Below are 60,948 nucleotides of genomic sequence, written 5' to 3'. Positions count from 1 at the left end.
AAGACCGCACAGCTGTTTAAAAGTCACCGTCTTGGTGATTTGTGCTGAATTGTTCTACCTTCTGCTATTCCTATATTTATAAACATAGATTATAAATTTATAGATTTATAAACAACTTCCTGCTCAAATTCCACATTTTGGTGATCGTGTGTGGATCCTTTCATGCAGTCTCAGGTGGTTTTTCTGTTTGAATCATTTTTTCATATTCAGAATATTTATATGGTTTCCCCTCAGGGCCGTGTCTCCAAATGGGTTTGTTTTTGTGCAAGCCTTAACAGGAATAAACTTCATTCGTAATGTCACTTTCTCAAATTTACTGCCAATGCCATTTTTAGTACTTGCACTGTGCCAGAAAGAGCCTCCTTCTGGAGTTCAAAAGGTGTAATTTTTATAGGCAACATAGGAAGGTATGCTTGGAAATTCTTAATTGGGTCAGTGGCACCCAATATAATTGAGACTATTTCTGTATCTTTCGCACACATTTTCTTGGTCTCTGATTGCAATTCTTGATTCTTAAGAATCTTTGCTTTCTCCATATGATCCACATAATAGTTGCTGAGTACAGATATTTCTATCAGCAATGCCCTTCTTGTATTTTACTTCTTCACCATAAGATCTAGTTATCTAGCATCAATTTTCCTGGCAGTGGGAATAGGAATATCCCCAGTGATCACAACTTCTTCATTGTCTTCTATTCTAATACTGTTGTGATTCCCTCCCCCTTTTTTTTAGTACATCGATGTTATAAGGTTCACACAGTTTCCAATGAATAAGCTATGCCACCTTATTATGCCTTTCTGTATACAGACCTTCTGAAATCAGCACTTCACATCCAGTGATAAGATATATGTAACCTTTTCCAGTTCATTAATGCATAATCTGCATTGGTCCATTTCACCAGTCTTTCTTTTCTATACAGACTGAGAACAATCTTATAACTATGATTTTCAATCTCTCATTCTATAGGTTCACTTTCCCTCTGGGACATAGAAGCTTTTATCAGATTCTGAACATTAAAATTGTTTATCTCTTTTGTGGTTCAATTCATGTTGTTGAAGGCTTGCTTTAGGACTGAAAAATGTATCAAATTCAGAACATTTAAATAGTTTCTTTCTCATATGGGTCCTTTCGTGCACTATCAGTTTACCTTTCTGATTGAAAGATTTATCACATTCAAAACATTTAAATGGTTTCTCTCCTTTGTGTATCATTTCATGTTTCCGCAAGTTGCATGTCTGTGTGAAACATTTATCACATTCAGAACATTTAAACGGTTTCTCTCCAGTGTGTATTCTCTCGTGTTTTCTTAGAGCAGATTTCTTCCGGAAGCCTTTATCACATTCAGAACATGGAAATGGTTTCTCTCCAGTGTGTATCATTTGGTGTACTCGCAGGCTGGTTTTCTGATTGAAACATTTATCACATTCAGAACATTTAAAAATATTCCCTTGTAGGTGGGTCATTTCATGCATTCTCAATTTGCCTTTCTGACTGAAACATTTATCACAAACTGAACATGTAAATGGTTTTTCTCCTTTGTGTATCATTTCATGTTTCCGAAGGCTGCATGTCTGACTGAAACATTTATCACATTCAGAACATTTAAATGGTTTTTCTCCAGTGTGTATTCTTTCATGTGTTCTTAGTCCAGATTTCTTACTGAAGCTTTTATCACACTCAGAACACTGAAATGGTTTTTCTCCTGTGTGTATCATCTTGTGCACTCTCAGATTGCCTTTCCGTTTGAAACATTTATCACATTCTGAACACCTAAATGGCTTCTCTTCAGTGTGGATTCTTTCATGTCGTCTTAGTTCCGGTTGACCTGTGAATGTTTTATCGCATGCACAACATTTAAATGGTTTCTCTCCAGTGTGCATTCTTTCATGTTTTCTTAGGTTACACTTGTGTTTAAAACATTTATCACAGTCAGAACATGTAAAAGGTTTCTCTCCAGTATGCATTCTTTTGTGTATTCTTAAGGCAGATTTCTGTCTGAAACCTTTATCACACTCAAAACATTTTAATAGTTTTTCTCCACTGTGCCAGTTTTCATGTCTCCTTAGGCAAAATTTATTACTGAAGCTCTTATCACATTCAGAACATTTAAATGGTTTCTCACCTGTGTGGATTCTTCCGTGTCTTTTGAGCTCATATTTAGTAATGAAGCATTTATGACATTCAGAACATATAAATGGTTTCTCTCCTGTGTGTGTCATTTCATGGCGTCGGCAGTTACCTTTGTTACTAAAACATTTATCGCATTCAGAACATTTATATGGTTTCTCTCCAGTGTGGATTCTTTCATGAATTCTTAGGTCAGATTTTTTAATGAAGCTTTTATCACATTCTGAACATTTAAATTGTTTTTCTCTCTTGTGGGTCATTTCAAAGTGTTCCTGGCTTGCTTCATGCCTAAAATATGTATCATATTCAGAACATTTAAATAGTTTGTCTCTTATGTGTGTCATTTCATGCATTTTCAGTTTCCCTTTCTGACTGAAACATTTAAGACATTCAGAACATTGAAATGGTTTTTCTCCTGTGTGTGTCATTTCGTGTATGCGCAGGCTGCATTTGTGGCTGAAAGATTTTCCACATTCAGAACATTTAAATGGTTTCTCCCCTGTGTGTGTCATTTCATGTGCTCGCAAACCAACCTTCTGACTAAAACTTTTATCACATTCAGAACATTTAAATTGCTTCTCCACCATATGGGTCATTCCATGCATTCGCAGGCCACTTTTTTGACTGAAACATTTCTCACATTGAGAACATTTAAACCGTTTTTCTCCAGTGTGGATAACTTCATGTATTTTTATACCATATTTTTGTCTGAAACATTTATCACATTCAGGACATTTATATGGTTTCTCACCAGTGTGGATTCTTTCATGTTTTGTTAGATCAGATTTCACACTGAAGCTTTTCTCACATTCTGAACATTTAAATGGTTTTTCTCCTGTGTGGGTCATTCCATGTACGCGCAGGCTGCATTTGTGACCAAAACATTTATCACATTCAGGGCATTTAAATGGTTTCTCTCCTTTGTGAAGTTTCTGATGAACTGTAAGTTGTGATCTGTATGTAAAACATTTTTCACAATCTGTACACTTGAAAGGCTTGTCTCTTTTATGCAACTTTTTATATTCTTTCAGATTTGACTTTCTATTACATTTTTCTTCACAGGTAGAATAATGAAATGTTCTTTCTTTTGTGTGAATTCTTACATGTTTTTCCAGCTCTACTCTACAGGGAAAGCCTTTTTCACACTGAGTACATTTTAAAAGTTTCTTTAGCATATGAATTTTTCTATATGCTGTAAGCTGTGCTTTGTTAGGGGTTCTTTTCTCATTTTCAGGGCCTATATTTTTTCCCTCTCTGCTTTGATATTCTTTCCTACATGTGTAGCTTGTACTCTCAGTAAACTTGTTTCCATATTCAACCTTTTCTTGATTCTCAGATGAATATGGGTTTATGGTAAGGTTTTCCCAAGTTTCGGCACTTTCATATGGTCTCTCTCCTTCCTTGAGTTTCTGAGTTTCTTCAAGATTTGGGCAGTGGTTGGAATTTCTCTCTTGTTCCTGCCATGTGGTTGGTTTCTCTCCTTTTTGGGCATTTTCTTTCACCCTGGATGGTGTTACTCTACTGCCACCTCCTTCACAGTCAGCTGAAGGAGCTAAGCTACCTCTTGAAGAGTCTCTGTGTGTCCATGCCTCCCTCTGCTGCCCATCACACCTTTTCTGATCCTCACTACTGTTCCTGCATCCATCATCTGTTGGGTAAAAATAGAAGTCTGCTTATTAATTTTCCAAATATGAAGAACACATTCAGGGAAATATTCCATATGATTATTTAAAGAAATTAGTTTACTTAAAGGGTGTGTTTTCAAAGGCCTGCGCACATAAAATACGGGGTTTACATGCATGGCCGGGCCCTGCGCGCATTTTAAAACAGGCCCGGCCAAATGCGTAAACCCCACTATGTGCACAAGTGCCTCTCCAGGGGGCAGGCTGGGTGGTGGGGGCAGGGTGGGGAGGGACGGAGGCCAGCAGGGACAGCGGCCATTAGCGCTGTCCCAGGGAAGTGCACGCCGGCAGTCAGCCGGCGTGTGTAAATTGCTTCTGCTCCAGAGGAACAGTAAGTGGAAAAATAAAAAAAATGTCAACTACATAGGTTGGGGTTAGGGGTCAGGATGGAGAGGGGAAAGGGAAAGAAGGTTAGGCAGGGGGGTAGAGAACTGGGGGAGGCCAGATTGCGTCCCCGGCACTCATGTGCACGCATGTTATAAAATCGTCACGTCCATGTGTGCACGCCGGGAACCGCGTGCATATGGACACGTACGCGCTCCTTTTAAAATCAACCCCTAAGGCTCTACATTATATATAATAGGAAGTGATACTGCTTGTGAACAGGTAAAGGTAGGCAAAAGCATTTAAACAGAGGGAAACAGACTATGCCTGATCTCATTCCACTGATTCTGTGCATCTCATCCTTACCTCCAGTCTCTGTGGCGTTTCCCTTCACTTTGATTATAGTCACTAACCAAAAATTCTGGAAAGCCCTGTTACAGACCTGGTTGTCATTCTGAACCCAGAGTCTCTGAACCTCCTAGTTGTCAGTTTAAGACAACTGAATTCTAATGAAATATTGATAAAAACATAACTTCAAAGTTATTAAAAAACATTCAGCCTCTGTATATAAAGTTTTAACTATTCCACAGCAAGCACTCATAACAAAGAATCATTTTGCTCACTGTACTTGGCATCCGTATTCTGCTTCCTTCCCTCCAGCAGGTCAAAGACATGAAACTCTTCCATTTTCAGGATCTCTACCATGGGATCAGGAAAGTAACCTTGGCTCCCTGTTAGAAAAATGGGAAAATATCTTAAGTTTTTAATAGTCACGGATATTGACTTATGGAAAGCAACACTTAGTTAAAAGTGAAATGATGGGAATTCTTTGAACTCTAGAATAAAAGTTTCTTGGTGGAAGGCATTAATGACCCTTTGTCAGAGCAGTCGCTAGCCTATGGCCAATGTGGCCATGGCTATAGATGCTACTGCCCTAGGGGTAGTGGGATGCTGCACCACCCTGTGGGGCTGAGAGTTGTTGGGATGAGACATGGGAAGAGAAAGAGCACCAGCCCCATGTATCAGACCTCTAGGGACATCGTTACCAGTGCTGCGATCCAACCCCCTAACTGTGACATGGCAGCTGGAGGGAATGAACAGAGAGCATGAGATTGGAAGTAGGTGCAGAAAGCATGGATTGGAGGTAGGTAGGTTTGTGGAGAAAGAAGTAACTGGGGGACTGGATGAGCAAGAACTGAGATTGGGAGTGGAAAGAGTGGGAACTGGGGGGATTAGTGTTAGTGGTATCTGGGGCATGGGTGGATGAGGTCTGGGAGATTCAGTAGGCAGTAAAGCATAGGGAGTGAATAGGGACAGAAATTTGGTGGGAATGGATTTCCAGGGATTGGGAGAATAAGGTTGGATGTGTATGGAGAACAACAATTGGAAGATCAGTGGTGATTGGCTGAACAAAGACTGGGTTGAGTTGGGGGTTGGTGGGGCTGGGGTGTACATCTGGTGGGTGTGAGACCAGGAACTGGGATTATGAAAGAGGATGTGTGGGACAAGGAGCTGATGGTTTGAGTAGGAGATATGACCTGCAGCTAGGAGGGATTAGTGGGTGGGTATGAGATGGTGGCTGAAGGATGGAGAACAAACAAGAGTTAGTGTGACAAATCCAGAGGACTAGTGAGAGGCAGTGGAAAAGGAAGGGTGAGAAACAGGAGGAATGGGAAGCTGGGTAGTGGATAAGAGACAGAGCCAGGAAGAGGCTGATCAACAGGGGAGGGGATCAGAGACAGAAGACAGTAGATGAGAAGCTGGGGAGGGGCTGAAAGACAGGCAGAAACCTGAGGCTGGGAAAGGAGTGAGAACAGAGTGGCAATAGGAGGACTGGGAAATGGGGTAAGAGCGGGAGATAGAGAGCTGGTAGGTAGGTGAGAAAGCTGCCTAGGGGTGGGAGGGCACCTGGTAGAGGTGCGGGACTCAGGAAGAAGTCAGGCCTGCATGGCACGTCATCCTGGAGTGTGGCTTGATTTAGCTATGGAGACATAACATAATAACTTTACTGCACTTAGGCAAAGTGTAGTTACAGTTTTCATTGCTATGGGCTAATGCAAATCATGATACGTTATGCAATTTGCAGCAACATTTTAATATTAATGGGCTGATTTGTATGATTGTGTAAGCTGGGGCTCCTAGGAAACATCTCCCCCAATCCTAGACCCCCACCTTATCAGAGCTGAAATGAAGAGGATACAATAATAGAATCATGGAAGATTTGGGGCAAGATGGCCGCCATCTAGCAGGTCAGCGGAGGACGCTCGAGGAGAGGTTCCATTTTCTTGTTGAAATTTTACCTCAAAATGCCCCATACAAAAAGAAAAGGAAGGCTGAGAGGGGTAGGGGAAAACTCACCCCTGGTCGATCCTTCCCAACCTCGAATTGAGGGATTCTTCGCTGGTGCAACAGCCTCGATGCCGGAGGGCCAGGTCGCTGGAGCCATGACACAGGAGCAAGCATCCTCCTCCCTGACCGATGACATCTCACCGAGCCCCGGAGAGCCGAGAAGGCCTGCTCATCCGGGTAACATCAGTGATACAGCTCCTAGTGATCGGGGAGTGGCGGAAACTCCTCTGACAGCAGTTCAGAGTGATGTGGTAGCCATTGTTCCAGCAGGAAGCTCCGGAGCGGTCCAAGAGCTGACAGGTGATGGGTATGCAACCGGGAACACCTCTGGAGGAGAGAAGCCTGGATTCCTCTATTGAGAACCAACAGGAGCTAAGATTCCTCCGACAAGGAACTGTACAGAGCATGTGCGATAGATTTGAAGCTGGAGGGAGCCAACTGAGAGCTCTGACAACAGGTTTACAAATATCAACGCTAAAAGATGGAACTCTGGAAGGAATTTGGACTGCCTTGAAATCCATTGAGAAATCTATTAAGACACTTTCACAGGTATCACTGGATATAAAAGATCAAACTGTAATGAATTATAATTTAATAACAACTTATAATAAACAGTATGAAGAATTGGATAAAAGAGTAAAATCAACTGAGAATATACCACAGAACTTAATAATATCTGAGAAGACTGCAAATAAAAGGTTGGAGGGGTTGGAAAACTCAATGAGAGCTCATAATTTGAGAGCGCTCAATTTCCCTGTGATTTGCCAGATTTCCCCTCTAGAGTTAAATTGTATTTTCATCAAGTTTTGAAAATTCCAGAGTCTGCTACTCCGCTTTTAGTAAAAGTTTATTATTTACAACAAAATACACCAGCCGAGGAACCAGGTCCGGAGGTACCTCAATCATCTAACTTGGATTTGACTAACTTCATAGAAACTTCCAGTGGGACAGAAATAAATATAAGGAAACCTTTATTTATAACTTTTGCTTTTCTATCAGAACGAAACCATGTTCTTAGGTTTTCTTAGGAATAGAAAATTACTTTTTTATGGTCGTCCTATATGGATGTACCCTGATGTGATTAAAGTTACACAAGCAAGGTGTAAAGAATTTCTCATGATGAGACCGGAGGTTCTCAAGCTAGGGGCGATATACATCTTAAAATATCCTTGTATATGTTTTGTTAAGTATCGAAGTAATCAATATGTATACTATGAGCCTGAACAGCTCAGAGCCTTCTTGAGGTCTCATTCCCAAAAAACTCAACTATAGTATTGGCTTAAATGAAGTTATGGTTGTAGCACTGCTAGATTATTAGCTTCTTCTTAAAAGATGATGTTTACCTTTCAGAAATGCTCTAATCCTGCCCCCCATAATTCCTATAATTGTTGATGTTGTATATGGTAAAATTTCCATATGATTATTACTTAGTTTGATGATGTTAGTTATATTCTCTGTATCAACATCTTTTTTTTTTCTGTACAAGAGTTGTTCTTGGGTAATTTCAAGAAAATTGAAAATAAAGACTTGAAGAAGAATCATGGAAGATTTATTATACAAGTTCACCACATTCACTGCTTACCCTGTGAAGCTGGTCAAATAGGTCTAAACAGGCAAATCGAAACCCCATCTGAGATTTATATTATCTGAAATTTAGTTGTATCAGAAGTCTTTTGACTAACTGGAAACATTTTTTAGCATGGTGTGCCTCTTTACTGCTGGGACCCTCTGGGATGTCAGCACTTCTCCGTCTTTTTCCTCTTCTTCCTCCTCCTTCCTGGTTTGGTCTGCTGTGCTGCTGGGCAGATCTTACCTTGTCATCGGTATCTATGCTTCAACAATTTTATTACATAAGTAAAAACATCGCCTGCTGAGGGATATGCAGCCCTCCCAGCAGGTGAACACAACATCAAAGCAATTTACACTTTACAATATGTAGTGACCTTACAATGGAAACAAACCCTCCCCTTACCCCCCCCCCCCCCCCCCCCCCCCCCCCCACACTCCCACGCTCTCTCAGGTCAATGAGTACCCTTCAGTTAAGAAAACTGTGAAATACAGCATCAGTGCACTGCAGAAGAGGGGTCAAGCATTCACAATGAGACTCTGGGAACAATGCGGCAATGATTGGAGATAGCAATCCCAAATCAGGGTGTCAATCACCGTCTTTGAGTAACTGCGCTTCTTCAGGTGAGTCCTCTCAAGGGCCAGACCGTAAGAGAGAATCGAGACGGATTTTCGTGATGTATCGGATCCTGTCGGAGAAGGTCCCTGTGTGGAGGTAGGCACAGAGGGCTCCCCACAAGGAGTTTTGCATGTCTGTGTTCCATGGGCATTTTGGCCAATCTGGGGCCACTAGTAGAACTAGTCCCCTGTGATGTTCTATCTTGCGGATAGTAGCAGTAGCAGCCATGGGGGGAAGGCATATAGTAAGTCTTCTTCTGGCCAAGTATGGACGAGAGCGTCTATTCCTTGGCAGTGTGGCTCTCATCTGCAGCTGAAGAACCTGGGGACTTGGGCACTGAGATATGAGGCCAGTAGATCCATGGCTGGGAGGCCCCGGCAATTTACTATCAGCTGGAAGGCTGTGGTCGACAGCGTCCATGCCCCGGGTCCAGGCTCTCTCTCTGCTGAGGAAGTCTGCTGAGAGGTTGTCTTTCCTGCGATATGGGAGGCCGATATCCCTTGTAGGTTTATCTCTGCCCATGTTATGAGAGGGTCTATCTCCAGAGACATCTGCTGGCTCCTGGTTCCTCCCTGGCAGTTGATGTAAGCTACCATTTTAGCGTTGTCCGACATTACTCAAATCGCTTTGGCTCGGAGTCTGTGGTTGAATCGCAGGCATGCTAGTCTGACTGCTCGAGCTTCCAGGCGGTTTATGTTCCATTCCGCCTCTTCCTTGTCCCATTGTCCCTGGGCCGTCAGTTCTTGACAGTGGGCTCCCCACCCTCACAGGCTCGCATCTGTAGTGAGCAAGATCCAGTTTGGTGGGGATAGGTTTACTTCTCTGCTTAGGTGATCTTCCTGTAGCCACCACTGAAGCTGAGAACATAGCTCTGCTGGTAGATGGAGGCGGATTGAGTAGTCCTGGGACAGTGGGTTCCATCGTGACAGTAAGGAGCGCTGAAGTGGTCACATGTGGGCCCTTGCCCACGGAACTACCTCCAGGGTTGATGCCATGAGGCTGAGGACTTGAAGATAGTCCCATAACTTGGGGCATGCCTTGGTCATCATTCGTCGTAATTGTTCCATCAGTTTCCTTCTCCTCAGGGGAGGAAGGAAGACTTTGTTCTGTTTGGTGTCGAAACGGGCCCCCAGGTATTCCAGGGATTAAGAGGGCTGCAGACTGCACTTGCCCGTGTTCACGACCCAACCGAGTTCCTGCAGTAGGCTTTTGACTCTGCTGGTCACCTGTTGGTTCTCTTCCGAAAACTTTGCCCTGATCAGCCAGTCGTCCAGGTAAGTGTGTACCAAGATCCCTTCCTTCCTCAGTGTTGCCGCCACCACCATCATGATTTTGGAGAATGTTCTGGGGGTAGTTGCCAGGCCAAAAGGTAGCACTCGGAACTGGTAATGGTGACCCAGTATCACAAAGCGTAGAAAACGCTGATGATCTTGATGGACTGGAATGTGAAGGTAGGCTTCAGAGAGGTCCAGGGAGGTCAGAAACGCTCCTAGTTGTACTGCCATTATGACTGAATGAAGAGTCTCCATGCAGATGTGTAGTATCCGCAGATGACGGTTGACGTTCTTGAGATCCAAGATGGGTCGGAATGATCCTGTTAGGATTAGTTAGTATGTGGGCCCTGGGCCGAGGTGAGAGATGGTACTGCCCACAGGGAGGAGCCCCATGAGCCTCACCGTCGGGAGTCAAGGTCTCAGGTGACATCAGACACAGTATCAGTCTAGAGTCTTTATTAAGGAGATAGAGTGGCCTTACCCGTGGAGCAGGGGGTGCCAGAGAGGAGGTCTCACAGACCCAGAGACCCAGGGTCAGTGGAATGGGGGATACCCAGAAAGGATACCTCCGTAGAGTTGGTAATGGTTCGCAGAGTGGGGTACACCGATGAGGTCTTCAGTAGAGATGATAGTGGCCCATGAAGCGGGGTACACCGAAGAGGTCTTCGGTAAAGATGGTAGTGGCCCGTGAAATGGGGTACATAGAAGAAGGTCCTCAGCAGAGCGGAGGACCGCAGAGCGGGGTTTGCTGATGAGGTCCTTAGTAGAGATGGTAATGGTCGGTGGAGCAGGGTACATCGGTGAGAGATCCTCAGAAGAGATGATAACGGTCCGCGGAGTGGAGGACAACGATGAAGTCCTCAGTAGAGTTGGTAAAGGCCCGCAGAGTGGGATACACCCGAGGGAGTCCTTAATAGAGATGGTAATGGTCCGCAGAGCGAGGTGCACCAGAGAGGTCCTTGGTAGAACAGGAAGTGGTCCACAGAGCGGGGTACTCACGAAAAGAGTAGCGATGGTTCCAGGGAAGCTCCAGGGAACGGGGCAGGCAGACGTTCCAAGCATCAGGCCCTCCGAGGAGCGGATGGCCAGAGACGAGGTGAGGGCCCTCGAGGAGCGGGTACCAGAGACATCTTACGCCAGGAAGCAGGAACTGGAACGCAGGGTCTTCTAGGAGCGAGGTGGATTTAGCAAGGAGGGATCTCTTTGCCAAGTCATCGGTAGGCAGGGCCAGCCGGCTTAAATGTCCTGAAGGGATGACGTCATCTGGAGGGGACTCCCCCGAGGTTCCCGTCATGACGTGCTTAAGATTGGCCCATGTGTGCACGCGCACTTAAGGGATTCCAAAGGCAAGATGGCAGTCAGCGGTGTCCGTACCGCCCCGGGAGGCCTGGGAACGGTAGGCAGGCCGCCGGCAGCTGGCGGAGGCTGCCAGTCTACCCCATGGAGTCAGGGAAGTGAAGAATGAGGTGAACAACAGCGGTCGCAGCCATTTGTGACTGACGGGCATAACAGTAGCCCCCTTCTTAGGAACCCTCCCCGGGGGTTTTGGCTTTCTTGGGTGTGAAGCATGGAACTGTTTGATCAGCTCCTTGTCAAGGATGTTAACAGAAGGCTCCCAGCTGTTCTCTTCGGGACAAAATCCTTCCCACGAGATCGTATATTCCCAACGCTTTCCGTGCTTCCTTACGTCCAAGATGTCCTCAACCTTTCGAAGCTAGAGGTTGGGGCTCAGGAGGTTTCTTGGAGAATTCCAATAGGATGAGTGGTTTTAACAGTGAGATGTGGAAGGCATTATGAATTTTGAGCGAAGTGGGTAGACGAAGGCTGTAACTGACTAGGCCCAGCCGGCGAAGTACGGGAAAGGGCCCAATGTATCTGGGAGCAAAGCGGGCTGAAGGCAACTTTAAGCGAATAAAGCGGGTGCTGAGCCACACCTTGTCTCCAACGTTCAACTGAGGAGCTGCCCAATGATGGGCATCGTAGAACTTCTTTGATTTTAGGGCGGCTTGTTGCAGAAGTTGTTTGGTATGCTCCCAAAGTTGATGCAGTTCTTGAGCAGAGGCTTATGCTGCCGGAGAAGGTATATAGACAGAGATATTGGAAGAGGAGGCAGAGGCTGACGTCCGTACACTACTTGGAAGGGGGATGATCCAGTAGACGCAGACTGATGGGAGTTCAGGGCGAACTCGGCCCATGGCAATAAGTCGGACCAGTAGTTCTGCCGAGAGTTCATGTATGCCTGAAGAAACTGCTTCAGGGTGCAGTTTGTCCTTTCTGTCTGTCCATTGGCCTGTGGGTGATAGGCCGATGTAAGGTCCAGGGTGATGTCAAATTTTTTACAAAGCGATCTCCAAAACTTGGCCATGAATTGGACACCCCTATCCGAGAGGATGTGCCTCAGGAGTCCATGAAGGCGGAAGATGTGACGAATAAATAGCTTAGCTAGCTCCAGGGCTAAAGGAAGGGCGGGTAACACCACGAAGTGAGCCATCTTCAAAAAGCGGTCCACAGTGACCCAGATGGTGTTATTGCCACTGGAAGGGGGTAGGTCCACAATAAAATCTGTGGATATGTGTGTCCACGGCTCACTAGGTGCAGGAAGAGGCTGTAGGATGCCCCAAGGATGACCTGCCGGTGGCTTTTGACGGGCGCAAGTGGGACATGATTCCACATATGCTTGAGTGTCCTTCTTCATGGTTGGCCACCAACAGAACCTCTGGAGTGTCATGAGTGTTCTAGCTTGTCCGAAATGATCAGCAAGTAAGGAATCATGTGCCCAGTGGAGGATCCTTCCTACGAAGAGGTCGGGGAACCACCGTCTTCCCAGATGGTACCATGTGTGTGGCGGAGAGGAGTACTTTAGTCGGGTCGATGATGTGCCGAGGGGCATCCGGGACATCATCAGTGGTGAACTAAAGAGAGAGGGCATCTGCTCGGACATTCTTATTAGCTGGTCGGTATCGAAGTAGGAAATTAAATAGAGTAAAAAAAAAGAGACCAGCGGGTCTGCCTGTGGTTAAGGCGTTGAGCGTGGTATAGGTATTCGAGGTTCTTGTGATCAGTGTACACTGTTATTTGGTGTTGTGCTCCCTCGAGCCAGGGGCGTCACTCTTCAAAGGTTAGTTTGATTGCCAGCAATTCTTTGTCCCCAATTCCGTAATTACGCTCAGCCAGAGAGAAGCGTCGGGAGAAGAACTAGCATGGGTGCAAGGTGTGGTTAGTAGAATGCTGGCTGAGAACTGCACCAACACCGACGTCAGAAGTGTCTACTTCGACGATGAAGGGTCATCTGGGATCAGGATGACGCAGGCATGCCTTCTTAAGCTCCCTGAAGGTGGACACGGCTTCGGGTGACCAATGGGATGGATTGGCTCCCTTTCGTGTCATAGCCGTGAGTGGGACGGTTAGTGTTGAATTACTGAGCAGCAAAAGGTAACTAGAAAGAGAGAGAGAGGCACTGCCCGAGGAGTGCAGGAGACAGTCACAAAGTCAGTGGGGTTGGGTATGCCCAGAGGGAATACCTCAATAGTGGAGATCCGGCAATGATCCGTAGAGCGGGGTACACCGAAGAGGTTCCACTGTAGTGATGACTTGGTAGTGGTCAGCAGTGCAGGGTACATCGAAGGGGCTCCTTACTTACAGATGATACGGTAGTGGCCCGCAGCACGGGGTACACCGGTGAGGGTCTCTCAGTAGAGGTCCACAGCACAAGGTACACCGCAGAGGTTTCCAATTGGAGATGGTACGGTAGTGGCCCGCAGCACGGGGTACACCGGTGAGTATCTCTCAGTAGAGGTCCACAGCACGAGGTACACCGCAGAGGTTTCCAATTGGAGATGGTACAGTAGTGGCCCGCAGCACGGGGTACACCGGAGAGGATTCCACACTAGCAATGGTACGGTAGTGGCCTGCAGCGTGGGGTACATCGGAGAGGATTCCACACTAGAGATGGTATGGTAGTGTCCCGCAGTACGGGGTACACCGGAAAGGATTCCACACTAGAGATGGTACAGTAGTGATCCGTAGAGTCAAGGTACTCACAGTGAAGTTTGTTCCAGCAGAGGCCCCGGGGAACGGGGATAGGCAGCAGTCCAAGGCAAGAAGGCCTTCCGAGGAGCGGATTGCCAGAGACAAGGAAGGGCTCCTGAGGAGCGGGTACCCAGAGTGTCTCACGACAAAAGTGCAGGAACTGGAATGGGAGGTCCCTAGTGAGCGAAGCGGATTCAGCAATGAGGGAACTCGTTGCCAAGTCGTCAATAGGCAGGGCCAGCCAGCTTAAGTATCATGGAGTGAAGACGTCATCCGGAGGGGACGCCCCCGACGTTCCCGCCATGACGTGTTTAAGACTGACCCGTGTGCGCGTGCGCGCGCCTAAGTCATTCCGAAGGCAAGATGGCGGTCGGCAGCACCCACATCGTCCCGGGGATGCCAGGCAGGTCGGCGGTAGCTGGCGGAGGCTGCCACTCTCCCCAACTGTGTCAATGCAGCAAAGAAAGAGGTGAGCATTAGTGGTCGCAGCTGTCTGTGACCGACGGGCGTAACACTCTAAGTGTAAAGTCTGGAATATTCCACAGCATACAGTAAGAATTTTATTATAAAGGAATTCTGTGCTCACCACTCTTGGTGTCGGTATTCTCCAGTCCTCTCTGCGGCTGCTCGCTGACCTGAAGCGCTTCCATTTTCAGGATCTCTACTGTGGGGTCAGAATTGTAATCTCTGCTGCCTGTTGGAAAAAAATTGGAAAATAGTATCAGTTTTTAAACTAACAGTCTTGGGCATTGACCCAAGAAAAGTAACATCTGGCTAAAATTGAGATAATAGCAATGCTTTGAGCTCTGAAAATGAAAGTATCCAGGAAGAAAGCGTTAAAAACTCTCTGAAGCAGTGAAAAGGAATCATGACAGGGAATGCACACAGATTCCCACAATACCTTAGTAATGAAAATTGCTGCAGAATATTCCATTTGTTGAGGAATCCTCCCTCCCTCCCTATGCCTGTATGGTCATTCTGCCTCCTTTTCTCAATTTTATTCCAGTGTGGGCCACCCTGCCTTCCCGCTTACAGATGCCAGCACTACAGGACTCCCAGAAAATAAATACCAACCACATCCTGCTGGGAGGGAGAAGGGACAGCACTATGGGGCATCAGCGAGGGAGGTGAGAAAGAGTGAGAGACAGAAGGAAGGGTGAACATTTTAAGGGAGACGGGAGACCAGGAGCCGTTGAAAAGTCTAAGATACAGAGACAGAGGGAGATGGGAAGAGAGGGAGAAAACCCAGGACAGACTGGAGATGGATGGAGAGTGAAAGAAGAAGAGGTGCCTTTGGGACGAGAGACAGACTAATCTGAAACAGTGGGGGAGAATGAGAGAAAGGGGAAGAAAGGAATAAAAGACAAAAATAAAGAACCCTGAAAAAAAATGAAAAACAGAAATAATATAAACAGAACAAATTATCCACATAACAACGTTTAGAAATCAGACGGTTCAATTTAGTTCCTACCTGCTAATTGCCTTTCCTTGAATCCTGACAGACCAGTCCAGACAAGTGTGCTATGTCCTCTGGCCAGCAAATGGAAGCAGAGACAAAAGCTCAGAGCTGACTTCACTCCCCAAATAAGGGTCTGGAGCTGCCTCAGCTCTTCAGTATTCTATGCCAAAGCTAAAACAACCACAGGCAATTGTTAGTTTTGGTTTCTCAATCATCATTATAACCAAAACCTGAAACCATCACAAATGTTCATGCCCTGGTTACTCGCCCAGGAAGAAGTATTCCTACTGCAGGTTAACAATTAGGCTGCTTTCAGCATGGACAACAAAGTACTCGCTGTTGGGTTTCTAAGCATAAGGTTCCCCTGGAGCTCAAGAAGAGATACAAGTCATAAGAAATAATCAGGCCGATACAGTAAAAAACGCGGGAGAGCGGGCGAGCGCCCGCTCTCCCGGCGCACGCACAGGAAAGTGGCCTTTATTTAAATTAGGGCTGGCGGTAAAAAGAGGAGTTAGGGACACTACCGCATCCCTAGTGCCTCTTTTCAGACAGGAGCGGCGGCTGTCAGCGGGTTTGACAGCCGACGCTCAATTTTGCCGGCGTCGGTTCTCAAGCCCGCTGACAGCCACAAGTTCGGAAACCGGACACCAGAAAAATTGAGCATCCGGTTTTCAACCCGCGAGCCGCGGGCCAATTTCAATTTTTTTTTTCTTTTTTACTTTTTTAAACTTTCGGGACCTCTGACTTAATATTGCCATGATATTAAGTTGGAGGGTGCACAGAAAAGCAGTTTTTACTGCTTTTCTGTGCACTTTCCCGGTGCCTGGAGAAATTAGCACCTAACTTTGGGTAGTTGCTAATTTCTGGCATCTGGCTGCCCATTTTACTTACTGAATCGCACGGGAATACCTAATAGGGCCATCAACATGCATTTGCATGTTGCGGGTGCTTTTAAGTGGACATAACCCATGTCATTAACTATCCTCCCAACATAGCCTGGTTGTCTTAATAGCCAAGTTTGGAAAGAGAATGCCATGGATCTTCTATGGAAAAATTATTTGACTAAGGTAAAGGAGTGTGCACCTCCCAGACTAAGTCCAGGGAATGTACGAATTTCCAGCTGATATATCCTCCAAAGACTGAATGTCATCCATGGTCCTCCATGAAAATCTTAACTCCCTGGTTCTTGCTTTTTCTTTTCAGCCTAAGAACTTGTTCATCTAAGAACTTAATGGGGTTGACTTAAAAACATCTTATGAAGCGCATTACCCCCTAGTAGAGCAAAGCCATTTCTGCCAGCCCTTACAAGTCAGGGCCTTCAGAGTGGAAACTCCAAATCCTCATTCATAGAATGAAGGGTTGGCCATAGAAACATAGAAATGACGGCAGAAGAAGACCAAATGCCCATCCAGTCTGCCCAGCAAGCTTTCGTACTTATTTTTCTCATACTTATCTGTTACTCTGACCGCTGAGGTCAGGGCCCTTATTGTTAACTTTTTGGTTCTAATTTTCTTACACCCCTGCCACTGATGTAGAGAGCAGTGCTGGAGCTGCATCAATGTGAAGTATCAAGCCTAAATGGTTAGGGGTAGTAACTGCCGCAATAAGCAAGCTACTCCCTCGCCTATTTGTTTACCCAGCCTGTGCAATTTAGTCCTTATCGGTTGTTGTCTGAATATAAATCCACTTTTCTTCATTCCCTCCTGCCGTTGAAGCAGTGAGCTGCCCTGTATATGTATTCAAAGTGAAGTATCAGGCTTGATTGGTTCAGGGTAGTACCGCCGCAACAAGCAAGCTACTTCCATGCTTATTTGTAAATGCAGATCTTTTTTCCCACATTTCCTCTTGCTGTTGAAGCATAGAGCATTGTTGGAGTCGCATTAACCTTGTGAATGTTTATTGAATAAGGGTAGTAGCCATCATTCCCGCAAGCCACCCCCATGCCTCTTCTCTTCATTCCATTCACATCCTCAAGACTTTATGGATCCACAGCATTTATCCCACGCCATGTGAGCTACTGCTCAGTCCTGCATGGCAACTCCATCCTAGACCAAATTTGACTGATTTACTAAGGTACTTGAGAGCTACTAGTTCTCTCAGTGAGCCCAACCAATAAAGGTAAAATATTGGCTACTGCTTTCTGGACTGCCTACTTTAAGCCAGCAATCAATACTTTGGAATTCTAGACAATCAGCTCTGGTCCTCTGCCGGGACCTGCCCACTATGGTTATTCACTAGGATTCCTATGCCTGTTTCTACTGGGTCTTACTATACTCTCCTCTCAACCTATACAGCTCACGCCAATGATGCAACAGAACCCTGAGAGTCAAGATCTGTTCCCTCCTAGAGACAACTGTGAGGATTTCCATGTTCAGAAGCTGGGAAAGACTAGTTATTATTTGAGATCATCATCTCAATATGCTTGGAAGTCGCCTGCTGCAATAACAACTCCATAAAGCACAGGAGCTATAGAGATCCTACCACGCCTGAAAGTCAGTCTGTAGCCCTCCCCATGGCACTTCTCCAATAGGCTATCAAAAAGAAGAGAGAAGTTGAGAATGTGGCTTGATTCCCAAAATATACATAATTATTACTAATTATCAGGCTAATATTGAAACATAACTTAGCCAGATAAGAAGGACTTATGCTGCTAAGTGATGGTGGCTGAATATCCTGCTATGTTCAGCGGCTGCCAGTTAGCTGGGTAAATCAATTATCCAGCTAAGTAGATAGCCAGATAGTCAAGTGGTGGATGGGGCGGCACTATTTATCCAGTTAACTTAACTGGATAAGTGTCAATATTCAGAATTATCCGGTTAAGAACATAAGAAATTGCTAGTCTGGGTCAGATCAAGGGTCTATCAAGCCCAGCATCCTGTTTTCAACAAAGGCCAAACCAGACTACAAGAACCTGGCAAGTACCCAAAAACTAAGAAGATCCCATGCTACTGATGCCAGTAAAAGCAGTGGCCATTCCCTAAGTCAACTTGATTAATAGCAGTTAATGGACTTCTCCTCCAAGAACGTATCCAAACCTTTTTTAAACCCAGCTACACTAACTGCACTAACCACATCCTCTAGCACAAATTCCAGAGCTTAATTGTGCGTTGAGTGAAAAAGAATTTTCTCCGATTAGTCTTAAATGTGCTACTTTCTAATTTATGGAGTGCCCCCTAGTCCTTCTATTATCTGAAAGTGTAAATAACCGATTCACATCTACTCGTTCAAGACCTCTCATGATTTTAAAGACTTCTTTCATATCCCGCCTCAACTCCAAGCTGAACAGCCCTAACCTCTTTAGCATTTTCTCATAGGGGAGCTGTTCCATCCCCTTTATCATTTTGGTCACCCTTCTCTGTACCTTCTCCAGTGCAACTATATTTTCTTTGAGGTGCGGTGACCAGAACTATACACAGTACTCAAGGTGTGGACTCACCATGGAGCGATAGAGAGGTATTATGACATTTTCCGTTGTATTCACCATTCCCTTCCTAAAAAATTCTAACATTCTGTTTGCTTTTTTGACTGCTGCAGCACACTGAACCAACGATTTTAATGTATTATCCACGATAGTGCCTAGATCTTTTTCCTGGGTGGTAGCTCCTAATATGGAACCTAACATCATGTAACTACTACGTGGGTTATTTTTCCCTAAATGCAACACCTTGCACTTGTCGACATTAAATTTCATCTGCCATTTGGATGCCCAATCTTCCAGTCTCGCAAAGTCCTCCTGCAATTTATCAGAATCTGCTTGTGATTTATTTACTCTGAATAATTTTGTATCATCTGCAAATTTGATAACCTCACTTGTCGTATTCCTTTCCAGATCATTTATAAATATATTGAAAAGCACCGGTCCAAGTACAGATCCTTGAGGCACTCCACTGTTTACCCTTTTCCACTGAGAAAATTGACCATTTAATCCTACTCTCTGTTTTCTGTCTTTTAATCAGTTTGTAATCCACGAAAGGACATTGCCTCTTATCCCATGATTTTTTAGTTTTCTTAGAAGCCTCTCATGAGGGACTTTGTCAAACACTTTCTGAACATATGAAAATATGAAAAACATAGGCTCGGCGCGCACAGGGGGAACTTCGGGCAGGTTTTCGGGGGGTACGCGTGTATCTTACGCGCGTACCCCTTTGAAAATCTGGCCCTATCAGTAGAAAAAAATGCTCAGTGGATTTTTCTCTATCATAAGTATTTTATTTGTACTACATTTTATAAATTGAATGACATTTCTATTCCATATTTTATGCCTTTTACTGTTTTAGTCTGCTTCTATTGTTTCTAATGGATATTTTTATTTGTCTTTTATCCATTTGTATTTTAATGGTACATTGTTAGGCCTTAATTTTATGTTTAATTGTAGTTATTATTTACAGCAGTGTTATTTTATGAATTTTTATTTTATTTACTACAGTGTTTACTTTATGAATTTTTAGGCCTTATTTTCTTATGTTCATTTTTAGTTATTATTTATAACAATTCTTATTTTATGTATGAGTGTTATGACTGCATTTGTGATTGTATTATTGATTATTGTTATTTTTTATTGTATTGTGAACCGTTATGAAAGCTTGTCTTAGTGACGGTATATAAAACCTAATAAATAAATAAAATCTAAATACACTGCATCTACCGGTTCAACTTTATCCATGTTTATTAACCCCTTCAAAAAAATGAAGCAGATTTGTGAGGCAAGACTTCCCTTGGGTAAATCCATGTTGACTGTGTTCCATTAAACCATGTCTTTCTATGTGCTCTGTGATTTTGATCTTTAGAATAGTTTTCACTATTTTTCCCGGCACTGAAATTTATTTATTTATTTATTTTTAATTTTTATATACCGATGTTCTTGTAAGAAATACAAATTACTCCGGTTTACATAAAACAATCAGGCTCACTGGTCTATAATTTCCCAGATCGCCCCTGGAGCCCTTTTTAAATATTGGAGTTACGTTGGCCACCCTCCAGTCTTCAGGTACAATGGATGATTTTAATGATAGGTTACAAATTTTAACTAATAGATCTGAACTTTCATTTTTTAGTTCCTTCAGAACCCTAGGATGCATACCATCCGGTCCAGGTGATTTGCTACTCTTTAGTTTGTCAGTCTGGCCTACTATATCTTCCAGGTTCACAGTGATTTGGTTCAGTTCATCTGACTCATCACCCCTGAAAACCATCTCTGAAACTGGTATCTCTCCAACATCCTCATTAGTAAACACAGAAGCAAAGAATTAATTTAGTCTTTCTACAATGGCCTTATCTTCCCTAAGAGCCCCTTTAACCCCCTTGGTCATTTAACGGTCCAACCGACTCCCTCACAGGTTTCTTGCTTCGGATATATTTTAAAAAGTTTTTATTATGAATTATTGCCTCTACGGCCAACTTCATTTCAAATTCTCTCTTCGTCTGTCTTATCAATGTTTTACACTTAACTTGACAATGTTTATGCTTTTTCCTATTTTCTTCAGATGGATCCTTCTTCCAATTTTTGAACAATTTATTTTTGGCTAAAATAGCCTCTTTCACCTCACCTTTTAACCATGCTGGTAATCATTTTGCCTTCCTTCCACTTTTCTTAATGCATGGAACATAACTGGACTGCGCATCTAAGATTGTATTTTTAAACAATGTCCATGCCTCTTGAACACTTTTAACCTTTGCAGCTGCACCTGTTTTTTCTAATTATTTTCCTCATTTTATCAAAGTTTCCCTTTTAAGAATTTAGTGTTAGAGCTGCAGATTTACTTATTGTCCCCCTTCCAGTTATTAGTTCAAATTTAATCGTGTTATGATCACTATTGCCAAGTGGCCCCGCTACCGTTACCTCTCTCACCAAATCCTGCATTCCACAAAGAATTAAACCTAAAATAGCTCCCTCTCTCGTTGGTTCCTGAACCAATTGCTCCATGAAGCAGTCATTTATTACATCCAGGAACTTTATGTGTCTAGCATGTCCTGATGTTACATTTACCCAGTCAATATTGGAGTAATTGAAATCTAGGTGCAGTGTATTCACAACCAAATTTAAATAGAGCCAGAAAGGTTACCCAAAAGAGTAATAATCCCAAAGGGAGAAACAAAAAATTCACTATATTCAATCGTGGTAAAGCCAAATTGAAGGTGTCAGCAAGCCAGACGTTGTGTCTTCAAAGAAACCAACTGGTCTTTTCTATCATTCACCTTCATTAATCTAATATTTTAAGAAACAAAAACTGTTTATTATTTTCTAATGTCCAAAAATGTTTTCTTTTTTCATAATATCCTTATTTTTAATATAATTTTATAGTTCCACGGTCCAAAAAAAATGTTTATGTAGTAACAACAGCCCATAGTGAAACACTGAAAAACCAGCCCAACACGGCCAATGTTTCGCAATCACTTTGCTTCTTCAGGGGCACATTAAACTTCTTATTAAAAAGACTGTTGCCTGTAAACAATATAATAAAGCAATTCAGAATATTCAAAAGATTCCATTAATAAAAAATACTTGTCTTGTATATGACTACCATTTTGCACAGGACTCGGCATCTCAGCATTTCAGAGGAAGTGGAACTGGACGTTTTAGCGTAGCCGTCCTTTTAAACCATGGTAAACGTCAGCGTGATGAGGTCAGCAGAGATCCTACAAACATAGGTGATGCTGTCAAAAATAAACGTCCAGAATTGACAGTAATAATGTATATTAGCAAAACTATTTATCTCTATGTAATCTTAAGTGCAGATTCATGTCAATTATAAAGAAAAAAATTCTAAAAAAATAATAACCAAAATGTATGAAAAAACAAAATCATTTGAAGAACCTTGGGGTAAAATTAAATATATGTAGAAAAGTCATTCAGAATAACACAACAGAATACGCTAAAACTTCCGGTTCCACTTCCTCTGAAATGCTGAGACGCCAAGTCCTGTGCAAAATGGTAGTCATTTACAAGACAAGTATTTTTTATTAATGGAATCTTTTGAATATTCTGAATTGCTTTATTATATTGTTTACAGGCAACAGTCTTTTTAATAAGAAGTTTAATGTGCCCCTGAAGAAGCAAAGTGATTGCAAAACATTGGCCGTGTTGGGCTGGTTTTTCAGTGTTTCACTATGGGCTGTTGTTACTACATAAACATTTTTTTTGGACCGTGGAACTATAAAACTATATTAAAAATAAGGATATTATGAAAAAAGAAAACATTTTTGGACATTAGAAAATAATAAACAGTTTTTGTTTCTTAAAATATTAGAGTAATGAAGGTGAATGATAGAAAAGACCGGTTGGTTTCTTTGAAGACACAACATCTGGCTTGCTGACACCTTCAATTAGGCTTTACCGCTATTGAATGTAGTGAATTTTTTGTTTCCCCCTTTGTTTGGGTAATTGAAATCTCCCATTATTACTGCACTGCCAATTGGTTAGCTTCCCTGATTTCTCTTAGTATTTCATCATCTATCTGATCGTTTTGTCCAGGTGGACGGTAGTATACTCCTATCACTATACTCTTACCCAACACACATGGGATTTCTACCCATATAGATTCTACTGAGCATTTAGTCTTGTATTATCTTTATCCTGCTGGACTCTATACCCTCCTGGACATAAAGTGCCACACCCCCACCAAGTTGATCCTCCCTGTCATTGCGATATAATTTGTACCTTGACATAGCACTGTCCCACTGGTTATCCTTCTTCCACCAGGTCTCTGAGATGCCAATTATGTCAATCTCATCATTTGCTGCTATACACTCTAACTCTCCCATCTTACTTCTTAGACTTCTGGCATACAGGCATTTCAAAGTGTGTATTTTGTTTGTATTAACAACCTGGTTTTCAGTTGTTAGGGATAATTTGGAAATCATTAGCTTTGGTGATTTTTTTACATATAGGGACATGGACTAAGTTTGCTTTTATTGGAACCTCTCTGTTGGGATGCCCTAACTCTCCTGTTTCATTAGTATCCTTCAAGGATACATTTCTCCGAACCATGCACTGCTGAGTGAATGTTGGCTTTCCCCCTTGTTCTAGTTTAAAATCTGCTCTATCTCCTTTTTAAAAGTTAGTGCCAGCAGCCTGGTTCCACTCTGGTTAAGGTGGAGCCCATTCCTTTTGGAAAAGTCTCCCCCTTCCCCAAAAGGTTATCCATTTTCTTACAAAACTGACTCCCTCTTCCCTGCACCATCGTCTCATCCAAGCATTGAGACTCTGGGGACCTGCGCGTGGAACAGGATAGTGAGACCTGCTCTATAACTTATCCAGCTAAGTAGAGACTTATACACGAATATCCAGCAACATAACCGTGCTGCTGAATATCCCATTTAAATTAACCAGCTCAGTATTATCTGGTTAACTTAAACGTTTAATTTTGAATATTGGGCTACATCTATATGTTATGGTTTTGTAGGAAATTGTGAACCCCGGGCTGAGATATGTCTCTGCCCACAGGGAGGAGCCCCGTGAGTCTCACTGTCGGTGGGCGTGGTCTCAGTGACGTAGGACACAGCTGTGAGAGAGACTTTATTAGAGAGAAAAGATAAGGCATAACCCGAGAAGCGGGAGATGCAATAACACAGTTCTTGAGCACAAAGATATACCCAGGGTGGTACTACAGATGAGAAGATCCGGTAGTGGCCCGCAGCGCGGGGTAAGCAGAGGATGACTGTACTGTAGGTGACGAGTTAGATGAGGTCTGAGATACAGGAACCAAGCAGAGGATCTTGAGTAGCTGCAGCAATACCCTGTGGCTCAGGATGTGTAGAAGCGATGATGCTGAAGAATGGTAGTGGCCCGAGGCACGGGGTACACCGTGGAAAATTCAGCAATGTTGGTATCGTAGGAAACTGAAGAAGGTACGCACACAAGGAAGTTCCAGGAGAGAGACCCGAGAAGCAGGTCAGGTGTCCAAGGCAGGAAGGCCCTCCGAGGAGCGGATAGCCAAGACCCGAAAGGGCCCCCGTGGGGCGGTTACCCAGAGCGTCCAATGCCACGAGGAGATATTGGAACATGAGATCCAAGAGTGGAGCGAATTTAACAATGAGAGAACTCCTTGCTAACTCGTCTTAGCAATGGGCCGGACAGCTTAAGTACACCAGCGGGTTGACATCATTGGGAGGGGACGCCCCGGAGGTTCCCGCAATGATGTACCCAAAAGGAGGCCCTGCGCGTGCCTAGGTGATTCCGGAAGTAAGATGGTGGTCGGCAGCGCCCACACCGTCCCGGGGACGCCGGGGAGGCCAGCGTTGGTTGGCGGAGGCCGCCACTCTTCCAATGTTTGACGGTGCAGGGAAAAAAAAAAAAAGAGGTGAGCATGAGAGGTCGCAACCGCCTGTGACCGACGGGCGCAGCAGTATATACACACACAAACATATTTTTCATGGCACAAAGCGACAGTAAAGAGGCTGTTGAACCTGCTGAAAAACTGGATACATTTGCTTTTCAGAGGATTTTTTTTTGTATTTTGCTCAGTTTATTCCTTTCTGTAGGACATAAGACATTTTTTCACAAGGTACCACTGGAACTTCTGGATCAGACAAGGCAGAAAACATTGGAACCAGAACCTGGGAAGGAGCTGGAATTAAGGCAAGGCGCTGGAACTTCTGGATCAGACAAGGCACAAAACACTGGAACCAGAACCTGGGAAGGTGCTGGAATTAAGGCAAGGCACTGGAACAGACAAGGTACAAAACACTGGAACCAGAACCTGGGAAGGAGCTGGAATTAAGGCAAGGCACTGGAACTTCTGGATCAGACAAGGTACAAAACACTGGAACCAGAACCTGGGAAGGAGCTGGAATTAAGGCAAGGCACTGGAACAGACAAGGTACAAAACACTGGAACCAGAACCTGGGAAGGAGCTGGAATTAAGGCAAGGCACTGGAACTTCTGGATCAGACAAGGTACAAAACACTGGAACCAGAACCTGGGAAGGAGCTGGAATTAAGGCAAGGCACTGGAACTTCTGGATCAGACAAGGTACAAAACACTGGAACCAGAACCTGGGAAGGTGCTGGAATTAAGGCAAGGCACTGGAACAGACAAGGTACAAAACACTGGAACCAGAACCTGGGAAGGTGCTGGAATTAAGGCAAGGCACTGGAACTTCTGGATCAGACAAGGTACAAAACACTGGAACCAGAACCTGGGAAGGTGCTGGAATTAAGGCAAGGCACTGGAACAGACAAGGTACAAAACACTGGAACCAGAACCTGGGAAGGTGCTGGAATTAAGGCAAGGCACTGGAACAGACAAGGTACAAAACACTGGAACCAGAACCTGGGAAGGAGCTGGAATTAAGGCAAGGCACTGGAACAGACAAGGTACAAAACACTGGAACCAGAACCTGGCAAGGTGCTGGAACTTCTGGATCAGACAAGGTACAAAACACTGGAACCAGAACCTGGGAAGGTGCTGGAATTAAGGCAAGGCACTGGAACTTCTGGATCAGACAAGGTACAAAACACTGGAACCAGAACCTGGGAAGGTGCTGGAATTAAGGCAAGGCACTGGAACAGACAAGGTACAAAACACTGGAACCAGAACCTGGGAAGGAGCTGGAATTAAGGCAAGGCACTGGAACTTCTGGATCAGACAAGGTACAAACACTGGAACCAGAACCTGGGAAGGAGCTGGAATTAAGGCAAGGCACTGGAACTTCTGGATCAGACAAGGTACAAAACACTGGAACCAGAACCTGGGAAGGAGCTGGAATTAAGGCAAGGCACTGGAACAGACAAGGTACAAAACACTGGAACCAGAACCTGGGAAGGAGCTGGAATTAAGGCAAGGCACTGGAACTTCTGGATCAGACAAGGTATAAAACACTGGAACCAGAACCTGGGAAGGAGCTGGAATTAAGGCAAGGCACTGGAACTTCTGGATCAGACAAGGTACAAAACACTGGAACCAGAACCTGGGAAGGTGCTGGAATTAAGGCAAGGCACTGGAACAGACAAGGTACAAAACACTGGAACCAGAACCTGGAAGGAGCTGGAATTAAGGCAAGGCACTGGAACTTCTGGATCAGACAAAGTATAAAACACTGGAACCAGAACCAGGAAGGAGCTGGAATTAAGGCAAGGCACTGGAACTTCTGGATCAGACAAGGTACAAAACACTGGAACCAGAACCTGGGAAGGAGCTGGAGTTAAGGCAAGGCACTGGAACTTCTGGATCAGACAAGGTACAAAACACTGGAACCAGAACCTGGGAAGGAGCTGGAGTTAAGGCAAGGCACTGGAACTTGGAGCTCAAAGCCAGGTTCCTGGGTAATAGATTGCAGCCGTGGTTCTGAGTCAAGGCAAAGGGGGTTAACAGACTTTAAGGCAGGTAATCAGCAAATGTACCCAGCTGCAAAGCCTGGTCATTAGTTACCTGTTTGATTGCTCTAACCTTGATTGGCCTTGCCTGGGTGTTGCTGTGACTCTCTCAAAGGAATTTCTCTCAGCTGTGACAACTCCAGAACTTGTGCAGCCAATTCCAGAGTCCATCTGATTTCCTGAAACTGGCTCAGGGTGCTAACTGGCTGTAGGACAGCACAAATCGTACCACAGCACAGCTCTCTGCCAGCCTGACCCGTGCCTTCACACAAGTCTGGCAGACTGCACTGGCTGACATGCGGATCCGCCAAGACCTGCGGTGTCTCCTTCTCTACCAGGGAAATCAGTGCCCCTTGTCTGGCCTATTGCCCTGGAATCCCGGTCCACTTGACCCATTGATGTAGGAACTCAGACCTCATGGTGTTGGTTCCCAAGAGGGAAGGGCGAGGCAATCCATCAGGAACAGTCGCTCTGAGCACCCCCAGACTTGGCCTTTGCTCCACCTGGAATCTGGGCTTCAAGCCTCCCAGGAGCAGCCTACTCAGAGCTGCAGCTCCAGCCGACACGTCAGCCCCTCTGCCGAGGAGGAGACAAATACCGAAGAGCTGAGGGCAGCCCCAGACCCTTAATACGGGGAATGAAGTCAGCTCTGAGCTTTAGTCTCTGCCTCCACCTGCTGGCCATAGTGCATATCCCCCTTGCCTGGACTGGTCTGTCAGGATGATGAGGAATGCATGGTTATAATGCTTCATTCTCCACGGGGACTGGTCCAGAGGAGGCGTCTTTCCTGTAAGAAATGGTTGGATTACCAATCACTAACGTTAATCCAAGCTGCATCGCCTGCTTCATTCATCTCCTCACATGCACCTGGGATTGTCAGGTTTCTTCCTTCCTCACATCCCTGGGGTTCAGTCTTGAATTCCTCTTGCTTAAATCGAATTAAAATGTCTGGATTGACATTAGAGGAGCCTGTTAGAGAGGAAAGCATGGTTACAATATGTTTAGAAAAATAACCTTATCAGTGCAAGGGAGCTCAGAATTGTGCTGTGTTCATTGGCTCTGCCAGCAGTGCAGCGAGGGGGAGCTGCAGTGCTGATCATCATCAGAAATCCATACTAGCAGTGTCCTGATCATTTTAACACTGAAGTGAGCAACTCCATTCCTTAATATCCACACAATGATCTGGTACAGATACTGCTACTCTATAAAACATACTGAGAATTTCTGTCACAAAGAGCTTTTCCCCAAAACTGATGGTTTTTCATCCAGCTGACACAGATCATAAACCTGGGAACACCAAAGGAAAAACAAATTCTTCACTAAGGAGTGAATTTTTTTAAAGCACTTACACAGGTAACACCCAGTTTTAGGCCTGGAAATGAGCTTTTTAAAACTACCCCGGGCATCATAGGCAGATAAACTGTGCGGAAGTGATTTTGTGATTATCTTTACCTGTAGATGTAAGAGGCGCTCCCAGGGATGGTGTTGGTTGGGAAAACCATTTATACACGTACTTTCATTTCCAAAAGAATGGGCACAATTGTAGGCATCCACATTTACGCCTGCTCAGGGCAGCACGCTTACCTGCTCATTTTGAAAACAGACTTACTTGTGAAAATTAGGGCTCATGTCCGAGTGTACGTGGGCTGTTAGAAAATGAGGCTCCCTACTAGTAAATCCAGCAAACTCAGAGGCGCTGAGGGTAAGTCCATCTAATCAACCTTTAAGAACTCTTTGCGTATTATCTGGATTGGAGAGGAGTCCTGAAGTAGTTGTGACACATTGGGAGTGAAATTGTACACTGAACTGTTCAGGCAAAATCTAATTTCTGCCCTCATCCACCTGCCATTTTTCCACATAAGAACATAAGAAGTTGCCATACTGGGTCAGACCAAGGGTCCATCAAGCCCAGTATTCTGTTTCCAACAGTGGCCAATCCAGGTTACAAGTAACTGACAAGTACCCAAACAATAAATATATCCCATGCTACTAAAGCGGATTAATAGCAGTTTATGGTCTTCCACTCCAGGAACTTATCCAACTCTTTTTTAAACCCAACTGCACTACCTGCCCTGACCACTTCCTCTAGCAACAAATTCCAGAGCCTAATTTTGCGTTGCGTAAAAAACAATTTTCTCTGATTGTTTCACATGTGCTACTTGCTAAATTCATGGAATGCCCCCTAGTCCTTTTATTGTCTGAGAGAGTAAATAACTGTTTCACATTTACCCAGTCAAGTGCTTTCATGATTTTGTAGACCTCTATCATATCCCCCCTCAGCCATCTCTTCTCCAAGCTGAACAGCTCTAACCTCTTTTGCCTTTCCTCATAGTGGAGTGTTTCCCTGCCCTTAATTATTTTGGTCACTTCCGCACCTTCTCTGGACTTTCTCCAGTGCATCTATATCTTTTTTGAGATGCGGCGACCAGAATTGCACACAGTATTCAAGGTGCGGTCTCACCATGGACCGATACAGAGGCATTATGACATCCTCTGTTTTATTTGCCATTCCCTTCCTAATAATTCCTAATATTCTGTTTGCTTTTTTGACCACTACAGCACACTGAGCCGACAATTTCTATGTAATATCAACTAGGATGCCTAGATCTTTTTCCTGGGTGGTAACTCCTAAAATGGAACCTAATATCGTGTAACTACAGCAAGGATTATTTTTCCTTATATGCAACACCTTGCACTTGTCCACATTAAATTTCATCTGCTATATGGACACCCAATCTTCCATCCTCGTAAGGTCTTCCTGCAATTTATCACAATCTGCTTGTGATTTAACTACTCTGCATAATTTTGTATCATCTGTAAATTTGATCACCTCACTCATCGTATTCCTTTCCAGATCATTTATAAATATATTGAAAAGCACCGGTGCTAGTCCAAATCCCTGAGGCACTCCACTGTTTACCCTTTTCCACTGAGAAAATTGACCATTTAATCCTGATCTTTATTTCCTGACTTTTAACCAGCTTGTAATCCACGAAAGGACATCGACTCCTATCTCATGACTTTTAGTTTTCTTAGAAGCCTCTCATGAGGGACTTTGTCAAACGCCTTCTGAAAATCCAAGTATACTACATCTACCGGTTCACCTTTAGCCACATGTTTATTAACTCCTTCAAAAAAGTGAAGCAGATTTGTGAGGCAAGACTTGCCCTGGGTAAAGCCATGCTGACTTTGTTCCATTAAACCATGTCTTTCTATATGTTCTGTGATTTTGATGTTTAGAAAACTTTCCACTATTTTTCCTGGCACTGAAGTCAGGTTAACCGGTCTGTAGTTTCCCGGATCGCCCCTGGACCCCTTTTTAAATATCAGGGTTACATGTAATAGGCATAACTGGGAACGTCTGAGTCCTGCTCATCCTGAGATCAGCGGGTTTGGGGGTTAGGTGGGCTGTACAGACTCTCTCTTCCTCCACCCCCTGTCCCCGAACCACTTTCTTCTTAATGTATGATCTCTATCAGATAAGAAAACAGTTTCCGACCTTTGGTGTCTCTGGCTTGATTTTCTGGTTCAGCTTTTTTTTCTCATTCTCTGTTCCTTTGTTTTCTGTCTCTCTCTGGTGTCCTCCATTTATCTTTTCTGTTTCAGGTCTCTCTCTCTCCTTTACTTCTTTATCTCTTTCCTTCAGCAGCAGATACTTTAATCCTTTCTCTTCCTCTCCCCTTCTCCTGCTTTTTTCCTATTCATCCTACCTGCTCTGCTTTCACCGTCCTTCCTCCCGTTTCCCCTGCACTCCCCCCCTCCATTCCTCATTCCCTTCCTTCTGATTTATCACCCTGGATTCCTTCCCCGACCCTGTGTCCTCTGTCGCCATCTCCGGCCATTCCCTGGGCCTTATACCTCTTTCTCTTCTTCCTCTCCACTCCTCCCCTTTTCTCCCCTGTCCTCTTGCTCTCATCTTCCCCTAATTCAACCCTCTTTCCTCCTATCTATTGCCTTCTCTCTCCCCTATCTTGCTCCCCCCTCTCTATTCCAACCCCTTTCTCTTACTTCTCTCTCCCCCACCCACCACACATAGATTTGTTCTCCTTTTTCCCCTCCCTCAACTCTTGATCTCTTCTCTGGCTGTCTCTTCTCACTCCCCCCTCGTTATTGTTCCTCCTTTTGTTTGCCCCTCTCTTTCCACACACACACACCCACACTCTCTCTCTCTTGCTCTCGCCTCTCACTGACCCCACCACCCTCACACACAGGTTCCCAAGTTTTCTCCTCTCTCTCTGGCCCCCCAACACACACTCACGGTTTTTCTCTTCCTCCCCTCTCTTGGATCTCTCTCGCTCTTTCACGTCGCATGTACAGTTTCTCTTGCCGTCTCTCCAGCTGTTTACCCTGATCCATGCAGGACTAGCAGTGCTTCCCCGCCTCTCACTGCTGATTGGTTCTAGCTATCGCACTGAACCAATCAGCAGCCAGAGGAAGAGAATTGGCAGCAGAGCTTCCTCCTGCCTCGGACTCCACCCTAGGGCCCACCCAGCACAGGTGGAGGAAAGAGGCTGCAGCTGAGCAGAGTTGGCAATTTCTAGGAACAAGAAGATCCCGAGTGCTCTCCCGGAGACCCGGAGGCAGGTCTCTAAACCCTGAGTCGCCGGGTCAAATCCGGAGAGTTCCCAGGTATGGTAATAAGGCTGAAATTTTATTTTTGGGTTACAGATCCTTGGTATGTATCCCATCTGATCCAGGTGGTGTGCGACTCTTCAGTTTGTCAATCTGACCTACTACATCTTCCAGGTTCACTGTGATTTGGTTCGGTTCATCTGAATCTTCACCCTTGAAAACCTTCTCCGGAACTGGTATCTCCCCAACATCCTCCTCAATAAACACCAAAGCAAATAATTCATTTTGTGTAGATTTTAAAAATCTACGCGCGCGCGTGTACTTTTTTTCGCGCACCAGGCGCAAACAAAAGTACGCTGGATTTTATAAGATACGCGCGTATCTTACAAAATCCGGGGTCGGCGCGCGCAAGGGGGTGCACATTTGTGCAACCTGCGCGCGTCGAGCCCTGCGCGCGCTGCCCGTTCGCTCCGAAATCGGAGCGGCCTCGGAGGGAACTTTCCTGCCGCCTTCCCCCACCTTCCCCTCCCTATCTAAACTCCCCCTACCTCTGTCCCGAAAGTTATGCCTGCTCGAGGCAGGCGTAGCTTTGCGCGCACCAGGCTGGCTGCCGCGCGCCATGTTTCAGTCCCGGGGCTGGTCCGGAGGCTGCGGCCACACCCCCGGGCCGAAACCACGCCCGCGGCGCCGCCCCCGGATGACGCACGGATCGCAACACGCACCCCGACACCCCCCCCAGGAAAGCCCTGGGACTTACGCGCGTCCCAGGGCTTTGCGCTCGCCGGAAGCCTATGCAAAATAGGCTCGGAGCGCGCAGGGGCGTTTTAAAGGGGTTACGCGCGTACCTTATGCGCGTAACCCTTTTAAAATCCGGCCCTTAGTCTTTCCACGATGGTCTTAACATCCCTAAGTGCCTCTTTAACCCCACAATGATCTAATGGTCCAACCAACTCCCTTGCAGGCTTCCTGCTTCAGATATATTTTAAACAGTTTTTATTATGTGTTTCTGCCTCGATGGCCAAATTCTCTTTGAGCCTATTTTATCAGTGTCTTACATTTAACTTGCCAATTCTTATGCTTTTTCTTATTTTCTTCAGATGGATCCTTCTTCCAATTTTTGAATGAAGATCTTTTGGCTAAAATAGTCTCTTTCACCTCACTTTCAGGCCGATACAGTACAGTGCACTCCGGCGGAGCGCACTGTTAACCCGCGATTAGACGCGCGTTTTCGATGCGCTACCTTTACCCCTTATTCAGTAAGGGGTCATAGCATATCGAAAATGCGCGTCTAACCCCCCCGAATCTAATAGTGCCCACAACATGCAAATGCGTGTTGATGGCCCTATTAGGTATTCCCGCGCGATTCAGTAAGTAAAATGTGCAGCCAAGCCGCACATTTTACTTTAAGAAATTATCGCCTACCCAAAGGTAGGCGATAATTTCTGCTGGCGCCGGGAAAGTGCACAGAAAAACAGTAAAAACTGATTTTCTGTGCATCTTCCGACTTAATATCATGGCGATATTAAGTCGGAGGTCCCGAAAGTTTAAAAAAAAGTAAATAAATAAATAAATTTGAAATAGGCTCGCGGGTTGAAAACCGGATGCTCAATTCTGCTGGCGTCCGGTTTCCGAACCCTTGGCTGTCAGCGGGCTTGAGAACCGACGCCGGCATAATTGAGCATCGGCTGTCAAACCCGCTGACAGCCAAGTGTCCCTAGCGCCTCTTTTTACCGCCGCACTAATTTAAATAAATTAAATTTCTGTATCGCGCGCACAGGAGAGTGTCCTGTGCGCGCGCTGGGAGAGCGGGCGCTCGCCCGCTCTCCTGCGATTTTTACTGTATCGGCCCGTTTGTAACCAAGCTGGCAATTGTTTGGCCTTCCTTCCACCTTTCTTAATGCGTGGAATACATCTGGACTATGCATCTAAGATGGTATTTTTTTTAACAATTTCCACGCCTCTTGCGCACTCTTAACCTTTGCAGCTGCACCTTTCAGGTTTTTTTTCCAACTATTTTTCTCATTTTATCAAAGTTTCCCTTTTGAATGTTTAGTGCTAGAGCCGTGGATTTACCTTGGTTACTTGCTCCATCTCAGATCGGTGCTGGATAAGAAGGACTGGGAAACAGGAGTACACGAGATGATTTTAAGTTGCACTGATCACGGCAATGCCCTGTACTTAGGGAGTAGCAAAATGGCACTTAACCACGCTCAGCTAATTCAAACACTGTGGCTACACTGCTTTGTGCAGCACAAAACCTGGATCATGTCAGCTGGCTTTTAATGACGCTTCACTGGCTCACGGTTACTTTTTGAGTGCAATGTAAAATTCTTGTTACTGGTTTTGATGTTTCTGTCACGGTTCCCCCGGCTCTTAGTTGGATCTGCTGATCTCTTACAGTCCTCTCCGTGCTGTGCCCTCCTCTCAGTCAGAGCTGCTAACTTTACCCTCCCCTACTGTGCTGAGGCTGAAGACCACGCCTCTATCCTTTTTCTTATATGGCGCCTCTTCTTTGCAATAAATCACCTACCCAATTAAGACAAGAATCTAATTATCTCAAATTCTGAAAAGGGATTAAAGTTTGGTTTTTCACACAAGTTTTTCACTGTTAGGGACTACGGCTTTTTTTTTTTTAATCTATTTGCTCTAATAGTTGACTTCATATTCTGTATTTTTTTAAAAGCTTTTTATTAATGTTTTGATTTTAATTTTGTGATAGCTCTTCGGCAATTATTTTGTCGTCTCTGCTGTTGAGCTATTGATAATTGTCTCTCTATATTAGGGTGAGCATGGTGGTGCGTCTGCACAATCACGGGCGTCACCAAGCTCCCCAGGGCAGTGGGAGGGCCTCCGACATCCACAGAGATGCGGTGCTGGCATCAGCGCCTTGGGGACATTCATTCATTGGGGCGACATCAGTGGCAAGGCTGGTGGGGTTCTCAAGAAGAGAAAAATGGAGCCGTATTGTGATGGCAGGGTTGGTTGGCAGGAGAAAGACTGGTAAGGGTTACCAGGCTCCACCACTGGCAGAAAGACCAGGACCGAGCCCAAGGCAGGAGGGGGAGGGGTGAGCGAGAAGAGTGAAAAAGGAGAGAGGAAGGGAGGGGAGGGGGAGAGTAAGAGGAATATCAGATTATGTGGGAGAGGTGGGCTCGGGAGGATGAGAGTAGAGGTGAAGAGGCAGAGAGTGCACACCCTCCACTCCCATGCACCACATCCCCACACACTCATCATTCCCCTCCTATCCTCATCCCTTCACAAACCGACCCCCACCACACACATCCCAACAACACCTGCACCAACCTATCCAAATACCCTTCAAAAAAAACCACACTTACACCAGCAACCTACACCCACTTCCTGTATCACCACCACTGCTACAAAACACTGCCACCCCTATACACACAAAGATGAGGGAAGGACTGGGGAAGGGGGACACACACTCTCCACTCCAACCTCAGAAGACACACACACACACACACACACACACACACAGGAGAGGAAGAGCAGATGAGAAAATGAAGATTGCACACATAAACACCACCCCCAAAAACTTTCTTCCATAAACCCACACTCCCTTCCCCCATACCCACCATGCCCCAACCCCCTCACACATCCCAATTCCTCATCACTCTCAAATACCCTCCCCCCACCACACTGACCCCCCCACACATACACATGGGAAAGGAGAATGTGGGAGGGACAAAGTGGAGAGTGTGAGGTGGGAAGCACACACACCCACCCAACTCATTTACCCTAAAAATACTCCTCCCCCCCCCCAAACACGCATCCCCCCAATTACTCTCTACACCAACCCCATAACACATACACCCCCCCTACATACACACATGGGGAGAAGGGGAGAATGTGGAGCGTGTGAGGGAAGACGGGAGGAAGAGTGCACTCCCCCCCCAAACCCACACATTATCCAAGTCACACTGTATCGCTCTCATCTCTCCACACACACATACACACACACACACACAAATGAGAAAGGAGAGGGGGGAATAGGGAGGAGGACAAAGTGGAGAGTACAATAGGAGAGGGAGAAAAGTGTGTACTCACCCACCCATACACCCACACACACACTCACCCCACCAAAACACAAACACTAATTCATATGGGTGAGGTAAGGAGTAGGAAGAAGGGTGGGGAAAGATGGAGGAAGGTTCCCCCACAATACACACCACCAATACACACACTCTCCCCACACACAAACACACACACCATTTACCTCCCAACACCACTTTGTTTTCTTACCTCAGCTAAGAAAAAAACCATCAACAGAGCCAAACAAATACCCAGGAACATTCTGCTACAGGATCATCTCAAAAAGGAAACTGATAGAATACCTCTGGTTGTTACCTATAGCTCCCAGCTGAAACCGCTGAAACATATCGTGAAGGATCTACAGCCTGTCCTGGACAATAAACACAGGCTGTGGGTGGCAAACCTATCCTGGCTTTCTGGCAGCCCCTCAACCTCAAACGGATACCCACCAACTCGGGAGTAAGACCCTGCCAGAAACCCAGATGCCAATTCTGTCCACCTATTAACCCGGACAACACCATCACAGAACCCAACATCATCAACCACAACATCCAGGGCTCATTCCCCTGCTCTTCTTCCAATGTAATATGTGCCATCACCTGCCAACAATGTCTCTCTGCCGTCTACATAAGACAGAAAGGGCAAACCCCAAGGGAAAGAATAAATGGCCATAAATCTGACATTAGAAATGGCAACATCCAGAAACCAATAGGAGAACATTTCAACCTTCCAGGACATTCTCTATCTGACCTTAAGTTTGTCATACTCCTACAGAGGAACTTCAAAGGGACACTCCAGCACGAAACTACTGAAATGGAACTCATTAAAATAAATTAATACCATCACCCTAGGTCTGAAGAGAGACAATGGCTTCATGACTCACCAGAAATATCTATGAACTTAACTATTATCAGATCGTTCTGTCTCTTCACCAGTGATGTGCTTGTTCAGTTCCCTCTCCCCTCCCACACCCCCTCCCCCAGATCTCCTGCAGTCTTATTCCCTCAACCCCCCTTCCCCAAGGCAGAGAAGATATCTGGAACCCATAGGGCATTAGACCTATTTAGCAAGTATGTGGTGTGGGCTTAGCCCTCGGAAAGGCATGAATAAGGAATTACAATACAGTAAACCTCCCGTACAAAAATCAGTGCTCAAGCAGCGACAAGAACCCTACCTATGAAAAGGCAACACTGCAAATATTACACCAGGCCCTAAACACCAGTACACCTCCTATTAGGAAAACAGAACACGCCAGACTGCCTAAAAATATGTGTAAAATAAAAATGTTGTACAAAAGCTTTCATAAATACATAGGCCCCCTTCTTCAGATATCAGATCAGAAGCATTCACATACAGTATTTTGGGATAATACTTAAACACAATCCAATAAAAGTTATCACAGCCTGCCAAGACTTACAGTTTACCCCATGAAACAAATCTGCAATATCAAAACAACAATAACTCCCAGGACTCAGTAACCACCCTACCCAGGAAAGAGCAGCACTGCAAATATTACAACAGGCCCCTGTAAAACCATACACCGCCTATTGAAAACAGAACAAGCCAGACTGCTATAGACCCCCTACTCCGAAACTACTCACTAGCAGAATCCCCCCCTCTGGTCACATATGCAGAATACCGGAAGGTCGACCGAAATAAAATCAAGCAATATAAAATGTCAATCATAATACTAAAACCATAGTAATAAAAAGAATCAATATTTCAAGTCACGTCAACCCGTCCACTTGTTCCCCATTAAGATACTATGCTTTATTGTATATACTGTATTCATATATACTTTATTGTATATAACATATACTTTATTGTATATACTGTGCATTATTGTTTTATTTATCACTATACTATGATACTTTTGTTTTAGTTGCTACTATACTTTGTTACAGAGTTCAAACGTTTTTTGTAACTATACTTTTCTAGGATCAATTTGTACATTGTTCTATTGTTATATGTAAAGCCCTTCCCTTCTTTTGGGCATCTCATTGTTTTATGTAAACCGGAGTGATCTGTATTTGATACAAGAACCTCGGTATATAAAAATTAAAAATAAATAAATAAATAAATACGTCCGCTGATGAATAGAACATTCAATAATTATAATTTAAACTTCATGAAAATGTTTATACATTTCCCAAAATACCAATATAGTTCATAAAAGCAGATGCATCAAACATCCAGTAATGAAACTTTTATTTATTTATTTATTTATTTATAATTTTTCTATACCGACATTCTTACATTAAAATGCAAATCATACCGGTTTACATAAAACAGAAAAAGCAGGAAAAAATATTTCCATAGTCAAATACAGAGAACATTTATAATAAAATTGTTAACAAAGGCATAAGGTAGGAACTTGAAAAAAGGTTACTTAACAGAAAACGTAAAAGAAAAAATAGTAAATGAAGCAATTAATTTAGGAATTAAAAAATCCCCTGCTTTCATTCCCTACATGGGATTTTTGATTGCCATCATCCTGAGGTTGTCATGGATTGGGGGGGGGGAAGGGGGCCACACAAACTTAATCCTCACACACAGCGCACCCCCCCTCAGCTCTCATACACAGGCTCCCAAGCTCCTTTCCCCACCCAGTCCCCAGCAGTCTTGTACTCAGCCCCTCTATTCACCCAGACCCCACAGAACCCAGCACTCATGATCCCCAGCCCCATCCAGAACCCCCCAGTATCCAGCAGTCTCGCTCCCAGTCCCCTTTCCCCACCCAGATCCTCCAGTCCCCCGGCAGCTCCTCTCCCCACCCATAACTCCCCAGCACTCATCCTCCCCAGTCCCCTCTACTCACCCAGGCCCCCCGCCCCCACAGCTCCCAGCACTCATCCTCCCCAGCCCCTCACCTCACCCAGGCACCAAGCTGGTTAGTCTATAAGTTGCCACCCGACTCTCTTGTCAGTTTTGCTGCACCAAACTAACACAGCTATCCCTCTGAAGATTTTTACATAATGGAGGTCGCATTAACCCACCAGGAACAGAAAACTCCATACCTGCACCACCCATTATACATCTGCAGCTTAATCAGGCAGTTATTGCCCTCAATGGCGGGCCTGGATTATATGCACCAGCTTGTGCACAGGTGGGCAAAATTTAGGGCGTAGAAAATTTCTTACCCCCTGCCAACCCATAATCCTGCCCCAGATCTCCGTAAGTGCCCCTCCCACTACAACCATGACTGCCCCTTCCCTCCAGCCCTCACAGCTCCACTAATACAATCCTGACGTTGCAGTGAGCATGGGGGCTAAGCCTGCACTCACAGGCCCTGACCTCTTTGGGCTGCCACGTGAGAGGACAAGATTGTGAGCAGAGGCTTTCTTTCCTTGCTCACTGTAGTGCGAGGACTGTGTCACTAGAGCAGACGTCGGGGGAAGGAGACCTGGCATCAGCACTCAATTAGTGCCTAGGTCTGGCATCATTGCTCACTAGACTTTCTCCCCCCTGGCATCCCCCTGGCATCCCCTGCAACAGCCCCAGTTCCACAGCCCAGTCAGGTGCCCCCCAGGGAACAAGAGAGAGCCTGACCAAGTCTTGTCCCACCCAGAGCTGAATCCCTAAACGGCACCAGCAGACCTTGGTACAGGTGTCCAGGAGGAAGGTGATACTTGCCCGTTACAGAAGGGTGAATCTCTTCAGTCGTCTCTGATTCAGGAGGATCCACGAAGGACAGATCTTCCTCTTGTTTAACGTTTAGTGAGAACACAGACGTTACAATCGGAAGGCCTGCGATGAGAAATCAAATGAGGACCTGCTAATATTAGATCAGGAAATGGATGTAAAGTCTCCAAACGTTTGATGTTAATCATCCATCCCCTGTGATCTGAAAATGCAAAGCCCTTTGTATCCAGAACACTTACTTACCAATACTGGGGTCAGTCAGGTTCTCTTTTCTCTCCCACTCACAGTGTGGAGTGAAATATTTCTCATCTTCCTTTTTAATTTTGAATATCGCATCAGGATTAAGAATTGAATAACCTGTCAATAAAAAACAGCAAAAGTTACATTTCAGATTTGTATTTGTACAACCACTGGGGGGGTTTCATGCATTTCCTATTCTGATGAAGGTGGGGGTGATTGCGTCACTGGGTGTGCATTTGCCTGACAAAGCTTGCCAAGCAGAGAAAGTTGATAAAGACTAAACCTTAGAGGATTTCTGGTACAATCATTTCTACTCATCAGCCTCCTATATGAAAGGCACTGCAGGCGCCAATCATCTCTGCAAGCCTGTGCCCTCCTGGAGAGAACGAATCCCAGCTTCTAAAAATCATCCGAGAAGGAAAACCCAATGCACCTGGGATACAAAGAGGGAGGAAAGGGGAGATTTGACCCAAGACATCCGGTGAACACTTGGAGGGTTTACAGGTTCTGCTGCACTGATATCTGGGTTAGAGAAGTGAGCTGGCCTGTGAATCAGGGAAGCCAGGGTTCAAATCCCAACCATGCTCCCAAGTCACTTCAGCATCCATTGCCTCAGCTACAAACTTACAGGGTCCTTTACAAAGCCACAATATTTTATCATCACAGAGGGGCAAAATATCACAGGGTGGTCATTCTGCGATAATTTGCTCCTCCTTGACAAGGTATAGCAGTGGTATCGCCACGTTCTTTTCTTTTATTGTGGAAAAAGTCTGTGATAAAAAAAGAACACAGCCGGGGCTTCCTAATTGCATGGGGTCACCTAAATGAATCCACCACCACCACCACCCCCCAAAAGTGTTGCAAAAGCTCCTGGGGGGTCCTGCTAGACTCACTGCCTGCCCCAGGGCTGCCTTGTGAAGCGGCCATGCAAAAAAAAAAAAAATTGTTAAAAAATAGAATGTAAACTGAGCGATGACAATCCACCTCTCTCCAAACCCCTTCCCATTAAATCAACTGCCCCTCTCCAGGGTCAGCAGGGATAAAGCAAAACCCCACGGCTAAATACACAGACCTCCTTCAAATAAGAGAAAGTAACGGGGCTGACATTTTTCCAAGTCAGTCTTGTTATTTTATTTGCATAAAATTTAACATGGCTAAGCTGCTTTGCATGCATTATATAAATTGTATGCATGATTCAAAGGAGCTCATTTCCATAGGGAGTGGATTCTGGCTAAAATATCATGCAATATCACATTATCACGCGATAAACAACATTTAATATGCATTAAACACTGTTTTTCCGCACAATATTGCCTTATTGTGACCTAGTAAACCTAACTTTTGTAAGCTCTCTGGGAATGGGGAATACCTGAATGTACAGCAAGTTTACTTACAATAAATGGTGTTTTCTGTAAATAGCAGGCTGAATTAGCCGTGCCATGTGGGCGATGAATGGACTCATCTCTCTTGCTTGTAGAGCTTTTAGTTCTACTGAGCATGTGTGGGAGTTTCCATAAGGGCACTGCCTCGTGAGCCTCAGTCTATATATAAGAGTTAATTTTAGCTAGGTTGTCCACTCTCCAGGGAGGCAGGTAGGTAAGTTATCCTGCTATCTATCGAAAAAAATACCATTTTCGGCCAGCAAACTTGTTTTTTTTTAATTGAAAACAGGCTGAATTAACCATGACATGTGGGGAGTCCCAAGCGGAGGGTTGCAGCCGAGCATTTAATGGTAAGTATCCCGGACTCCACTGTTGAGATTAAGCTAGTTTGAGAACAGATTACTTAAAACCGCTTTTCCGAATTTACTGTTAGTCCTTGAGTGACGGTCCATATAACAGTGATACATAAAGGTGCGAACTGAAGATGAAGTTGCAGCTTTGCAGATGTCTTCGTGAGGCACTTCTAGGAGATGAGCAATAGGAAGAAGCAATAGCTCTCACGTGATGAGCTTTCACAGAGTCTGTGATTTGCACGCCTGCTGCAGAGTAGCAGTGCTGAATGTATTCCGCTATCCAGTTGGACAATGAATATATGACAATCGCTATTCTAAATCTGTTACAGTCATAGGAAACAATGAGCTATGGTGGAATTCTTTCCTTTTTCATGGTATGGAATACAGACTTGTTGGACGTTTTTGAAAATTTGTTGAATTTGTTGGTGTTTTTACGATATTTTGTGCTTGGGTACAGGTCAGTACTGAGGAACTGCAGGTGGCACAAGTGATTATGTAGCAGTGTCAGTAAAACGTTCTCTGTCTCCATCTGTTGGCAGGAATGCAAAACCCAGGAGTCTGGACTGATCTGTGGAACTCTACATATGTAGGCTCTTCTCACCTTCAAATGCATGTGGTGGTGGAAAGAAGGCAGGTGATATGATGAATTGATTGATATGGAAAGCCAAGACCATTTTAGGAAGAAACTTTGGGTTAGTGCGGCGTACCACTCTATTGTTGAAGAATTGCATCTATAGTGGATAATGAATGAGAGTTTAGAGTTTGCTGACTCTTGTAGCCGAAGTCACTGCTACAAGAAAAACTACTTTACATTTCAAAAACTGCAGAGAAGCCATCTCTAAAGGTTTAAAAGGTGGCTTCATAAACATAGAAAAGGACAACATTATACTCCAACAGGACTGGAGACTTTTGGCACCAGAGGTTTCAAATGCTATAAACTTTCATAAATCTTGACCCCAGTGGATGAGTAGAGATGGGTTTACTGTCTACTATAACATGGTAAGTTGCTATTGTGATGAGATATATTCTTACAGAGGATATCTGTAAGCGGGGAGTAGCTGGCTTGTTACGGCGGTTACTACCCCAAACCAAATGTGCCTGATACTTCACTTTCGATGCACATCCAGCATGGCTCTCTGCTTCAACAGCATGGGAGAAGACTTATACGTCACGCATATCCAGCATAGCTCCCTGCTTCAACGGCAGGGGAGAAGAAAAACAACCAATAAGGGCTAATAACATAGTCTGGGTAAAACAAATAAGCATGGGTGCAGCTTGCTTATTGCGGCGGCTACTACCCCTAACGAATCAAGCTAGATATTTCACTTGGATGCAGCTCCATCACTGCTCTCTACATTAAAGGTGGGGGTGGAAGGGAAATAGAACCAAGAGCTAAGAGAAACAGATAAGTATGAGAGAAAATATGTGTGAAGCTTGCTGGGCAGACTAGATGGGCCATTTGGTCTTCTTCTGCCGTCATTTCTATGTTTCTATGTTTCTATATCGTGAGGCCTGAGATAGAAAGAAAGAGCAAGGACATCAGCAAATGCTTGGGCTCACAAGAAAATGGATTCAAAGCTTTCTGATGACACCACATTGAATTTATCTTCCATTTAAAGGCATGGTTTTTCCTAATTGAGGGCTTCCTAGCAGAAACCATTCGGTCTTCAATGTCTCTGTATTATGTTTGGCGGACCTCCGGCCCACCCTGCGGCCTGCCATTCCTACCTGCTAGTCGGGCCCGGTTGCGTGGCCTCCCGACACCACGCCTCCCCTGATTCTGGTGGGCTTGGTGCGGTGTCCTCTTCTGAGTGCAGCAGGAAGCTGCGCCGCACTGCTCCAGCCTCTCTCTCCCCGGCGTGGCAGGATGCTATCAGGGCATCAGGCCCGGGACTGCCTTCCAGCCAGCCGTTCCTTCCGCCTCCCTAGGTGCGCGTGCGGTCATCTCCCCCACTTTTAAAGGGCCAATGGCAGGAATGGCCAGGCGGTGCCCTCCGATGACATGACAGGCTAGTGCCTATTTAAGGCCACTCCACATGTTCTTCCAGTGCCTTGGCAATAGGTCATCTCGCCTAGAGATGAGCATTGCCCTGCGTGCCTGTTCCTGGTTCTCGATCCTGAGGGTATTCCTGTCTTTGACTCCTGGTTCCCTGCAGTCTGGTTCCTGTCTTCCTGATCAGTCCTTCTGTTGTCTGTCTTCAGCGTCTCGTCTTCTCCGCCTCTCCTCATTCCTCGCCTCTTGGATTGGACTGCTGGTTCTTGACCTCAGGCCAGCTCCTGGCTTCTTTTTGGATTCACCTTCTGGCTTGACCTAGGCTTGGACCCTGATGCTGCTTGACTTCCACTTGCCCTGACCACTGCCTGAACCACGACTCCTCCTGATCGCTGCCCGCCTAGACCTCTGCTCGAATCTAACTCCACTTGCTCTTCCTGTACTGGCCTGTCGCACCCGCATCTCATTGGATCTCCACCAACCCAAAGGCCTGTGCCTAAGTGGAGCCAGCCCCAGCTCCCGAGGGCTCAAATTAAGGGGAATGAGGGCTGGTATTGGTGAAGCTCCGGCTGGGCCTCTGCTCCAGTCCACTCTGCCTAATGACAGTGGGGGCTTACAGGACTCCTCCCTGCAGGTTGCGCCAACTCACCCTCGGTAAGGGTCCACGCTCTCAACATTCTGGAAAGAGAGAAACTGGTGATTAAGGAGCATTCAACATCCCAGCCATCTGGTTGAGGGATGGAAGGTTCAAATGAAATTGCATTCCTTCAACTTGTTTTTACCAAAGCAGGGTCCATCCCCAGATGTATGGAGGAACTGCTGGAAAGTTGTATGAGAAACGCAAAGCATATCTGTCTGGACCATGCCGGAGTTACGAGGCTCAAGTGAGTGCAGTCTTGCAGCAGCGTTTGCATTGTTTTCACAATCGGTGGTATCAGCAGAAAAACATACATGAGACAGGTTCCCCAATCGAGTAGGAAAGCTCCCTGAGCTAACCTGAGACTGAGGGTAGAAATGAGCAAAATTTGTCAAGTTTTCTGTTTTGCTCTGGGGTGAACAGATCAGCTGAAGGCAGAATCCATAAACTGAATAGGTTTTTGGCTGCTGATTGTTGCAGAGACCATTTGGGTGGACGAAACACTCTACTGCGGGTTGGAGATCCCTGGAAGATAGATGGCAATGTAAAGAAATTCCTGGTTGCCCACTGCCAAATCCTGAATGCGTCCTGGCAGAGAGTCCATGACCCTGTACCTCCTTTTTGTTGACATAAAATATGGCAACCTGATTGTTGGTTTGAATTAATAAGTTCTTCCCTTGAAGATGTGCGATCATCATCAGACAGCATCTGATTGCTCTTAGTTCCAGCAGATTGATCTGAAAATGGCTTTTCTTGAGAGACTAAGTGCCCTGGGTCCGATAGGCTGGCTTTGGCAGGATATTCAGCAGCACAGCTGCACCACTGAATACACTCTACTATCTTAACGTTAGTTGGAAATAATGTATCCTGCCCTATGGCATGATTGGAGTTAGCTGGATAAATTATCTTCCTAATAATAACCCCACTCCAGAATACCCCTATGTTATCCAGCTAAACTTTTAGCCACAAAAGTGGCAGAAATAGTCAAAAGTCGGCATGTAGCCAGATAACGTGTTGGACTTAAACATGGCTTCGAGAGCCAGGCCCTTCATTTCAGGTGCCCCTGGCACCTGGGATTTTTCCAGGCCTGATTAAATGGCAGCAGCCATCCTGCAATGCTTCTAGGGGTGGCAGATGAAAGAAGAGGCAGATTTACCCCGTGACATGAGGATGCCGTGAATCTCCTTGATGACCTTCCTGTACAGCTCCTTCTGCCTTTCTCCCAGAGTGTCCCACTCCACTTCCAAGAAATAGGCAGCCACGTCGCTGAATGTGATGGATGCCTGGAAAAACAAATAGGACACCCTCAGCTCCTCTCCCTCCAGGTTCATTATATTGTGTGTGCAATAAACTGTGGTATGATATTCCACCTCTCCCCAAGATGGACTCAAGGCGGATTACAATCAAAGTTAAACTGAACTACAGTTAAAGTGACATTAGTCTCAAGGTAGATTGCAGTCAAAATAAACTCACATTTAGAGTTACAGTAAGCTTTCAATTTTCAATCAGAATAAAGAAATGTGGACATGAAGGTAGGGCATCTGTACAAATGAGGTAGATTGGGATCAATTCTCGGTTGTAGCAATGCAAAGTGTTAAAGCGGTGAGGCAGATTGAGAGTAATCATCTAGGTACTGGAAGACATACAGCAGCTAATCAAGGACAGAATAGGTAGGAGGAGAGCAAGAAGAAAGGGAATGGTGCAGGGGTAAAGATGCATTGCCAGTGGGTAAGGGATGAGGTTCAGATGAAGTAAGAATCCTGAGTACAAAGCTTAGTGATGTCTGAAGTTGTGCTCTCTGAGAAAAGGCTCCGTAATCAGGTTATATAGAAGGGAAGGACTCTGCTGAGCCCTTGGTCAGTGAGATCAGCTCTCTAGCAGATTTTAGCATGCAGGGAACTCTGTTCTCTTAAATCTCCGGTATTTTGTACAGATTGTATCCAGAAGCACACTGGAAATCTTAGGTGCTGGCTGATTCAGCAGTTGGATGAAGGAGGAGGTAGCAGCACATGAGGGCCAGAGGTATTGACCTGTGCGGGTTGGATGAAGGAGTAGGAAACAGCAGCAGTAGGTGAACAGGTGGGATGGAGAGAGGCTGGTGGGTTGGTGTCTGAAGGTAGGAAAATGGAGAGTGCAGTGTCGGGCCTGGGGAGGAAGGGAGTGAGCGTGGTATGTGTGGGCAGTGTGTGAGAGAGAGTGCCTGTGCACATATGAGAGCGTGTTCATGTGTGCAGGGCTGACTCCAGATGGTGGGGAGTCCCAGGGCAAATTAGCTGAACTAGAGCCTCACTATGCAAGGTTGAAGAGTGAGAGGAAGCCTCCCCTTACCTGGGTCACCTCGCTGCCTGCCAAAGTTATGACAGAGCAGTCACATTGATTTGCCTTCACCCCCAAGACAGCCCTGCTCCCCAATCTCACCCCTCAGTTCACACGTTCCCTTCCTTCCCCCACCTCTATTTCTTGAATCCCAACTATCTCTTGTCACTCAGTCCCTGCATCCCCAGCTTGAAATCTGCATATCTGGAAACTCTCCGGATTTGGCCCGGAGACACCGGAATTCTAAAGCCATTGCCGGGTCTCCGGGCCAACACCAGAAATAGGAAAATTTGGTTTTATCTGCTAATTTTCATTCCTGTAGTTCCACAGATCAGTCCAGACTCCTGGGTTTTGCATTCCTGCCAACAGATGGAGACAGAGAAAGTTTTACTGACACTGCTACATAATCACTTGTGCCACCTGCAGTTCCTCAATACTGGCCTGTACCCAAGCACAAAATATCGTAAAAACACCAACAAATTCAACAAATTTACAAAACCTTCCAACAAGTCTGTATTCCATACCATGAAAATCTCTATCCCCTACCAATAAACCTCAGCTGAGTGGACAACTCTCCACATCTAGAGATTGGGCGAGTTATGAACTGATCTGTGGTACTACAGGAACCAAAATTAGCAGGTAAGAACCAATTTTCCTTTCCCTGTACGTACCCAGATCAATCCAGACTCCTGGGATATACCAAAGTTCCCTATTTAGGGTGAGTCCTAGAGAGACCTGCTCACAAAACAATCTCGCCAAATGACCGGGACTCCAGATCCCCCACATCTAAACAATAGCGTCTTGCAAAACTATGCAGTGATTTCCAAGTCTCTGCTCTGCAAATTTCCTACGGCGAAACCAGCTGATCCTCTGACCACGAGGCCTCCTGAGATCATGTAAAATGAGCTCTCAAACCCTCAGGAACCGAACGCCCTTTTGTTATGCACGCGGATCCAATGGCCTCCTTAAGCCACCTTGCAATAGTAGCCTTGGAAGCCTGAGAACCTTTCTTGGAACCATTCCACAAAACAAAGATGATCCGACCCCCTAAATTCATTCATTACCTTGAGATACTTGAGCACTGCGATCATCCAAAAGCTTAAGCTCCCTCTCATGAGGTGCAGAAGAGTCCTTCTCAGGAAAAGCCGGAAGTTCCACTGATTGAGTCACATGAAACGCTGATCCCACATAAGAACATAAGAACATAAGAAAATGCCATACTGGGTCAGACCAAGGGTCCATCAAGCCCAGCATCCTGTTTCCAACAGTGGCCAATCCAGGCCATAAGAACCTGGCAAGTACCCAAAAACTAAGTCTATTCCATGTAACCATTGCTAATGGCAGTGGCTATTCTCTAAGTGAACTTAATAGCAGGTAATGGACTTCTCCTCCAAGAACTTATCCAATCCTTTTTTAAACACAGCTATACTAACTGCACGAACCACATTCTCTGGCAACAAATTCCAGAGTTTAATTGTGCGTTGAGTAAAAAAGAACTTTCTCCGATTAGTTTTAAATGTGCCCCATGCTAACTTCATGGAGTGTCCCCTAGTCCTTCTACTATCCGAAAGAGTAAATAACCGATTCACATCTACCCGTTCTAGACCTCTCATGATTTTAAACACCTCTATCATATCCCCCCTCAGTCGTCTCTTCTCCAAGCTGAAAAGTCCTAACCTCTTTAGTCTTTCCTCATAGGGGAGTTGTTCCATTCCCCTTATCATTTTGGTAGCCCTTCTCTGTACCTTCTCCATCGCAATTATATCTTTTTTGAGATGCGGCGACCAGAATTGTACACAGTATTCAAGGTGCGGTCTCACCATGGAGCGATACAGAGGCATTATGACATTTTCCGTTTTATTCATCATTCCTTTTCTAATAATTCCCAACATTCTGTTTGCTTTTTTGACTGCCGCAGCACACTGAACCGACGATTTCAATGTGTTATCCACTATGACACCTAGATCTCTTTCTTGGGTTGTAGCACCTAATATGGAACCCAACATCGTGTAATTATAGCATGGGTTATTTTTCCCTATATGCATCACCTTGCACTTATCCACATTAAATTTCATCTGCCATTTGGATGCCCAATTTTCCAGTCTCACAAGGTCTTCCTGCAATTTATCACAATCTGCTTGTGATTTAACTACTCTGCACAATTTTGTGTCATCTGCAAATTTGATTATCTCACTCGTCGTATTTCTTTCCAGATCATTTATAAATATATTGAACAGTAAGGGTCCCAACACAGAACCCTGAGGTACTCCACTGTCCACTCCCTTCCACTGAGAAAATTGCCCATTTAATCCTACTCTCTGTTTCCTGTCTTTTAGCCAGTTTGCAATCCACGAAAGGACATCGCCACCTATCCCATGACTTTTTACTTTTCCTAGAAGCCTCTCATGAGGAACTTTGTCAAACGCCTTCTGTCAATAAAATGAGAATACTGTCCACAAGGACACCCCTGAGTCCGATATCTGCAGAAATGGATCACGGCAAGACAAAGCCTGCAACTCAGAGATTCTTTTAGCTATAAAATGGTCACCAGAAAAATGAGCTTCAGGGTCAAATCTTTAAGCGTCACTCTCTGAAGAGGTTCAAAAAGTGCCTCACACAAACCTCTGAGACTGAGATTTCAGGACGGTCAAACTCTCCTAACCGGTGGATGAAAATTCTTAGCCCCCCGAAGAAACTGGACTACTTCAGGATGAAAGGACAGAGAGCAACTATGTACTTTACCTCTTAGGCAAGCCAGAGCAGCCACCTGGACCCTAAGAGAATTGAAAGTCAAACATGTGACCAAACTCTCCTGAAGAAAAGTCAAGATCTGAGACACCAAAGATCAAAATGCTCATAAACCGTTAGTGATATACCAGGATTCAAAAACTTTCCAGAACCTTACATAGGAAAGGAAAGTAGACATCCGCTAGCCTGAAGGTGTGTAGCAATAACCGCTTCTGGGTACCCCCTGCATCTCAATCGCTGCCTCTCCTGGATCATAAGCCAAACTGCTAGAAAAAAGTGAGCAGCCTGTTCTGAAAATATTGGCCCCTGCTGAAGAAGACCCGGCAGATGGACAAGGCATAACAGACCGTCCACGGCTAAGTAGACCAGATCTGCAAACCACGGCCGACGTGGCTACTCTGGGGCTACCAACACTACCTTACTCAGATGTCTCTCTATCCGACGCAACACCTTGCCTACTAGAGGCCAAGGAGGAAACATGTAAAGCAGAAGTTCCCAAGGTCAAGGCAGCACCAGAGCGTTGACTCCCTCGGCCCCGTGCTCTCTTCTCTGACTAAAAAACTGAGCCGCCTTTGCATTGAGACAAATCGCCATTAGATCCACACAGGGGCAGCCCCACCTCCTGTGGATGAGCTGCATCGCTGTCTCGGACAGTACCCACTTTCCCGGATCTAATAACCTGAGACTTAGAAAATCCGCTTGGATGTTTTCCACTTCTGCGATGTGCAACGCTCCTATCCGTTCCAGATGACACTCCACCCAGAGAATCAATTCTTGAGCCTCCTTAGCCACTGCCTGACTCTTGGTTTCCCCCTGCCAATTGATGTAGGTCACGGTCTTCACATTGTCCAACAGGATCCTCACCTACTGACCTTTGACTAATGGCATTAAGACAAGTAACGCTAAACGCATTGCTCTGGTCTTTAACCAATTGATAGACCAAGAAGACTCCATCGCCGACTAGCAGCCTTGAATGGACTGCTGCTGACACACCGCACTCCAACCAGACTGGCATCGGTAGTAAGAACCACCCACTCCGGGACCTCCAACTCCACACCCCAAGTCATATTGGAACTCAGAAGCCACCATGACAGATTATCCCTGCCAACACCCTTGAGCGGCAAAGGAAGGTGAAACTCCTCCGAGAGCGGATTCTAACGAGACAAAGAGCTCACTGCATGGGCCTTATATGAGCAAATGCCCACAGCACTAATTCCATGGTTGAAGCCATCGAGCCCAGAACCTGCAAATAATCCTAGACTCTGGGCATCAACAACCCCTACAACCAATGAACTTGTCCCTACAGCTTCAGAACCCGCTCCTCCATTAGAAACACCTTGCCCCCGAGAGTGTCGAACCAGGCTCCCAGATACTCTAGGGACTACGAGGAAACCAAGTGATTCTTTGCTTACCCAGCTGAGTGACTCGAGAGTGTGGATCACATTCCGAACCAATTGACAACAAAGGTCCTCTGACTTTGCCCTGACAAGCCAGTCGTCTAGATAGGGGTGCACCAGAAATCCTTCTTGCCGCAAGCCACCGCTACCACCACCATCACTTGGTGAAAGTGCATGGCACCATGGATAACCCAAGGGAAGACCTGAAAACTTAAAATACTAACCCAGAACCATGAATTGCAGAAACTCGCTGATGACCTGGTGAATGGGTTTGTTGCAGATATGCCTCCATCAATTCAAAGAAGCCAGGAACTTGCTCTTGTGGAATGCCGCTATCACCGACCTTAGGGTTTCCATCCGGAAACGTGGCACCTTGAGCACCGCATTTACCCTTTTCAATCCAGGATCAGATGAAAAGTCTATTCCTTCTTTGGAATGATGAAGTAAATGGAATACCTTCCTAAGCCTCGTTCTTCCCACGGAACCGGAATTACTGCTCCTAGCTTCCACAACCAGTCAGTGTCTCCCAAACCACCAGTTGCTTGTCTAGGGTCTGCAAGGGGAAACCAGAAACAAATCCCAGATAGGCTGAGAAATTCTATTGTGTAGCCGTCTCTTACTACACTGAGGACCACTGATCTCGGAAATTTTGGCCCATTTCCCGTAAAACCGTGCCAAGTGATCTACCACAGGATTGATGGCTGCACTACCACTTGCGGTGTCCCAGAAGGGTTCAGCCTCCCGAAAGGACTGTCCCCAAGACTGGCCTGGAACAAAATTGCCTCTGCAGACCTGCTGCTCCTCTTGCTAGGCTAGAACCTCTAGTATTTTGAAAATGGGAACGAGTCTGAAAAAAACGTTGCCCTTAGGCTTCTCCTCAGGCAACTTGGGCACCTATTTTCACCCAAATTCTTCTATCAATTTCCTCCAGGTCCTCTCCAAACAAGAGCCATCCTTTAAAAGGCAGAGACCCCAGCTGAGTCTTGGACAACACATCCGCTGACCATTACACAACCACAATAGCCTCCTTGCCAACACGGCCAACACCATAACCCTAGAGGAGGTCCTCACAGAGCATCAACAACATAAGCCACAGCCGCCTCTAAACACTCAGCCTTAAACGCTTCCTCTCCAGCTTTTGCTTTTGCATCCTGAAGCTGCTACATCCAATGCAGACATACCCGCTGCATAAAACTGGAACAAATGGCTGCCCGTAAACTCAAAGCTGACACCTCAAAAATTCTCTTGAACTGCACCTCCAGCTTCCGATCCTGAAGATCCTTCAATGCTGCGGACCCGCCACCGGAATAGTTGTCTTCTTGGTAATGGCCAAAACCACCCCATCCACCTTAGGAAAGGAAAGCAGATCCAACGTCTGCTCAGGCAAAGGATAAAGCTTCGCCATAGCCTACTCTAGCCTTAAACTGGCTTTGGGAGTCCCCCATTCTCCGATCCATCAGCTTCTTCACAGATTTATGATAAGGAAAGACTTTCGCTGGGCCCCACAGCCCATCCAGGACTGGATCAGCTCCTTCTAGATCAGAGTCCTCCTGAGGGAACTTGACCCCGAGCTCCTCTAAAATCTGAGAAATCAACGACCCAAGTTCCTCCTTACGAAAAGTCGAACCACCTTAGGGTCATCCCCCTTAGTAACTGGGATCTCTTCCGGATCATCCCCGGATTTGCCCCAACCACATCCAGATCCACTGAAAAGTCATGTGCCAGAGGCCCCTCTGGAACTTCCACAGCTTCAACTGAGCCCTCTGAACTATCAGCTGAGGACCCCCCCCCCCCAAGACGGAACCGGACTCAACAAGCGCTGGACCACCGCAGGCCCGCTTCCTTTGGATCGGCACACATTTGGGACCCAAATCCAGACACTCGGAAGGCTCTTCCCCGGAGCCTGAACAAGCCGGAAAAAGCCTCGGAGGGAAATCCCCCTCCCCCTCTGCCAGCATGACCCGAGTCACATGAGCTTTCAAAATGTCTGCTGTTCCCACACCGAGGGGAAACAGATCCTCTAGCCAGCGCAAAGTCTGTGGCACTGAAGGAATCGAAACGGGCGACAGCCTCCTTCTTTTCGTGGCCCTTAAAGCATCTGACGGTCCCTCACCACTAGCGGAACAAGAAGCGCACAACCCAATGCGATTAAGGTGCGGCAAGCTGAGCCACGCGTGAAGCTCACCTCGGCCCCAAAGAAGCCCCCGCTGCTGAGAATCGCAGCATTGCACTCCCCAGCCGCCAAAGTAAACAGACAGGAAGTCAGCCAAAGACAAAAACATAGGATTCCTACCTGTCTCTTTTTCTCTTTTTGTTTTTGTTTTTTTAAACTTTATTCACAGTCTGGAACACAGAGCTGTCCATAGAATTAAAAGGAGATAGCCCAAAAGAAAAAAAAAAAACCAGCTATCCTGAGCCTGCAGCCACTTCAACAGCCTCGTGAAGGGGAGGGATCTGGATCACCAGATTTACACCCCACGGAAGCACAGATCAAGCATACACAAAGATCACTGACACCCAGCTCGTCCACCTCAACCAACAGGGATTTTTCCCTCCAGGACCCACCAGCCTTTGGGAGGAAGGCTCGTCATTTTTAAACAAAAAAACATTTGGTCTCCTGACTACAGAACTTCAGGTTTTGCACCATCTGCCATCTGCTAGGGAAAGAGAACACTGAGGAACTGCAGGTGGCACAAGTGATTATGCAGCAGTGTCAGTAAAACTCTCTCTGTCGCCATCTGCTGGGGAAAGAGAATACTGAGGAACTGCATGTGGCACAAGTGAAAACTTGATTAATAGCCGTTAATGGACTTCTCTTCCAAGAACTTATCCAAACCTTTTTTGAACCCAGCTACAATAACTGCACTAACCACATCCTCTGGCAACAAATTCCAGAGCTTTATTGTGCGTTGAGTGAAAAAGAATTTTCTACGATTAGTCTTAAATGTGCTACTTGCTAACGTCATAGAATGCCCCCTAGTCCTTCTGTTATTCGAAAGTGTAAATAACCGAGTCACATCTACTCGTTCAAGACCTCTCATGATCTTAAAGACCTCTATAATATCCCCCCTCAGCCGTCTCTTCTCCAAGCTGAACAGCCCTAACCTCTTTAGTCTTTCCTCATAGGGGAGCTGTTCCATCCCCTTTATCATTTTGGTTGCCCTTCTCTGTACCTTCTCCATCGCAACTATATCTTTTTGAGATGCGGCGGCCAGAACTGTACACAGTATTCAAGGTGTGGTCTCACCATGGAGCGATATAGAGGCATTATGACATTTTCCGTTTTATTAACCATTCCCTTCCTAATAATTCCTAACATTCTGTTTGCTTTTTTGACTGCTGCAGCACACTGAGCTGACGATTTTAAAGTATTATCCACTATGATGCCTAGATCTTTTTCCTGGTGGTAGCTCCTAATATGGAACCTAACATCGTGTAACTACAGCAAGGGTTATTTTTCCCTATATGCAAAACCTTGCACTTGTCCACATTCAATTCATCTCTGCCATTTGGATGCCCAATCTTCCAGTCTTGCAAGGTCCTCCTGTAATGTCCGCTTGTGATTTAACTACTCTGAATAATTTTGTATCATCCGCAAATTTGATAACCTCACTCGTCGTATTCCTTTCCAGATCATTTATATGTATATTGAAAAGCACCGGTTCAAGTACAGATCCCTGAGGCACTCCACCGTTTACCCTTTTCCACTGAGAAAATTGACCATTTAATCCTACTGTCTGTTTCCTGTCTTTTAACCAGTTTGTAATCCACGACAGGACATCGCCTCCTATCCCATGACTTTTTAGTTTTCGTAGAAGCCTCTCATGAGGGACTTTGTCAAACGCCTTCTGAAAATCCAAATACACTACGTCTGCCGGTTCACCTTTATCCACATGTTTATTAACCCCTTCAAAAAAATGAAGCAGATTTGTTAGGCAAGACTTCCCTTGGGTAAATCCGTGTTGACTGCGTTCCATTAAATCATGTCTTTCTATATGCTCTACGATTTGATCTTGAGAATAGTTTCCACTATTTTTCCCGGCACTGAAGTTAGGCTCACTGGTCTATAGTTACCCGGATCACCCCTGGAGCCTTTTTTAAATATTGGGGTTACATTGGACATCCTCCAGTCTTCAGGTACAATGGATAATTTTAATGATAGGTTACAAATTTTAACTAATAGATCAGAAATTTCATTTTTAGTTCCTTCAGTACCCAAGGATGCATACCATCCGGTCCAGGTGATTTGCTACGCTTTAGTTTGTCAATCTGGCCTACTACATCTTTCAGGTTCACAGTGTCAGTAAAACTCTCTCTGTCACCATCTGCTGGCAGGGTTGGAAAACCCCAAATTCTGGGCTGATCTGGGGATGTATAGGGAATCTCTGATGCGCCATCTTGATCGCTATATGTAGATACGCATCCGTGAAATCAGGAGATGCCAAGAACTCTCCTTTGCATACCACTGCTATGACTGACCTCAGGGCCTCCATGCGGAACCGAGGAACCTTGAGAGCCGCATTTATCTTTTTAAGGTTCAAAATCAGGCAAAATATTTCCTCCTTTTTTGGGACCATGAAATAGATGGAAAACTCCCTGTTTTTTGCTCTTCGTAAGGAACTGGAACAATAGCCCCCAGATGCCGCAAACGATCCACCATCTGATGAACCAGCTTCAGGCTTGGCGGGAGGAGCACAAGAGGAAGCAATAAACGCATCTCGTATCGGACCTGCAAATTCTAACATGTAACCATATTTTATCACACTTAAGACCCATTGGTCTGTGGTAATTCTGGCTCACTCTTTGTAGAAGGAGTGCCAAGCGCCCTCCGATGGCTGGAACGGAAGAATGGACCATCCTCGCTCATTGCAAGGACTTTGCAACTCCTGCACTTGCCCAGAGTTGTCTCGGGATGGCTTCCATCCACCCCGAAAGGTCTATTCCTTGACCTGACGTCTGCCTGCGGCTTGCCTCTGGACCATGGAAGGACCTTTAGTGTTTCACAAAACCTCCTTTGACCCAAGCAGGCAAGAATCGCCTACTCTGTGGCCTGCCCTCTGGCAACTTATGGCCCTTGCTCTCTCCCAGTTGTTTCATCTTCTGCTCCAAGTCCTCTCCGAACGGACTTAAACGGCAGAGCCCCCAGCTAAATATCCACCGACCCGTTGCGCAACCATAATAGCCTTTTGGTCGACATCGCCAACATAATCCGGGAAGAAGTCCTGATAGAAGGCATCAGCTCTGTATGCCACGGCCGCTTAAAACGCTCCGCTTGCTACACCACAGGTACTGGCACTGCTTGCTTCTGCAGTTGCTGAACCCAGGGCAGACAAGCTAAAACTGTTACAAATCGTGGCTCGTATGCCCAGGGCCAAGACCTCAAAAATCCGCACAAGATGGAGCTCCAATTTGCCATCTTGTACATCTTGCAGAGCAGCAGACCCAGCTACTGGAATAGTGGAGATAGAGAGAATGAGTGAATGTGTGTGAGCAGGAGAAAAAGAGGAGCGAATGTGTGTGTGGAAGCGAGAAAGAAGTGAGTGAGCATGTGTGACAGTATATGTGTGAGAATGAGTGTCAGTGAGCGTGTATGTGAAGGAGTGTGAGAGTACACGTGAGTATTAGTGTGTGCATATAAGAGGTTTTGTGCATGCTACCTGCACCAGCAGCAGACACCCCTTCCCCCACCTCTGCTAATCCATGAGGATCTCAGTGTGACTATAAATCAAAAAGTTCCTATCTATGGAAATTTCCTCTTTCTGCTTCCCAACGGCTTCTCTCTCCCCCCCCCCCCCCTTTCTCAAATCCCTCTCCCCTCTGCAGCCGGCCAGCAGGAAAAGTGGGGCTGTCAGTTCCATTGCTTCTAACCTGCTCTTGCTGCTGCTGCCTCCTCTCCTTCCCATGTGAACAGATCAGCTGTTTGACCCGTAGTGGAGAGAGAGAGAGAAATTAGCCGTCGGCGGGAATGTGCTAGAAGCACAGTACCGCCCCTCAGCCTCGTGGCTCCAGTGGTGCATGGCCAAGCAGCTACTCTTCACCTTGCAGGGCTACACCAAAGGGTGGGGAAGCGTCAGCCGGCGACTCCAAGCTTCAAGGAAGGGGAGGTGACACATTAACTGGGAGGGGGCGGGCGGGTTACTATGGAAAGTGACCGTTGCCCCGATTTGCCCTCCTCCTTAGCGACAGCCCTGCAGGTTTGTTATACATGTGACACAATTTGGTGGGACAGAGAGATCTCTGCACCCTGCTAATCTCTGCTGATCGCAGGGTGACCAGAGGGAAGGATGGGAGAGCTGCACAGGGAAAAGATTTCCTTTAAGTGCTGGTGGCCTGTACGCAAGAGGACAGCGAAGAATTTCTCACCTGATCAGAAACCAGGGCAGACATTTATATCCGGTTTTCTCTCCGAATTCTACAGCTGCAGAGAAGGATTCAGGCTTGGAGATTTCCTTGTTCCAGGTCAGGGGATCGGATAAAGTCCTTCCTGTCTCCTGCTGCAGATCCGGAGCTGCGGCTCAGAGAGATTTTCCAGTCCCGGGAAGCGGAACGCTTCTGCTTTTTTTTGGAGTCCCTTCTGCTCCTTACAGCCCTGCAGTCCGATCCCAGAGGAGGAGAAAGCACAAAGCGTTCCCGAAGCTCCTCGCAGAGTCCTCGCCGCTTCCTTTTCAAGTGCATGCTGGGTAGATGGAGCCCCCCTTCTTAAGATGGATCTGGGGAGATAGCAGGGGGCTGGAGGGTGTCTGAGACAGGAGGTACAAGTCAGGCATCCAGATTAGTCCTGTTTCATCTTTTCTACAAACTTGTCATTTTTACAGGGTTTTTGGTTTTTGTTTTGTTTTGTTTTTTTTTGGGGGGGGGGGGGCATGGAATCATTAAAAATAGCAAATCTGTGCCTGCAGTGGGGAATACGGTTGCCAACTGCCCAAAGGAAAAAAAAAAGGGGAATTGGACTGAAATGACAGCCCCCATCTTTTACAGTCTGGGGTACTGATATGCAGACATTAGGGGAAAGTGGTGAACTTCTTCTACAGCCAAGTTTAGGCAGCACTGTCTGAATTATCAAGAAGGCTGCTCACCCCATTATGTTGCTAGCAGTAATTTTATTATGGATTTGACAGTGCTTGGTTTTGATTAATATTACTACCCTTAACATAAGACTTGGGGGGTAACCTGCACAGAGCGGCAGTTACTAATAGAAGAATCTTGCTGGGCGACTGGATGGACCATTTTGTCTTTTGTCTTTTTCTACTGTCATTATTATGTTACTATATATATTTTTTGTGGACTTGTACAGTGTCAGGAATTCGTGCAGGAGCCAGGCTTTCAGTGTCCGGTCAGCATTTCTGACGGGACATTAAAAGTCGTGTTTCTGCAGCACTTCCTGTTTATAGATGGGTGTGGGGACTCATAAAGATGTCAGAGTAGATAGAAACGTGTTTCAATAGTACCCAGATCAGTCCAGATTTCTGGGGATTTGCACCCTGCCAGCAGATGGAGACAAAGAAAGTTTCAGTAACACTATACATATCCCAGTGTGCCACTTGCAATCCCTCAGTATTTCTGTTTCCAACAGATGGTAGATGGTGCAAACCTGCAATCTGGAGTGAAAACACACAAAAAAGAAAGAAGGAAAGAAAAGCTGATGAAGATTTCTTAATCCTCCCAGGGGATTGTCAGGCTCTGGTGGGGCCATCCCCCCTGGTTTTAAGGTGGACGAGCAGAGGGTTGGTGACCCTTTGTAGCTCGGTCCGGAGGTCCATGGGGAGGACATCTGGTAGTTCCAGATCCCTCAGCCTGTGGTAGACAGCGTGGTAACCTACTGGCAACTCTGCACATAGAGCCCAGAGGAGCAGGGAACTACGTATTGGTTTTCTGTGCTGCTTGGAAGAGAAGGACTTTTATTTTTGGCTTGTGCTATTGCCGCGGTGGTGTGCAGTTGCTCGGGTGTGCAGGGTTGGTGTCTGATGGATCATCCCGCAACAAGAAACGCAGGTTAGGTCTCCCGAGGCTCACAGCAGACCACGCAGCCAGGGTAATAGCACACAGGAGTGCATGCTGCGACTGTGGGAGCTTGAGTTCTCGTCTGAATAAACAAGGCTTGTGTGTTCAGGGTGCGTTTCGGGGAGAAGGTTTGTCAGCTGCCCCCTCCCCCCCCTCTTGGACTAAGGCTGTTTCTTCAGCAGAGTTCCTCTCGCAGTGCAGGAATGGCGGGTATTTTGATTTCCGTCTGAATCGTGAAGGCTCCAGAGGAGGTAACTGTTCCCTGGAATGGGACTTGGATGATTCTCAGACCTTTTCACTTAAGTTTGTTCTCCTCGTGCACAAAGCCTTTTTGGCCAAGAAAGTTTCCAGGGGGTCTTTTTTTTCCTGGTTTCGGTCCACGGGGGAATCACTGACCGCAGAATTGACCCAGTCCTCTCAAGAGGCAGTGAGCTGCCGAAGTTCGGGGTGCTTTGGGTTTTTCCTTGCAGGCTGGTGGTCCTCACAAGGTCTTCCTGCAATTTATCACAATCTGCTTGTGATTTAACTACTCTGAACAATTGTGTGTCATCTGCAAATTTGATAACCTCTCTCCTGAGTGAATAGTGAAATGTAGTAATGATCTATCGGAATTAAATTGACTTGGGTTCCCCCAAAACTCTCCCCCCCTCAGTCCCCCCCCCTCCCCGTCCAAAATGTACATCCTCTAATGCTCTTTTCCAGTGAGAGTGTGAGACCCCCAATGCTTGGATGCCCTCCCTCAACAATTTAGGCAAGTTTAACAAGGGAATTAAGGCCCAGGATTCCCTGCCCGAATGTCAGCAGGTCCCGGGTGCCCATTGTTCTAGAAAAAGAAACCCTTCAAGGAGGTGAAAGAACTTGGCCCCCTTGACAGCCAAAGTAGCTCTGAAAGAAATCCTCTGGATGAACAGTCCAACAGTTGGACAGAAACAAAATAAAGGAATGTCGTCTGTTGTCTCCGGCACAACAGCGAGTTGTGCATGTGCAGACAGTTGCGATACAGCCGGCAAATACAAAACAGCTGCCGCTTGCCCATGGCCCGCACTCACAGTCATACATCACTACGGTTCAGGTGCGAGTTGTCATACAGTAAATAATCTTGAAGATGCTCCGCAAATAGAACACGACGCTAGGCTCCTGCGAGTATACCGCAAGTCTCCCCGAATTCATGTTGTGGTAGTGCTGCCATTTTGTTCAGGCAGCGATTGTAAAAACGCTTTGGCGTCCCGCTCAGATTCACACTACTTGATTCCCTGGTTGGTCCAAATTTTTAACTTGGCTGGGTAAATCAGCACAAAGCACATCTGCCACTTGGCCAGATCAGTGCAAATCGGCCCAAAAGCCATGTGTTTGGTGGACACCTGCACAGAGAAATCTTGGAAAATCATAATCTGGCGACCGTGGTATGAAATCTCTTTGTGTTTGCGATACTCTTGTAGTATGTGGGTCTTATGCACAAAATTGAAGATTTTCGCCCTCACTATGCGCGGACAGGCCGGTTTTGTGCTTGCTGCACCCCCTTGGTGCACTTGCTCAATATGCAGAAGATCTTTCAGGTCCGACAGGCCTAGTTCGGCAGGCAGCCATTGCTCCAGAATATCTTGAAGTTTCCCATTGGAAATCTGATCCTCAAAGCCCAGGAACTGCAAGTTAGAATGCCATGATCTATTTTCCAGATCATCAATTTTCAGTTCCTGTGCTCCTACCAGCCTCTCTAGTTTTTCTACTTTGGCCGTGAGCGCGAGTGTGTCGTCTTCTACCAAGCTGACCCAGCCCTCGATGTTATCAAAACAGATCTGAAGTCAGAGATAGAGTTTTTTACCTCTGCAGTCTGGACGGTTAAGTCATCAAAGCAGGTTGCTAGCACTGCAGCCACGGTGTTAATAAAGTCAGTTACAGCTGATTCGTTAAGGGCCACTTGTGGCACTGGCTCATTGTTAGCGGCCATTTTCCCCTTTGTGTGGTAAGCCCTCTCCTCTTTTTTCGCGGTCCAAGTTGTCATACCCGCTCGGCAGTCTTACAGGACACTCCGGCAGGTGGTGAAGCACCTCTCTGTGAGTATAGCGGGGAGAAAGGAGAGGCAGAGATCCAGATGTTACTGGATCCAGAAGGAAGGCACCCAGAGCATCAGGGAAGACAACCTTCCTCGTTCACCACATCACATGGTCTCCCTATTCCTTGATTTTTCTATACAAGTTCCTGCTCAAATTCCACTTTTCAGAGGTAGTGTGTGGATCCTCTCTCATGCAGTCTCTGGTGGATTTTCTGTCTGAATCATTTTCACATTCAGAATATTTCTATGATTTCTCTCAGGGCCATATCTCCAAATGGGTTTGTTTTGTGCATACCTTAACAGGAATAAACTTCATTCGTAAACCAGGATATGTTAGGAATAATCTCAATTTCTCAAATTTACTGCTAATGCCCTTCTTAGTACTTGCATTGTACCAAAGAGACCCTCCTTCTGGAGTTTATAATGTGTAATATTTTATAGACAACATAGAAAGGTATGCTTGGAAATTCTTAATCAGGCCAGTGGCACCTAATATAATCAAAACTATTTCTGTATCTTTCGCACACATTTCCTTGATTTCTGTTAGCATTTCTTGACACTTAAGCATCTTTGCCTTCTCCATGTGATCCACAGAATAGTTGCTGAGTACTGATATATCTATAAGTAATACCTTTCTTGTGTTTTAATTCTTCACCACAATATGTAGTTTTCTAGCATCGATCTTCCTGGTCGTGGAAATAGGAATGTCCCCAGGATCTATTCTAATATGGTTGTATTCCCCCTTTTCTTTTTCAGTACATGACATTATAATGTTTATACAATTTCCAGTGAATAAGCCATGCCACCTTGTTATGTCTTTCT

At 45.6% G+C, this 60,948-nt stretch overlaps 1 protein-coding gene across 1 annotated transcript; it reads right to left on the bottom strand.

Moving 5' to 3' along the window:
• Nucleotides 1-473: 473 nt before the first annotated feature.
• Nucleotides 474-56,647, bottom strand: LOC115083198 (zinc finger protein 585A-like). The gene is made up of 8 exons (XM_029587004.1): nucleotides 56,436-56,647; nucleotides 44,768-44,894; nucleotides 39,250-39,363; nucleotides 38,962-39,111; nucleotides 27,610-27,711; nucleotides 14,557-14,664; nucleotides 4,757-4,864; nucleotides 474-3,775 (listed from the first exon to the last, which is right to left on the bottom strand). The coding sequence occupies exons 1-8, from the start codon at nucleotides 56,457-56,459 to the stop codon at nucleotides 1,014-1,016; spliced, it is 3,495 nt and encodes a 1,164-aa protein (XP_029442864.1). The 5' UTR covers nucleotides 56,460-56,647; the 3' UTR covers nucleotides 474-1,013.
• Between the last annotated feature and the right edge of the window lie 4,301 nt (nucleotides 56,648-60,948).

This window comes from Rhinatrema bivittatum, chromosome 2 (assembly GCF_901001135.1).
Source record: "Rhinatrema bivittatum chromosome 2, aRhiBiv1.1, whole genome shotgun sequence".
Lineage (NCBI taxonomy): Eukaryota > Metazoa > Chordata > Amphibia > Gymnophiona > Rhinatrematidae > Rhinatrema > Rhinatrema bivittatum.
The sequence above is the reverse complement of the archived record's forward strand: the minus strand, read 5'-3'. Positions and strand labels throughout refer to the sequence as shown.

What these genes read in the sequence shown, in the direction of transcription:
- LOC115083198 (XM_029587004.1), bottom strand. Translation starts at nt 56,459, where the DNA reads ATGTCTGCCCTGGTTTCTGATCAG. An exon ending in CGGCATCCTCATGTCACGGG is followed by an intron (nt 39,364 to 44,767) that starts GTAAATCTGCCT and finishes TTTTATTGACAG; the next exon opens with GTTATTCAATTCTTAATCCT. An exon ending in GAATACCGACACCAAGAGTG is followed by an intron (nt 4,865 to 14,556) that starts GTGAGCACAGAA and finishes TTTTTCTAACAG; the next exon opens with GGAGCCAAGGTTACTTTCCT.